The sequence below is a fragment of the Podarcis melisellensis genome, assembly GCF_964234715.1.
Source record: "Podarcis melisellensis genome assembly, chromosome: 2".
NCBI classification, from domain to species: Eukaryota; Metazoa; Chordata; class Lepidosauria; order Squamata; family Lacertidae; genus Podarcis; species Podarcis melisellensis.
The window spans coordinates 73681196-73742143 of NC_138529.1; the positions used below are offsets into that span (position 1 = coordinate 73681196).

At 41.2% G+C, this 60948-nt stretch overlaps 3 protein-coding genes across 3 annotated transcripts; 1 reads left to right on the forward strand and 2 right to left on the reverse strand.

Annotated features, from left to right (window-relative positions):
* Positions 1-1659: 1659 nt before the first annotated feature.
* LOC309363879 (parapinopsin-like) lies at positions 1660-6933 on the reverse strand. The gene is made up of 3 exons (XM_081900402.1): positions 6728-6933; positions 3986-4228; positions 1660-2382 (listed from the first exon to the last, which is right to left on the reverse strand). The coding sequence occupies exons 1-3, from the start codon at positions 6920-6922 to the stop codon at positions 2164-2166; spliced, it is 657 nt and encodes a 218-aa protein (XP_081756528.1). The 5' UTR covers positions 6923-6933; the 3' UTR covers positions 1660-2163.
* Positions 6934-12385: 5452 nt separating this feature from the next.
* TNNC1 (troponin C1, slow skeletal and cardiac type) lies at positions 12386-21611 on the reverse strand. The gene is made up of 6 exons (XM_081900413.1): positions 21474-21611; positions 17917-17947; positions 16962-17108; positions 16326-16440; positions 15095-15231; positions 12386-12829 (listed from the first exon to the last, which is right to left on the reverse strand). Exons 1-6 carry the CDS (start codon positions 21495-21497, stop codon positions 12798-12800), a joined length of 486 nt encoding a protein of 161 aa, XP_081756539.1. The 5' UTR covers positions 21498-21611; the 3' UTR covers positions 12386-12797.
* A 3401-nt stretch (positions 21612-25012) lies between these two features.
* On the forward strand, positions 25013-59710 carry NISCH (nischarin). The gene is made up of 21 exons (XM_081900234.1): positions 25013-25382; positions 33081-33164; positions 35793-35975; positions 37118-37166; positions 38117-38280; positions 39686-39781; positions 40653-40748; positions 41138-41290; positions 41689-41757; positions 42067-42252; positions 43068-43196; positions 43709-43822; positions 45547-45655; positions 48190-48308; positions 49707-49762; positions 50250-51563; positions 52574-52748; positions 53579-53732; positions 54547-54675; positions 55184-55345; positions 58069-59710. Exons 1-21 carry the CDS (start codon positions 25296-25298, stop codon positions 58695-58697), a joined length of 4257 nt encoding a protein of 1418 aa, XP_081756360.1. The 5' UTR covers positions 25013-25295; the 3' UTR covers positions 58698-59710.
* Positions 59711-60948: the final 1238 nt, after the last annotated feature.

Sequence of the window (60948 nt, forward strand, 5' to 3'; positions counted from 1 at the left end):
GAGGCAGGACCACTGTCCCTCAGACCTTGTGCAGGGCCAGACTATATTTTGGAAAGAAAAAAAATGAACAAATTCCTATGCCCCACAAATAACCCAGAGATGCATTTTAAATAAAAGCACACATTCTACTCATGTAAAAACACGTTGATTCCCGGACTGTCCACAGGCTGGATTTAGAAGGCAATTGGGCCAGATCTGGCCCCCGGCCTTAGGTTGCCTACCCATGCTTTAGCTGAATGACACTAAGTAGGGTTCTAGAATTCTATGCTTTTAAGGGATGTCCCACTCCTGTGACAAAAATAAACTTACGTACATGTGACTACTTCATTGTTCTCAACTGAGCTTTGAGATAGCTGGCTTAATTCAGATGTAATGCTGTGATCTGGAATTACCGTATATTGAAGATTGTTAACTTACGGCCCTCCAGATGAAGGCGAGTTGCAACACCATCATCTGTGATTATTGGCCTGCATTACAAGAATGTGCCTCAAGCTTACGAACTTTCTCCTTCCCTTGTGTCACAAAAGGACCAGAGACTGTGGAACCTACAGCCCTCCAGATGTTAGTGGGTCAGCTCCTTTTGGTGCCAGCCAGCATGGCCAATGGTTAGGGATGATGGGAGTTGAAGTAACAGCATCTGGAGGGGCAGTTTCCCCATCCATAACATAACCCCTAATCATGATGAATAGCACCTAGGCTGATATTTTTCTATCATTTAATTACTAATTATTTTTTACTATTTGCAAACTATATGCATTATGTGGTAGCTGTCTTTGTGCCATAAATTGCTCAGCTAATACTCTCTTATTACACTAACTAGTAACATATTAAGCTGTACATTTCAAATCCTGTGTTTTCTGCTCTCCTTTCTCTTACTGTATGTTCTTCATTTGTACATGTGCTGGGCCATTTTTAAATTCTGTGATTTAAAAAATAGGTGGCATGGGTAATAAAATGGTGATGGAGTTTGCTAGAATTCCATTCAAGCTGGAGACGGAGAACCCAGCTGTTAACAAGCTAACTACACATAAAGGCTTAATCCTCCTTTCCCCCTCCAATCAGTTGAATATTTTCTAAGTTCTTGAAAATTAAACAGTGACACTGAATAGCATTTTTTGAAGTGAGTGCCAGTAGAGGACTCAAGTGGGCTTGTGTCCCTGCTTCCATTTGCAATTGGGAAACTGCCTTTATTGGAAGGCTTTTGTCATCACTGACCTTCAGCTCTGTCCTGCCGTGCAAGACTTTCCCAAATATGGTCTCAACAGCTTCCAGCTCAAAATAGCCTCGTGTGACACAATGCAAGATGGAATAATGCACTCTAAAGCCAGAGCTTCATTGTGTGAAAAGAGGAGGCAGTTTGCTAGCTTTGGCAATCCAAAGGGATCAGGTTGCCCTCTGCCCACTTGTCATTCTGGACACTTCTGACTCATAGAATAACCTTGGCATGAGAACATCATCTAAATCCCTTTGAGCTAAAAGATGTCATGCTGCGGTTTGTTTGTTTTTTTAATATTTTATTGGTTTTAACAGAAACAATAAAACAGGTAACGCAGGATCAGTGATTGAAGATGCAACATTGACAGCAAAAACATGACCTGCAGTCACAATGCAGCAAGATATCAGTCATTTTTACAGAGAAACACTGAAAGGTTTGAGTTGCACTTGACCTATGAATAAAACTTACAAAGGAAAGCCGAATGTTATCAAATTCGTTGTGCTTTGCCATGCCTTCTATTATTCTGGGGTGATAAGTTAGATGTTCTGAAAGAGCAATATTCCATACTCTTCGCTACCAGCTTTCAGCGACTTCCAGATATGTGGCGGCCAGGAGTAGGGAAACTACACCTTGCTACTCTGGTGTACAATTCAACTGCAGCAATACTGAATGGAAACGTATACATGCTTCTCCACTATTACACTGCAGACAGTGCATCCAGTCAATCAACAGAAAAACCTGGTGCGATCAAGCTTTCAATTGCAGCAGTGTCCTGTAGAATGATCTGTCTTGGTAGTGACTTCCATTTTTGCTATAGCCCAACTCCACCTTCCACCAAGTGTTAACTGTTATCCACATGCGGTACCCATCCTAGTGTGGGTCAGTGAAGATAGAGAGCCACTTCTTGTGCCAGATGCTAGCAGCAGAACAAACACTGGCATATGAGGCTATTCAGAGAAGGATTCGTCACTACAGTAGTTTATGTTTGGCAAGAGGAGGTTCTTGCTGATGTTCAGTCCACCCTCAGGGGCTACCCTGTTCGTGTTGCAGCTGACCTGGTTCCCTTGCAGTCTCTTCAGAGCTGTAGCCAGAGATCTTGACCTACTGTTCTTACTGATCGAACACTTCTGTAGGCATGCTAAGGAGGTCACAACTTTCTCTCGATACTGAAAGGAAGGGAGGGAGAAGACACAAGCAGAGCCTTAGATACTTCCACTGCAGCAGTTTTAAAACACAGTCTTGATTCAGAGACATAAAGCTACTATATCAGTTCACCCAACCTAGATACTAATGTGATCATGAAGAGTTCTCCAGGACTGCCCCCTCTCATAGAAGTAGAGAAGAAATACCAGCATTGTTATTATTTTTATATCCTCTAAATTGTATTTTATAGCATGTGACTGTATGCAGCTGAACAACTGGCTACAACTGAGGCTACTTTAATAAAAGAAAAGCAGGCTTTTGACAGATATTATCAGTGGGGCAGCTTTAAATCTGGTTCAATGGCAATCTTATACCTTCTCTACTCTTTCTTAATGTTCTCACAAGCACATCTTTTAAACTGAATGCTTCATTTTGGCATCGGTCCACTTTGCTAAGGAAAGAAATACAATAAACTTCCTTGAAGTTATCCTGCTTCTCGATGGCAATTTGGCTAGAATGCTACTAATCCAGCCAGGAGGTCAGATAAGCAGCGTTAAAGCAATCTCAATTAGTTTAGTGTTCTTGTGAGCCATTTTTAGCATTATTCATAAAAGGGGCATGTAAATAAACTTGATTATGATTCTGTTTTAACAGGCTGGACCATCTGGGGCCTACTAGAAATGTATTCACATTTCAAATTTGCAAGTCATGCCGTCAGATATTATCTCTGTTCTACAGCTTGGAAGGGGTGGTACCTCTGGCGGGGGACATATTGTGCTCCTTCTGGGGTAGTTTGCACTCCAGGGAGGTCACTTCGGTGCTGCTATCCCTTTCGGGATATCTTCGGGAGAAGAAAAGGTTAAGAAGTACACCCCACACAAATCCAGAGTGGAGTCCCTAAGATGGTTGGATGGGGCCTTGTATGCCCTCCTTCCAGCAACTCCTGCGGTCCAGCTGGTGCCAAACGTATTGCTCTGTTTTTCTTTGGACCATGTCAGCAGTGGCGTAGCGTGGGTTGTCAGCACCTGGGGCAAGGCAAGTAATTTGCGCCCCCTAACCCGTGGATTTGCGCCCCCTAACCCGTGGATTTTAGCACTCGAGTCTCTTCCACTAGATTAGTTAAAGAAACCCTTACCCCTAAGCACATGTATTGTTTGCAGTGAGAGAGAGTGAGTGAGCCAGGTAGGGGCAGAGAGCTGCGAGTGCAAGCGCGCCCCCCCCCAGATGTTGCGCCCGGTGCAGGCAGCCCCCCCCTGCACCCCCCACGCTACGCCACTGCATGTCAGTGAGGCCCGGAGGGAGTTCTTGTCATCTGGGCAGCCCAGGACCTCCATACACACTGCTCAGACTTGCACCCTGGGGAGGTCACCGGTGTTGCTAGCGCAACAGTTTGACTTCATCCCTGGAGGCACACTCCAATGTCTCTTGAGACAGACAGATACCAGCAGCAACAACTAGGAAAAGCAGGGCGTGAGCTATTAACTGACTTGGTGAATATAATCAGTGCCATAATCCAGAACATTTTGCCTTTAAGCCAATCACAATGAGGTCATATTATTCTTCCTACATAAACGACAAAGCACCCATGCTTAATTTGCAGCACTGCAAGGTAGACTAGAGATTTACCTGCTTATTCAGACATATGTAAATGACTGGATTGTATACGGTGCCTGTTTTAGCCATATACATAGGGATGCTCTGGATTTGGGGACCCATGATCACATCTGGATTCACCACTCTGGTCAGGGCAAAGGCAGCATAAGGCACCCAGCTGAGAAGAAAGGCCAGGATCATAATGACAACCGTCTTGGTCACCTGAGTCTCAGCCCGCTGAGTCGAATTGCTCTGGGCTATGCCACTTTTTGCCACCTAAGAAGAGAGAGAATGAAATGCAATGTATTGTTATAAGATTGGGGGCTACCAGAAGGAACTGCTGAAATGGTCAGATAAAGATTTAGGGCTACAGTTTAGGCTACAGGGCGATTTCTTCTTTTCATCTTCTGCGTCTTAAGACTTTGTGGACTCTCCCAGTGGCTCACAGAAATGAATACACTGCTTTCTCTGCTTTTTGCAGCAGTTTAAATGCTTCAACTAAAACAACGGCAGCCATCCATGGATGCAAACGAGTCAAAGAGGAGGGACTCCAGAGACAACAATAAAGGATGGAAAGCGGTGGCAGCTGCTAAACAATGCCTGTGCTAAGTATTCCCAGCATGCCCTGAAATAATGTGCCTATAAATAGCTGCAAGTCATATTAGTGCAAAGGACATGCCTCCTTCAAATGCCTTAAGGTCAGACAGTTGTTACTGGAGCCTAAGTATGTATTGTCTCCCCAAGACTGCACGATCGGTTGTTGCTCTTTCTTTCTTTTTCTTTTGCCATTTCACACCCACCCACACGCACCTTTTCAAGTTAAACATAAGTTGAAACATCATGGAATTTTGCCTAGATTTCTTCAGTGTTGGCCCGACCCTAAAATCTGTGGCTCAGTGACAGAGCTCCTGCCTTGCATAGAGAAGGCCCCTGATTCAATCCCCAGCAGCTCCAGGTAGGGCTAAGAAAGACCCCACTTGAAATCAATGTAGACAATACTGAGCTAGATGATACCAATGACCTGACTCAGAGTAAAGCAGCTTCCTCTGTTCCTAATCTGATCCAGAGCTCAGATACATGAAGGGATGCTGTGCAAGGAGGTTCTGTTTCCATTCATATCGGTGGAAGACTCAGCTCCAGGCTTGCAATTTGTGCCAGATTTATGTATAAGCTAAACAAGCTATAGCTTAGGGCTCCACTTTCTTGGGGGCCCCAAAAAAAATTAAAGGAAAAAATGTTTTTGCATTATTAAGTTTGTTATGAATAAAAATCATTTTAAGTTAGAGCTTAATAATTATTTCACTATTGATATGGGTTAGGGTACAGGGACCTCTGACCATTAGGTCCAGTCGTGACCGACTCTGGGGTTGCGGCGCTCATCTCACTTTACTGGCTGAGGGAGCCGGTGTACAGCTTCTGGGTCATGTAGCCAGCATGACTAAGCCGCTTCTGGTGAACCAGAGCAGCGCATGGAAACACCGTTTACCTTCCCGCCAGAGCAGTACCTATTTATCTACTTGCACTTTGACGTGCTTTCGAACCTCTAATTTGGCAGGAGCAGGGACCGAGAAACGGGAGCTCAGCTCATCATGGGGATTTGAACCGCTGACCTTCTGATCAGCAAGCCCTAGGCTTTGTGGTTTAGACCACAGCGCCACCCGCGTTCCTATTAATATACTATATAATATACTATTCATATACTTCTTCTTAATTGTATTTCACTATTAATACTGTATACTTCTTCTTTGTTGTATTTCAATTCAACAATTACTTTGATAAAATACATATTTTGTTATGTGCAAATGGCTTTAGATACCTATTAGGTCCATAAATTACCATATAGCATATATTCAACACAAAGAACAGTAACAATTTGTTGTTGGCAAAGGACAGCCAGATAAGGGCCCCATTACCTTCAGTAGCTTAGGGCCTCATCAAACCTACGGTAAATCCGGCCCTGCACACAAACCTTTTGCACTCATTGAAATATCTCTCCATTTAAATGCATGGAAAGGCTTTGCAAGGTTTTCTCTCTCTGTGTGTACTTTGAAAGGAAGAAGGTTGCCTGGGAAGGAACGCAGCCCTCAGATTGAAAAAATGTTCCTCACCCTCCATTTAAAAACTCAGGGCTGGATTAAACTGAGCTGTCCTGTAACTGGAAGCCAGAGCAAGGTCTCCCAATACCATAATGGGACTTCCCCCACCTCCTCCCTCAAATCCACTCTGGACAGGGAGAACAAGCGTAAAGGAAGGGAAGGCTAGATTGTTCCATCTGGGAAGCGGAAATGCTTATACTAATGGACCAATCAGAAGACAACCTGTCTATGGAGCCTTCATCCCGATTTGTTAGCACAAAGTGTGTGGGGTGTTAAACAGCACCAGCTACTTACTGAGCCTTCATCCCCATTTACTTGCAGGTTAGATGGTATTACGTCAAACAAAAGTTATCCCACTCTTTGCAGTGCATTTTCCCATTGCTTGCCTTATTGCAACCAGTTTTGGGAGGGGGTGGGTTTGTTGGGCCAGAGCTCCAAATCAACTTTATTTGCACAACTTGAATTTGCCAGTATGTGACCAAACCTCACCTGAAAGTAGCAAGGGCCTGCAAGCGTCCTGAGTATGGTACAAAGCAGACATTTTCATTTTCTTCTAGGCCTCAGACAACCCAATTGTGGAAATCAGTTGCAAAAACCCTTTCGGAACATGCATTCCAGACTCTTAGCAGAACTAGTGAATGATTTCCTCTGCTATGTGGAAGCAGGGTGGGTGACTCACCTGTCTGAGGACGTAAATGAGCTTGCCGTAGGACCAGAGGATAAGGGCCAAAGGAAGCAGGAAGCAGCACACAAAGAGAGACAAGTGGTAACTGCGGCTGTTCCAGTCTTCTCTGTGCCAGGCCAGAGCGCAGTTTGAGGCAATGCCTTCCACATCGTAGCTACTCCAACCAAAAAGCGGTGGCAGAGTCCACATGATACACCAGAGCCAGGTAAACAGGAGCGCCAGGAGGGCATGCTTCTTCCCAAACTGGATGCCTTTGAATGGCCTGCAAACCACCAGGTACCTCTCCACAGCACACACCACAACAGACCAAAGGGCCACCAACCCTACAGCAGGAAGAGGAAGGATTAATGCATGCTGTTCTCAGAGGGGAAAGCTTCTCCAGAAACCTGGCTAGGATGCTGCCATAATGGTGGCAAAAGATGAAAGTGGCTGCAGGATGCCTTGACAACCCTTTTCCCAGCACGTTCCCTTGCTGGCCGTGTAAGCATCCACATAGGCTGCTGCAGAGGGAGGGGGGCAGCCAGGTACACTTGCCCCCAGTCTCAGAGAGCTAAGCAGGCTAGGGGGACCTTGCCAGGGGCCTTCCAGACTCTCAGCCCACGTCTCAGACAAGCTCTTCACGGGCCTGCATCCACACCATACATTTAAAGCACAGGATTCCCCAAAGAATCCTGGGAACAGTAGTCTACCCCTCAGAGAGCTACAGTTTCCAGCACCCTTGACAAACTACAGTTCTCAGGTTTCTTTGGGGGAAGCCACATGCTTTCAATGGACTTTGTGTGTATGGTTTGGGTGTGAACCCGGTATAGGAAATTAATGTTTATTTAGGTCAGGTTCTTGCCTCACTGGACTCAGGAAAATTAAGTGTAAGAGGTAATGACTTTTTCCAAGGCCCTCCTGACTGGTCCACAGGGACCCTTTACTATTATTCTTGTTGTCATTTGTATAGAGCTTTCAGGGTTCAAATCACTTCACAAATACTATTTCACTAATATTTCACTTCCTTATAAGGCAGGCTGAGGGGGAAATACCAAGAAAGGGCCTTCCACCACCCTCAGAAGTTGGGAGGGGTGTCCTGGGGGAGGGCATTCTCTGTGGCAGCCCCTAAATTGTGGGATTCGCTTCCCACAGAGGTACATCTGGCACCTATACAATACAGCTTTCAGCAAATGCTGAAGATGCATTTCTTTACTCCGGCCTTTCTTTACTCTGGCCTTTACTCCTTCTTTACTCCGGCCTGAAATACATGTTTTCAGGATCCATCCTGTTCCTGCGACTGCAATTTGCTTTAATTGTTTTTAATACTGAATTTTAAATTGTTGCAACCCATCCTCTGCTGGTTAACGGCAGGTAATAAAAAACAGTAATAGAACTACTACTGGTCGTGGTGATGATGCAGATAAAGGGCCCAGACTGAGGCCGAGAAACAAGTTGCTTGCTCAAAACCACCTAATAAGCTCACCATGGAGATGAAATGTGGACCCAGCAGTCCGCATGTACCCTATTTTACAGTGGACAGGCCTTTATGCAAAGGCATCCTCTGTTCAAAGGGCTGTCCAGGACAAATCCAGTTTAAAGAGACCTTGAAGTTGACCATCAACAGTTAGTCCCCAGACAGTCAAATGAGCAATCACACAGGTCACCTGATCAAAGTCGACCCCAATACAGTAAGATGTAATTCTATAAAGTATTGTAATTATTTCTAAATTAGTATATATGCAACTTTTATGCAAATATGTGCTCTGTGTTGGTCCCTTTTTTTGTTGAAACATTTGCTGTTTCTTGGTGATGCATAAGAAGCAACCCTAACCATACTAAGTACAGTGGTACCTTGGGTTACTTACGCTTCAGGTTACATGCTCTTCAGATTACAGACTCCGCTAACCCAGAAATAGTACCTCAGGTTAAGAACTTTGCTTCAGGATGAGAACAGAAATCGTGCTCTGGCAGCGTGGCGGCAGTGGGAGGCCCCATTAGCTAAAGTGGTGCTTCAGGTTAAGAACAGTTTCAGGTTAAGAACAGACCTCCGGAACGAATTAAGTACTTACCTGAGGTACCACTGTATCATGCTTCATAAACCTGAATGAGAAAACCACATTAGGTGGTCTTTTCTGGAGTGTCTGTAATGGTTGTAAAGCTAGCAACAGGGAGGTCCCTTGGTCTTTCAAATTTCAGCAGTGCCCTGTACAAGGCCAAAATTCACCCCTCTCACCCCTCTCGCCTTCTATTCTGCATGTGCACTACGTCATAGCTGTGACACCCTGCGGCGCACACACACACACACACACACACACACAGCTCAGCATCCAGTGCAGGGAAACCTGTCATGCTGCCCTAAATCTGCCTCTGCTAGCAGCTTGTCCAGAATGAGAAGAAGGTGTAAAATTCTAGGCCTCCCCACAAGAGAAACCACAGGAATTTGAAGAATATGTGGGTGGGTGGTTTGCTTGCTTGGTTGCTGTGGAATGATCACTGGGCCTGGGGTTTCCCACCCAGTTGGTGGGACTCCCTCCTGTTTTCCATCTCACACCACAGCAAGAGGACATTTTACTTCTGAGCTCGCATTCATCCACATACTAGCAGGCATGTCCAGGAGGTGGCTGCAGAAAGGAAGGAGATGGGTGCTGTGAGCTTCCCACCTTTCCATCTATGTGATAACTAACTTAAAACTCTCCAGGCAACTGTCCAAATTTTCACTCCAGTGGTAGATGAAGCTTATATATTGAATTCCCTGAAGATTCACAAATATGGTTCAGATGTGGGTTTCCAGTTCAGATGCCTTCCCTTAATATATGATATGCAGTTCAGCTCCTGAGTTACATTTTCACTAGACTGTAGTGACTAGAGCTTAACAAAATGTTTACTTACATACTGAGAATTCCTCAAATTCCACTTACATACTGAGGATTCCTCTAATTGGAAATTGGAAAGGTCAACATTAATTTTTTTAAAAACCATCTGAAATGTCAAATTGGAACAAGTCCCAAACTGATTGTCACCATCAATTTATTCATGGAAAAAACCCCAAGCAATTATTATCTCCATTCTGACTTAATATTTGTTTCTTCACTATAGTTGTGCTCACATTATCCTATGTCTGACAGTGATTCCCCACAGATTTCTATCTGCGCATGCAACATGGGTTGTATAAATGCATGTATAGACTACTATGTATGCAGCAGAACTTCCATTAGCAATGACACACATAAATCTAGATAGGTGGGTAGGTGGGAATCACTTACCAAACAGAGCAACGGAGAAGCCCTGGAAGATGCAGAAAGACTTGTTTTCAAAGTAATACCCATGCAGATTAGCATCCGTCGTGGGGCAGAGTCCAATGACTATACTGCCCATGTCTGCAACCGACAAGTTCACCACAGCGTAATTAATAGGAACCCTGAGGAATTTGTGCTTGATGGTTAGTAGTATGATGGTTCCGTTGAACCAAATACCCAGAAGCGTGCCAAAGATCATAAGCACCCCAAGACCAAACTTGTATTTCCTTTCCCTGACCTGATCCAAGCAGGTGATGGCGTTACACGTCACATTGGGTCCAAGGGATGTTAAAGCATTGGAGGAAAACAGAGAATGATTCATCTTTCCATTTTGTTTGCAAGAAGTGATCCCTGTGCAAAGGATAATGAGCTCTCGTAATTCTCCTATTATGTCTCTCACAAAAAACACTCTCTGAAAGATGCAATCATACATTATCCCTTTTGGGTTTGAATCCATTCTTGTTTTTACGCCTGGGGAATGGATATATAGCATGTTTGAAGGCCCTGGGCCCAAACTATTAGAAAAACACACCACTTAATTGTGTATCTGTTGTGCCTCTCTGCAGTGTAGCACTCATCTTTAGTGCTTGTTGTCATTTCAGATCTAGAGAAATGATAAATAATTGTGAGTTTCTTTGAAGCCCATGAGAATGGTAGTTATGCAGGCTGCTCTAGGTCTGGGAAATGGGTAGGAGAACCTATCAGTCTTTTATGTCTGTCATCTTTTTCTCCAGAATACCAGCTCTTGCTCTTGTTAATATGCTATGCTTTGGAAGTGATAGTGACAGACAAACAACCCTGAAATATAGATGTTAAGATCATATGTAACTAAACACAAATATATGACACTCTGGAGAGTAGCAGTGCTGGGAAGTCTGAACTGAGTCTTTCATCTCCACTCTGCCACCAGAGTCCCATTCACAGGAATGGCACTGGGGGGGTGTCATTGGGCACTTGCCCCTGAAGCGGGCCCATTGCCATTCTCTGCATCCCCCTGCTGCTCCAACCCCTTGCAATTGCTGCCTGCTCACCTGCCCTCTGAGCATGCAATAAATGCCAAGGGCGAGGCGATCGAGCAGCAACTCCCTCTTGGCAATTTTGCAGATTGTAGCCGGAAAAAGAGTGCAAGCAAGTGGGCAGGAGGAGCACGTGGCAGAGGAGGACAAGCCCACCAAGGACCCCTTGGCTCAGGGGCTCCTCAAAACCTAAGAGTCGAAACAATCCACAGATCAGTATCTTTTAAGCATCTGAAGAAATACTCTCTGCTCTAATAAATAAAGGTCTTCCGGTGTTACATTTCTGAAAGTGTGTTAATAGCCAGCTTGGGTGCAGAAGCTAAGAGCAGGTGAAAAATTGGGCATCCCAAGTATCTCAGATCATGCAGTCCATTTCACCAGGCTGCAGAACAGAAGGCACAGCAGGGAAGGTGGCCTATCCAGCCAGTTCCGCTGAGAAACCAGCTGCCTTTGACGGATAGTCAGTCACTCTGACTGAACACTTCCATCCCAGCTGCTCTTTTTAGAGCTATAACTTTGGTGCTTGAGATTGCTTCCCCCCGCCCCCCATCTTCCTTCCTCATCCCTTATTCCTGTTGTTACATGCCTTTTAGATTGTACTCTTGAGAGCAGGAATTGTTTGGTGTGTGTGTTTTTTAATTGATCAGTAAGCTGCATTGGGGGGACGCGGATGGCATTGTGGGTTAAACCACAGAGCCTAGGACTTGCTGCTCAGAAGGTCGGCAGTTCGAATCCCTGTGACGGGGTGAGCTCCCGTTGCTCGGTCCCTGCTGCTGCCCACCTAGCAGTTTGAAAGCACGTCAAAATGCAAGTAGATAAATAGGTATCGCTCCGGCAGGAAGGTAAACGGCGTTTCCATGTAGCTGTACACCGGCTCCCTCAGCCAATAAAGTGAGATGAGCACCACAACCCCAGAGTTGGCCACGACTGGACCTAATTGTCAGGGGTCCTTTTACCTTTTTTAGCTGCATTGGGAGCTTTTTTTTTTTTACAGGGTGATAGTGGTGATGATGATGATACACCTTTAAGCAGTGTACATACATCAATTATCAATAGATAAAATTAGCAAATATTAAAAACAAATACTGTATGCATATGACTAAATCTTGTGCTTGCTGAAATCAAAGTTTTTCGCAAGCATTTAAAGGAGTATATTGAGGATGGCTACCTAATGTTTTTGGCTGAAGAGCTGGGTAAAAATTCTTGAAATAAAGAAACAGACCTTGACGAAAATATGTTCAGAGAATACAGCACATGACATGTTTGATGAGGACACTCCAGTATAAACCCAAACCTGAAATGTTGATAAGCATCCCTAGCACCTTTTGGCAGTGAAAGTCTTCTGCAAAACCACCAACAACTTTAGTTTTAAAATAATTTTATTAGCATTTCAAAAAGATTTTTTTATTTCTGTACACACTGTACTTTTACATTCCACTTGACACTGGTGGAGGATGAGCTGTAGCTCCACTGTTAAATCAGAGTTTGTAGTGAATTACTAAATGTCTCAAGAGTCATTTAAGCCTCATTTTTCATTGTCACCTGCACAACCCATTCATACATTAAAGGGCACATTATAATCATGGAAAGCAATAACAAGTCAACAGGACCACAACCTGACTCAATAAATATTCCATAGGATGACTATCTGAGGCACTTAAGATACGAGTCAGACTTTCCTGATGTTCACCATCTTCAGTACATGACATCATGCAAGTAGTAAGGAAAAGAGAACTGGAGGTGTCCGAGGCTGCTTTTCCAGAGATCTCATGCTTATTCAACGCCTTTCATAAACTCCAGAAATTCTGCCAAAGAAAGGAAATCCAAGATGTTTGTTTAATAAGATGATGGTTGGAGAAGCAGGGGATGTTTCTTGAAACTTCTTCCCCCCTCCCCAGCTCCACAAGTGTGATTCTCCTTTCACATAGACCTCCTGTCCCACATGATGAGCTGTACTCAAAACCCCTAAAAGTTTTGTGAGTCTAAGTTTGGCCTCGCTGAGGGGCAGTATTTAAATATGAGTAGGAAAATGAGAGTACCCCTAAACACTTTTTTTGGGGGGGAGCACTGACTGTATGTATCAATTGTTGCACATAAGGCATGCATTTTGCCATTTGAGTTTGTCGTACCCATTACTTTCCCCGAGGCAAAACCACCCTATTATCATTCCTCAAACATTTTTCAAGCAAACAGTGGCTATAGTCCAAGACAGTTAAGCACACTATTTATTTATTTCAATGGCCCAAAGCAAGCTTAACTCTTCATTAGACTGTGACCATGGCAATTTGTCTTGTCCTTTTTTTTAAAGGATAATCAAAAAATGATTTTGTGTACGGAAAATGATACCAACAGCTTAAATATGAGCTATTAAGAATTGACAATGCAGTGGTGGGGCCGTGAATGCAAGTTAATGCATTCTGACCCAGAGACTATTGCATACTGCAATACAGCCAAGGCTTTTCCTCCTTTATTTAGGTAACAGGATTTATATACCACTTAACCATCAAAACCTCTAAGCAGTTTACATAAAATGTACATTAAAATTTCTGTTCACATCAAAATTTAAAAACAAGTTAGGGTAATTTTTGTTCAAAATAAAATCAGCTATTTTAAAAATCCATTATAAAACACATGTCAAATTTATATGTTTGGGCACGCTTGCTTATAAAAAAGTTTTTAGCAGGTCTGAAAACATTACAGTGAAAGTGCTTGCCTACAGTGCCAAAACTAAGGGCTTTTAGCCAGGAATTCTGCCCAAGGTGAAGCCTCCAGAGGGCGCCATTGATGCTCTCAGCCTGTTAGCCAATCTACGATGAGCTGGGGCTGCCTGACCACCACCCACTCCACCCCATAGGTCCAAAGTGGTTTTGCTATTGCCTTTGTTGCCTCATCCCATCCTACCCTCTGAGTCAGAAGCCCCTTCCTTCTCTCCCCACTCACTTTGCCTGTTCCAGAGGGAAGAGCCCCCTCCGCGCGTGTGGGGTGCCCAGGACAGCTGCATTGGGCTGCAGTACCAGCCCCTCTCCCCCTCGTGTGTCTCTACACTCCTTGGTGCCAGGTGGCCCCCTTGTCCCACCAAGGCTCTCCAGCTTGGACAGCTGTTTTTCTCCCCCCCCCCACACACCCCAAATGTAACTGCTCTGATCTGTAAGTCTTTAAAGAGACACGAGAACCTTCTTTCCCACAATCGTGTGATAAGGTTGTAAATATGGGGGTTTGCTTTTTCACAAGTCAGATCTCGGTCCCCTTGCTGTTTTTCGTGGGGTGGGGTTGGGGGAGAAGAGGGAAATTAAGACACAAAGAACTAAAGCCAGACAGAGAACTAAACGACCCTGTGCTTTGGGAAATGAAGTGAGATAATTCTTTATATTACTGGGAAATGACTTGCAGTGTTTATGCATATTTACTCATAAGTAAGGACCACTGAGTTCAGAAGTAAGCCCTGGTGACTAGTGCAATGTCTAAGCATGCTCTACTCAGAAGTAAGAATCACTGAGTTCAAGAGGAAGCTGTAGTCCGTTCAAGTGAAGCCTCTGGAAGCTGTCCCTGCTATAATGGGCACAATGTCAAAGAAACCCTCAGGAGCTAGATATCAGAAAAGAGCAGAGGAGAGTGTGTGTGTGTGTGTGTGTGTGTGTGTGTGTGTGTGTGTGTGCATGTGTATGGAAATGTGCATAGGGCTGGTCGATGTGAGTCTGCTACCCAGGTGAAAGAAAGCCTAGTTTTGCCGTGCTGCAGGGAATCGGCAGGGAATTCAAAAGTGCAGGTGTGGCTATACTGAAGGATTCCTTGCAAGTGTGGAATGAACACTATGTGGCACTTCCAGATCCACAGATCAAAGCAGTCAAGTGGGCATTTATGGTGTAAGGTGATGCTTCAAGTCAGCTGGTCCCAAGCTGGAAGGATTTAACTGAAAGGAGTACCTTTGGTCTTTAAGTAATGATGACTCTGAGTTTTTAAGATTAGGTCGTGTGTGTGTGCCCACCCTCTTTTTCTTTATAGTGGTTACCATCTAAGAGCACTGCAATTCTTGCTGTGATTTATATGCAAAGTTACACACAGTCATTTACCATCATAGTCAATCTTGCCATCGTTATTTTTGTCTCCGTCTTTCATAAGTTCCTCAATGTCATCTTCAGTGATCGTTTCTCCTGTAGCTTGCAACATGAGTTTTAGTTCGTCTAGGTCTATGTATCCATCTGTATTTCTGTGAAGAGATGGGAGAGCTCAAAAAAGGAAGAATTCCATTCCTGTATATTTCTTCATTCTCACCAAGCATTGCATTGCATCCGAGCGTTTATTTGAACACTGTATTCTATGTGATACACCACAAGATCAACCAAACAACCCAAAAGGCATTGTTTGGCATTGATATTTGTATTTCAATATGATCATGTGCAGTTTCTCAGAGATCTGAATTTTACAAAGAAAGGACTTGCAAACAGCGGAGTGATAATCTAGTGGAGCTGCTAAATGCATATGTGCAAATGCAACATTCGTACCCATCTAAATATTGGCCCTGAAGTTTTGGGTCTTTCTTAATGGTTGGCCAATGTGAAAGAAGGGAAAAATCCAAACGTGTTGAATCATAGAATTGTAGAGTTGGAAGGGAACCAAGGGTCATCTAGTCCAACCCCCTGCAATGCAGGGAACTCCACTAAAGCATCCATGACAGATGGCCATCCAACCTGTCAAGATAATGATGATGAACAGAAAGTACTGGAACCTTCTTGCCCCTGGGGGTCAGATTTTTATCTAGCCTTCCCCCTGCAGGCGAGCTTTGTCAGGTGGGTAGGACAATAATCACATGGTATCATTATGTCGTGACATTCTTCTAATGTTTCTACGCCTAATTTTGCCTAATATATCCACCTTTGCAATGCACTTTCCCCTAATACAATACATTTTTGTATGGTGGTTTTTTTTATACTAAATTATGCATTTTATAAACACTCCACCCTAGTATATGCATTTTTCTCTGCATTACTTGGCTGGAGGCCTACAATGAATCCCAACCTGGGAGAATGGCAGGATGTCAATATATTAAGTAATAAAAAGAATTGCAATATTCAGAGAAATGTGAATTTTGCAGGCTGGTTGTGTCTCGGTTTGCATATTGCCTTGAAATGTGAGCTGAAATGATTTCTCCCCCATCCTTGTAGTGGCAGCTATCACAGTGAAGGAAGTCTATGAAAACTAGTTATCCTCTTCTTGCATATTACTAGTCACCCGGGACTAGGTATGAGTGTTAGAAACGTTCTGTCTCCACTTGATCACTGTCTAGGTCCACAAGGTACTTACTTGTCAAACATTCTGAAGAGATCGGAAAGTTCTTCTTCTGATTTTCCTTTGCTGTCATCTTTCATACACCTGACCATCATAACTAAGAACTCATCAAAATCTACAGTGCCACTGCCTGTCAATGAAAAAGAAAACAACAAAGGTAACTTATCTTTCACCTTGAGCATTTCCACTTAAATATTCCAAACATGGTAATAAAAAAAGCCAGTTAATATTGTAAATGCTGTAGCAGTTGACAGAAGTTTGTTTTTCCTTCAAATTTAAATGGTGGTTATTGTTTTTTCCAAATTGTTGTTGCTCGTGTTGTCGTCTTGTTTCATCCATTCTTTGAATCCATAAACATTCAAGGAGGTGTGATTAATTATTTCAATATAATGATTTCCATCTAGAAACCCAGCCAGATGGATGGGCTATAAATAAAAATAATGTTGCTGTTAATTCATTAAATTTATATACGACCCTTCATCCGAAGATCTCCGGACAGTTCACAAGATGAAAATGCAGAATATGCCAAAGGACATCTGGTTCAACTCCTCTTCATTCCTCCTCCACACAGCTCTCAAGAAAAAAAATGTTTTACTATTTTTAAACTTTCCTTCACAGATCCTTATAACCACCCAGAAAAAAATAGCTCACCATCTTCGTCTACTTCATCAATCATCTCCTGCAGCTCCTCGGGGGTAGGATTCTGCCCCAGCATTCTCATCACCTTCCCCAGCTCCTTTGTGCTGATACACCCATCCTCTGCACCCAGGACAAATATATCAAAAGCAGCCTTGAATTCTGGAGGAAGAAATGAAGTCAGGGTTTGCCACATTGAATTCAACAAGGAGGCTTCAAAGCCTACAGCACTTTCCAGCTGTGACTGACAGAAAATAGCTGGCAGCTTTCTACTCCTGCCTTCAAAATTATGGCAGATTGATTGTCTCTCATCCCTTCCCTTTCATGAATGGGACCAGCTAAGCTCAAAACGTTAAAAGGCTTAAAAGAGTTTCAAGGACATTCAGCCTCCCAGCATTTCACAGATGTACTCTGTTAGTTTATATTTTAATTCAAAAATATGCCAAATGCAATCTGTGGAGGGCCCATAGCTCAGTAATAGACCACATGGTCCATGCACATACAGACCGGGGTCAATCTCTTGGGTAGCAAGAAGTCCTTACTGTGGGAAGCCCCTGATAGACAGAGTCAACAGTACTGGAATATTTGGAACCAGTACCTTGTCTTGGTCCCAGGCAACTTCATGTCATATCATGGCCCAGTTGATCTAACATCATCAGGCAGCTTCATAGGTCTATATGACCCCTTTTAAAAACATCTCTGGAATTTCTTTATATCCTGCATCTGCCAATAAAGGGTTGGGAAGCATAAGCAGGAACTCGCCTCTTAAGATTAGAGTGAAGTGGTAGCAGGCTGAACTTCACAAATGGTCATCTTCCACCAGCTCTGGATCCAAGCTCTTTATTTTACATATTGATTACTTGTCAGCGCTGGTGGCTAATTGGTTAGTCAACCACCCCAATTACAAGTTGACAATGCGGCAAACAGCCTTCTTGTGAAATAAATGGGAAGATAAATGGCACAAGCTTACCATTTTTCTGTTCTTCTGTCAACTGCTCAACCTGTTATTAAAATAAAGACTCAGTTCAATCATATAGTATAACTATTTGTATATATATCATCCTTGTACTTCAGTCAAATATAGTCTTCCAGTAGCAAGACTTTACAGGCTAACAAAACAGATATATTAATTTCTTAAAGTAAAATGTTTCAGTATCCTCCACCTTCACCTGCTCTGACATGAATTAAAGTCTCTCTCTCTCTCTCTCTCTCTCTCTCTCTCTCTCTCTCTCTCTCTCCCTCCCCCCAAAATTAGTGTTGACTTGATTGTGAATTCTCCTCCTGATGCATCCCTTCTCATTAACATTGTATTTAATAGGCATCATAACATCTTCACCTATCTCAAATATGCACATCTAATTTGCCTGGTTGTTTCCTCGTGGGATTTAGCCAGCATCTCCTTTAATGATACTAAATGCTAATTTGTACCATTTAGTTGCCATGTGCTCAAGTTAATACATAATACAGTGGTACCTCGGGTTAAGTACTTAATTCGTTCCGGAGGTCCGTACTTAACCTGAAACTGTTCTTAACCTGAGGTACCACTTTAGCTAATGGGGCCTCCTGCTGCCGCCACGCCGCCGGAGCACAATTTCTGTTCTCATCCTGAAGTTCTTACCCTGAGGTACTATTTCTGGGTTAGCGGAGTCTGTAACCTGAAGCGTATGTAACCTGAGATACCACTGTAGAAGCGTCCCCTCAAAATATCCATGCTTATGATCTGGGCCTTGTACTTCTGATTTATCCTCTCTGTTACCTTTGGTGAGCAGGCCTAAGTGCTTATGGTTTGCAGAATAGACTTCCAGGTTCTTCTGAAAGCTGGTGGTGGGGTGACAGAGTGTTGGCTCTAAATTCAGATTCAGACCCAGGGGCACGCCCCCCCCAGCTCATTATTCTTCCAACTGGGCCATTGGACTCCAGTCTTGGACTCCAACTCTGCTGTACTCCTCCTACATACAAACAGATACCACCTCCTTCATGTCAGCATCTCCAAGATACACATACACCTTCTGCCCTGTCCCCCTTACACACCTTTGTGTAAAGATGGCTGTTGAGAAATAATCCCTTATTCCTGACCAGTCCTGTTTGCGTCTGGAGAATCTTTTCAGAGTAAACTGACACACATGGATCAACCTGTAAAATCTTTTCCAATTACCTATGAGGTCAGAACCACCCCATAGAAATACTGGTCTCCCATCCATCAGCCTTGCTTGTACTGGGTTGGAAGGCTGCAGAAAACGAATGACAAGATGGGGGAGGGGGATAATCTATGGAAACAGATAACAATAGCAGCAAGATGCCAGTTCAAAATTTCATAGTGAAACCTGAACCTGCTTATATAAGCCTCTGTGATGGAAGTAGAGCAGCTGTGAGATGCTCTTTCATTGTGATGACCAAAAAGAAAGAAAAAAAACCCCGACAACCCAAGATAGTTGGAGACAGCAAACAAACGCCTCCTGTCACTTTTGTGTGCTCCACATAACTTGACTATTTTGGCACGCTGGCTATTTTTATGCCCTAGTGACTGAGATGCTGTTAAGAAAGATAACCCTTCTGATTGTTCACAGAAGCTGACTGACATTGGTATTTATCACTGGAGGCTTTTATCTCAACCCATGGCCCTGAAAATGTTCTTTGTATACACTGGCATCTGGAAAGCATTCCAAACTTAGCTCTGCAGAAGAGATGTGAGCAGGCAACATGATAAATCCGCTGGATTCCTTTGAACAAGTGGTTGCAAAATTACATGTGTCACAGGAGCAGTTGCATGCATGTAAAGATGATTGTACTTTGCAGTAAATGACGGACTAATGTAACATTCTTTCGTTTCCAGCTCAGCACCCTAGTTGCTGCCTTTTTATGTTGATGTTAGAGGATTGGACGAGAGAGAGACCTGGGGTAAAATACAGTCTCAGCCATTCGGCCTCTGGCAAGTCACATCTCTCAACCAAACCTCCCTTATAGGTTTGTTGTGAGCATAAAATGGGGAAAGAAACCTGCATTGAGCTCATTGGGCAAAGAGTAGGATACAAATGTCGTAAGATAAACATGTACAAGGCTTAAGCTAAGGCAACACATAAAGGATCATCTTGTTGACCAGGAGCCCCAAATGGACAAGGATGAAGAACTCTCTTAAGTGGCTGTAATTCTATTCCTACAACATGGGAAAACCAGTGACTTCCTCTATAATTGTTGTAAAGGCAAATAAGTTAAAGGCTATGACAAGGGGTGTAGAACCACTGTACTAAATGTAAAGTAAAATTTGATATAAATAAATTTCTCTTAATGCTTTTATGAGCCTAGTCTCAACAGTGTTGCTCAGAAAGCAGACAGTGCTGTCTGGGGTTGACTACCAACTTGCAGACTGCAGACCCTTTTATTAGTAAGAAAATGCAAAACATGCAGAACCCAGATAGCCCAGTGTTGTCCCATATTGGAAAAAGAATCTTCTGTATTTTAAACAGAAATGTGTCCACAGCCCAGATACATTCTTTTGCCTCAGTGGATTATTTATTTACAGCACATAGCAGCTGTTTAAACCTACTTGTAGGAGCTTAGCCATCACCAGGATATGCTCAGGCAGGAATCATCCCTTCTTCCATCTGTCTTATTAGGGTTTCTTATTAACAATCTTAACCACAGCAGAACATAAGCCCCGTTAGACTACAGATATAGCCAGAACTGTTCTTCCCCCGATTAAAATGGAATTAGTGAGAGTATTTCTGTTATTGCCATTAGTTTCTCTCCTTACCCCTTTGACTTACTTTCCAAGCTAAAAATAATAACTAATCCAACTCTCCTGAAATTTAGGAAATCGTGATCTGGTGTCCTCTTCTTCATTGAACAGAGTGAGCATTTTCCTTCAAAATTCGTCTTGCAGAGCAAAACCATAGGCGCAAAAAATTACAACCACATTGCTTCTCAGGCCCCCTTGTAGTTCACAATTACGAGCAGAAGGGGAAATTGTAGATGAATTCCGAATTAAACAAACCAACAAAAACCCTTCAGCTTGTGAACTTCTGGGAAAAAAACTATATTTGCATATATAAATAATAAATTGTTTCACTGCTATCTGCATTTTCTGTAAAACATATTGGCTATAATAGTACAAAGATAAAGTAGTTTTGAAATTATGCTCAACAACAGGCTTATGCAGTTAGGCATCCCTAATCCATTAAACAAAAACCTAAAATATATACTCTATTTAGAGCTGGGCTACAATGAAAACAGACTTTCACATAAAACACAGTAAGTTTCATTAAAGTAAGTACCAATGCATTTGTACAAGGTTTTTTTAAGGAACTTAAGCTGTATGGCAAATCTCTTTATCATATCAACAAGTTGAAGGATCTCCATTATTACATTTAACATTAATGATAAAAATGAATCTAACATCATCACTAGCATTAACCAGAACATTAATATTTGCACCTTGTTAAGACATGTGGAGCATAATCCTGTGCTTGCTTACGCAGAAGCAAGTCCCAGCCTCAGCTTTATATCATCATGTATGAAAATATTACTTACTGCTGCCTTGTAAATATCATCCATGGTTTGTTACTGTTGGCCCGGTGCTGGATGGAGATGACAAACTGTACAGAGACAAAATTAAGGTCTCTGCCAGCTCTCTGTCCCTTGAAGCTCTGCTTATATAGTAGGCTGTCAGCCCTAAATGTGTCAGCCAGGGACTGCTGATCGCTACACAGCCCGGCATATAAAGCCATCCTATCCATTCTAAGCAAGACTCTTCACCTTGTCTCAATGGGAAGCATGCAAAGTTTGTTACAGCTGACATTTCTAAAACATGATCCTAATTCCACTGATGCTTACTTTGTTTGTTTTATACTTCAGAACTAAAGTGCAACCTGATCTTTGCTACACTTATGCTTCTTTCAGGGATCAGATGGCACACGTACGGAATGATGGTTCCACATTTTGGGGGTGCTTTAGTTTTCTGCGCTCAAATTCATCCATATGACTTACTGACAGCAAAACCAGTGCTTTGTATACTATGCACAGCTGATTTTCTACCAACAGAACATGAGTATCCTATTGGAAGACCTGTCCTTTCCAAAGGAAGCCTTTTCCAGATTCCACACGTGTATCACAATGTCAGCGGCAAGAACATGAGCCTATGGTGGTCTAGCTGTACACTCTGTGACAATTGAGAAACAATTCAAATATAAACCTTTCACATGCAGGTTTATGGCACAGTCCTTCACTCCACCCAATGGAACCAGTTCTGTTTCCTTTTTAAGTAGTGAAGGAGAGTCTTCCATCTGAATAACTGTACCACACAATAGCCCAAATGTTTGAACTGACTCTTACCAAATTCTCTGCAAGCATCTGTGGGGTAAGCTGGTTAAATTCTTAACTCATGTTGACCCTTGGCAAAACAATTTGTTCCATCATTCACTTAGCTTGTTCAGGGACATGCATTGGTATTGAAGTTATACATAAGCTAGAGTGAACAATCTCTCTCTCCACTGATTCAGAGCTCCCCCCTCTGTCCAACTGTGTTTGCACACAGGTAGGTAGAGCTGGCAAGAAACTAATTCATCTGTAAACGGAAACTTATGTGAAGAATTTGCAGGTGGGCTTTACTTTGAATGAGTAGAGGTACGTAAGAATGGCACTACAATAGTCAGGATCACTTAACCAGTGTGGTGTAGTGGTTAAGAGCGGTAGTCTCGTAATCTGGGGAACCAGGTTCGCGTCTCCGCTCCTCCACATGCAGCTGCTGGGTTACCTTGGGCCAGTCACACTTCTCTGAAGTCTCTCAGCCCCACTCACCTCACAGAGTGTTTGTTGTGGGGGAGGAAGGGAAAGGAGATTGTTAGCCGCTTTGAGACTCCTTAAAAGGAGTGAAAGGCGGGATATCAAATCCAAACTCTTCTTCTTCTTCTTAACATGGATTTATTTCCTATATTTATTTATTCAGTCATATTGTGTTTTACCCCCACATCAGCCAACAATGCTCATGAAGCAGCTAACATAAGATCAATAAGACTAATACAGTGGTACCTTGGGTTACAAACACTTTGGGTTACAGACTCCGCTAACCCAGAAGTAGTACCTCGGGTTAAGAACTTTGCCCCAGGATGAGAACAGAAATCATGCGGCGGCAGCAGGAGGCCCCATTAGCTAAAGTGGTACCTCAGGTTAAGAACAGTTTCAGGTTAAGAACGGACTTCCAGAACAAATTAAGTTCATAACCAGAGGTACCACTGTATATACAGTAATTATAACAAATGTTAAATATCCTCCTGGTCAAAGGGAGAGGTTTTTCTCCATTCTTCCAATGCTAAGAGTTGGCATTCTAAATTCTTCATCCTCTGCACTTGTATTCTCAGGTAATGGATGGCTCTGGGGCACCCTATCATTAAGCAGTGTGATGTGGCCAGGAGGTGGCCAGGAAAATAGCTGTGAGGTGGTGGAGAACTGAGCTGCCCTGTGCCCTCTAAACTAGCTTGCTGCCTTCAGGCACAGTGGAGAATGCTGCTCCAGCCCTGGTGTTTGCTTGCCAGTCTGGTGGGTTTCCGAACATGGAATGTGGGTAGGGAAGGGACCATTTTGTCCTTCACCACTTATAGCAAACTGTCTTAGGCTGGTACTGGCTGGCTCTACTTGATGAATGAGCCCAAAAGGTGAACAGGCTCTGGTTCACACTGCTGCAAAGCTTGTTCTTGTAGCTCAGTGCATTCAGAAGTAAAATAATAAAGCATTTTTCAGGAGCTATAAGCAAAACAACAGACACTATTAATACAGTAATTCTTAAAGAGGTTACATAAATTATTAGAGATCTAAATCCTACCATAAAGGTTAATGTAGACAAGTCCAAAAATAATCCTTAAAATGCATGCCCCAGACAGTTGTCATAAATTACATTTAAAAAAATTTAAAGTCATGTTCAGAAAAGAAAGACAAAACTTGCTTGGGACTCATACAGTAGCTAGGAAAGAAAAAATTGAGTGCAGAACTTAAAAGCTCTTTTTCTGTTTTTGGTAATATCTCCCTGGAGCCACAGGAGTTTTAAAAAAATAGGCATTTTGAAGAGCAAGACAGACTGTGGTTAAGAAGCAGAGAAAAATAGTTGGTTAATGAGCCAGCTGAGAGCTAGCAAGGACAGAAAGATTGCCACATCCTTTGGGCCTTGCTGGATAGTTGCTCCGGTGAGGGAGAAGGAAGGGCAAGTTTTCTATTAGCGTTTCAGCTGATTATTTATTAGCTTAACATCCCATGAGGATTCTTCCATCTAAATCTCTTTTGTTTACCTTTGAATTTTGTAAGTGACAGCAAAGGATAACAGGGTGACAAAGATTTACGTCCATGGGTGTACTCATGAGGTGAAGCAATTTGTTGCATAAACAGTATTTGCATGGACATATCTACGTTGCATAATGGAGGTTCTTTCCGTGCCTCTCCAGGCAAAAATGGAGCCTCCTTCACAGGTGCAGACTACCATTATAACAGCAAAAGCAAGATTGTAGGGGTGATTTGCAATATAACGAAACAGTGGTGTTGTCTGGGATAACTTGTACAGTAGTAATAGATGCTGGTGGCTCAGCAGCAGAGGCCAAGGACTCACTAGTCAAGAGTGGCGGATTCTGTGGCTGGCGGAGCAACCGGCTTGAGATCTGGCATTTTATGTCAGCACCGTATCCGAACTGCAACACCTTCTTTCCAAAAGAAACTCAGGGGTGAAGCTGCAAGTCAACAGACTGGTTCCAAGCAGATGGGAACAAGCAACAGATGGGGCGCCGTTGCTAGAAAAATGCAGTGAACACTCTGGCCACATTGCACTCCATTACCTCTCCTCTGAGGAGCTGCCTTTTTTTTTTAGGAGGAAAACGGGGTCGAAAGTAACCCGGAAGCTCCGTCCTCCGGCTGAAGGAACTGCGACTCTACATCTTTCGAAAGTCCATGTTTCTTCCTACCCCCCCTCTTGCTTTCCCGCGCTTTAGCCCCGCCCCCTACGCCCGGGGCTTCCTCGGCCCTTCCGCAGGCTACGAATGACAGTTGTCGCGCGGCGGCGTCTCTCGAGGCCTCCTCCTCCTCGCCCCGCCCCCGCCGAAGCCAGCCGAGTTAGGGAGGCGGGCAGGCGGGCGGAGTGAAGCCGAACATGGCGGCTGTGACGGCGGCGGGTGCTGCGCTGGCAGCGGCCCGTGGGGAGGGGGCAGCGCAGCAGCAGCAGCAGCGGCCGCCACACCAACAGCAGCAGCAGCGGCCGGCGGAGCTAGCCTGAGGAGAGCGGCCGCGTGAGCGCAGCTCCTCCGCCCCAGCGACGCCTTCCCCTCCCGCGTCCCTCGCGCCCTGCCCTGCCCTCTTCTTGCCTGAGGAGCGGCCGAGATGGAGGTGGTCGGGGCCGGGGAGGAGGGCGAGGAGCCCCCGAAAGGGGTCCGGATCCTTGGCTCGGAGCTGGTGGAGACCTACACGGTGAGGCGGCGGCGGCAGGAGGGGCGAGGAAGGGGAGGCGAGGTCAGGGCGGTGGTGGGTTTCTTTTTCTCAAAGGGAAGGGTTCAAGTCTTTCCCCTGGGTCCCTCATCCCTGTCTCGGGGAAAGGACGGGAATCTCCTGATCATGGTACACGTACACACGCACTGTGTATCTATATCGTGGGAAGGGGGGATGACGATGCGGGGATAAATGGGGAGCGGGTCGGAGAAAACCTGCTAAAGAGACGTCTTCCTGATGCATCCAGATCCGATATTGCCCTGTTGGGAAACGATTGCAGGCTTCACCGGGTCCGTGTTATGCTTGTGCTCTTCCGAGTTACACAGAACTATTCCTCGGGCTGGATATTCCTTGGGCGGGAACACAAACTCCGAAAGCAAAGAAATAAGATGCAAATGAGAGAGCAAAGGTGGTGTTGGGGCAGGGGAGGACACTCCAGCCACGAACCATCTTCCCCAGAGTCTTATCTTTCTAGCATTTGTAGAACCAGAGAAAGGAGACAAAATATGCTTATAGTTTTTTGAGAGAAATGAGCCCTCTCTTCTGTTTTTTAGTGTTTTACATCCCCCGCCCCCCCCCGCCCCAAAATCCTTCGACACCCATGTGAGGAAGGCCATAGATGTTGTTGTCTTAAAGTTTAAAATATTTGCCTTTGAAATGGGCATGCCAAATCAAAAGACCAAGCTCTGGTATGAGCTTCATTTTATTCTGCCCTCTCACTTCATGGTAAACAGATACAAAGCATCCTTTAGAAACTGGCCCAAACACATGACTTAACATATAATACATTTGGTATGTTGTTTTTTAAAGTAATATGCAGAAGTGATGTGGCAATGGGCAATGGACATTTTTCCAGTCTGGATCAAATTCAGTGTATGATAATCTTACACAACTGTTAAAACTATGAAATGCTTCTCTTTTTGAATGTTGGGGTTACAGGAAAAGAAGATGCTTTGATTTGTATTACAGTAGTTGTAGCAATGCATTTATCAGTACCAATAAACTTTTTATACAGATTTGTCTGTGTGGACAAGTACATTACAGTTACCTAGCAGCTTTAGAAGCCAGCCCAGAATCTTACCATTGAAACATCTCAAACTACTTGGTTACATAAATGAAAATGGGTGTGCCTCCTAGTTTTGTTTTAGCTAAACCATTCTCTTAGATGAACTCTGAGCCATTCTCATCAATGAATTTTGTAGTGTGAAAACACATTTCTAAACCTGTTTATGCCTATTTTAATAGTATGAAGGGGTGAGAATACTTGGCACTACATTGGTTTAAAAGTGATATATATGTTCCATTTCTAAAGCTGCATAGATGCATGCCTTGTTGATTGCATTTTTAATACGTAAAGTGTAAAAATCAGGGTATAATGGAAATGATTTGCATAATGTGAGATACTTGATAGAGATAGAACTGCAGTGTGAGTTTTGAAAATATTTTCCCCCTTGAGTACACGGGCTAGCTAAAATAAGAGAGAAGGGGGAGAAAGCAGTCTAGATAAAGCACTTTCAAAATGTACAGTAATTCTTTTGATCTGTGTGCAGAGCAGATAATGATATTATAGTGACTAATCCAGCCAAAATTAGGCAAACAGTCCCCCTCACAGTGCTAATTTTGGCTTGCGCCTTGTTTTGTTAGTGAATACTTTTATTTGCTGGTTCTACCCAATGTAAAACGAAGAGAGACTGGTAGGTTGCCTACCACAGCAACCTCATGATAATAATAAGGAAACCATAGACAAGAAATATATTTACTGATGAAGTAGACTGTAGTCCAAAAGAGCATATGCCATAATAAATTGGTTAGCCTTTCAGGTGCTACAAGATTCCTTTTGGGTTTTGTTGTTGCTGCTATAGACTTAACGCCTACCTCTCTAAAAATTTCACTCATAATAAGATCTCCCTAGCTGTGTGGCAGCTCTCCACTTTTGTAAGATACAGTGGTACCTCTGGTTGCGGACGGCATCCATTCCGGAGCCCCGTTCACAACTTGAGCAGAATGCAACCTGTGTGTGCACAGGTCGCGATTTGCCGCTTCTGCGCATGCGCGTGATGTCATTTTGAGCGTGTGCGCATGCGCGAGCGGCAAAACCCGGAAGTAACCCCCTCTGGTACTTCCGTGTCGCCGCGGGACACAACCTAAAAAAGCTCAACCTGAAGCAAACGCAACACGAGGTATGACTGTAATGGACTTGCAGTGTCCCAGGTAACTTATGATGGGAAAGGTACTAGACTTGGCTTGGGGAAACTTGCAGCGTTTTTATTTGTGAGAGCCACCAATGAATATCCTTACACAACTATATACGTAAGCAAAGTAAGCGATACTTTTCCCTGCTTAAGAGTCAGCAGTGTCTGGCAGCCATTACATCAATCCCTACCTTCTCTCAGATCTACTTTCATGCCTAGCAACACAGTTCGCTAAGGGTGCAGCCCTATGGCCCCTTGTCAGATCTACTTCTTTGATATCCAAGAGGTCAGCTCCTCCAGCTGCAGTCACTTAGCGTGGTTTGCCAGTGCCCAGGGCAAGGCAAGTATTGAGCCCCCTAACCTGTAGGAAGAAGCAATCATATATCACAGTCAAGAAAAAGCTTGAGGAGCCCACCATGCGAGAGTCTGCTCTTCAGGGACTGGGACCATCTGGAACCACCCGCTGACATCTCAGTTTATGGTGAGCACAGAGTAACCCTTCTGATGGGATGGGAGCACTCCGATGGTGCAAACCTTTGCCATCATTGGCAAGCACTCAGCTATCCTAATTCCTGTTTGGTGTCCTGCTCAGGTGAAGCGGGCAGGTGGGACAGGGAGTCCTTTCATCAGGGCAGGAGCTGCAGCCTCACAGGGAAGGAGTATTTTGCATGTGCTCAGAAGCACATCCCTATAAATTTTTGAACCCAGGGCAATCGCCCTGGTGCTCCTCCCTCCTGCTACACCACTGTCCAATATCGTGGGCCAAAAAAAGGGCAGTTCCAAAAGTCCTCCTGGTCCCCTGACATTCCTACCTATGGGAAGTCAGGGACACATTCTCCATGTTTGGTGCAATTGGGGATAGCCAAAACCCCATTTATATTACACAGATATATGTTCCCATCAGCCTACTTGGCAATACACATTCTCACCATTTATTAAACAACTCACTAGTATCTCTTCATAGGAATTAGGTTGCACTCATTAAAAATGTATTTTAAGTTATGTTATATGGGGGGGCGGACTTAATAAAATTAAGAATTCTTAAACAGCTGAAGGTAAACACATTTGAGTTGCACTTATTTCAGATGAAGTGATTCCCCCTTCCCCTCCCCCTCCCCAACTTTGACTGGATTGTGCCCACGGTTCTGCCTGTATTTTTTCTTTGTTTCTCAGAATTATGAACAGCAAGAAGCCCTTAGAAGACTTTCCCACCCTTATCTCCCCATGACAGCTTCCTGCACCCCTTGAAAAGCTGCTCCTGAAGGTGTGGGAGGCTGCCTGAAATCAAAGGGAGATACAATGCCTTAGTAAGGGGACAAAGTAATTCCCCCTTCAGCCCCTGTGTCTGCCCCATCCCATTCTGGAGATTCCTTCATCCTCAGGAGTGGCTTTTGATGGGCTGCAGACGAGACAGTGCAAAGATTCCCTTTTCCAAGCTTCCTTTTTAAGAGCCAATCTGAAATGAAATTGTGCAAATGTGCAAAATGGTTTTTTATGAGAGATTTTGTATATACTCTACTTTGTATTTAGTGCCCCTAATGAAATCTGCAAGCTCAAAACACATAGCTTACCTATCAACTTGGGTAATAACATTGCCCTTTGTAACTGCAGATCTTTCGATTACTACTAGATAATACAAAGCAATAGCAAGATAAGTGACATTGATGATGAAGTGTACAGGCTTTGAAGCTTCATTTACAAAAGGATTGTGCTGTGAGAAATGTAAAAACAACCCTGTCTTCTCTTGTGTGTAAATACATGCTGATTATTGTGATTCTGGAGACACAATCCAGAAAAGTGTGTGCACAGAGAAGAACTGAGTGCACAGCCTGAGCTTCCTTTGAAGTATTTGCTGCAGCAGCTCCTACTGCCATGGTTCAATTTGCAAAACAGCTTGCTGCCTCAACAGCCAGAGCTGCTGCAGTGAGAACTTCAAAGAAACCTCCTGCTGTGTGCATGGTTCCCCCTCCTCCAAATGCACATGGAGCCTCTGTAGATTGCAGCCACTATCGCAGCTAGGTTGCTCCATATTATTTCATTTGTATTGTTCCATAGAAATAAGCAGTGAAAATAATTGATTTCAGGTAGTGGAGTCTCATTCTAGAAATAGGCATGTATTCATCAACCTTCAGAATACAAGAGTACACACTCTTTTCTATTCTCTATATCAGTGAAGTATTTTAAACAGTATTTATTAATCTAATCTAATTTAATGTTAAGTCCCCTACATGTTTCCTTAGACATAAGTCTGTGTTGAGTGAGGCATGCTTCTAGATAAAGATGTATTGGATTCCAGCCTAAGAGTATAAAGGTAGCCATCTAACTAATGCCAAGACCAACAGATTTCTGACAGTGATGTGGTTAAAATGCCATTAATTATGTCTCATGCCAGTTAAATTATTTGCATGCGTTGGCAGCAAAAAAAAAATTGTACTTTGGACTGAGTTTTTTAACTGTAGATATATCAAACAGTATCCTGTTACTTTTCTAAACGTTGCTTTTAAAACTCCCTTCTTTATGATAAAATGTCCTGAGCATTATTATTATTATTATTATTATTATTATTATTATTATTTTCTGATATACATCTTAATGACTTTTACTAAGCATTTTAGTTAGTGTTATCAGAGGGAGATAATTTGAATTACAGACTTTGCACGAGTGGACGTCTACTCATGCAACAGGGTTTTACGCTGCAGCCTTGTGTGCCTGTGAGAGCTGAAAATTGCTGAAAATTAGGTAGCCTCTTTTAGTAATAGAATTATGTTATCAACATAAAAAAAAAATTCCTTCCAGTAGCACCTTAAAGACCAACTAAGTTAGTTCTTGGTATGAGCTTTCGTGTGCATGCACACGAAAGCTCATACCAAGAACTAACTTAGTTGGTCTTTAAGGTGCTACTGGAAGGAATTTTTTTTTTTGTTTTGACTATGGCAGACCAACACGGCTACCTATCTGTAACTGTTATCAACATAGTACAACATAATGGTATGTTAATCTGCCCCCCAATCAATTTCCTATATTAAAATAGGACAAGCTGTGAATGAGATAGAGACAACCCTGAATATATGCTTAGTTCTGCATGGGATTTGAAAATGAAGCAATTTTAAAGCACTCTTGTAGTGCCTTGTTTGTAACATGCAGTATTAAAAATACTAATGTAGAGGAAATGCTAATCATAGATCTGGTTATCATTTCAGAATTAGTGATTCACAACCTTCTTCCTTACTTGCTAATGCAGGGACTAATGCATGATTATATGATTACCGGTATGCTATAATTGAAATGAAGCATACAGGCTGCATTCAAACAATCGTATCTTGACTGCTTAAGCCATACTATGACCAAACCTGATGAACTTAAATGCAGCTCCTTTGCCTTGCCTTCCTGTGAACAAAGCAGGAAGTGTCCACTTAACTATACCTTCCCATAACATACAACTTGAGAAATGATAATTAATGACTTCCCAACAAGCCAGAATGTTAAGCTATGACCAAAATGGGTGCTTTAAATATCATGCTCCTAGAAAAACACCCGGTATTCTAATAGAGTAGCATCCATATAAATTTTGGGAAAGAGAGATGTGATGAGAGAGAAAGTATTGCTCAAAAACTCTGTATGTTAGGTCACAGAATACAAAGCCTAAAATCCTATTTCATTAAAATACTGAATAAGTAATTATCAGTAACCTCTGTTATCAATACAGTACTTAGTAGTAGAACAACCCTCCAAATTTTGTATCCTAGAGACAAAAGAGGATTGGGAGTGCCTTATCTTAAATTATATTATGATGACTTTCAACTTGCACAAATAATGCATATTATTACTGATTTGCTGGAGATCTTGTGGGTTCAAATGGAATTACTCTGCACCACCCCTTCAGTTAATGCTCTGCCTTTTAATAATCCTTATTGTGTATTGGGAAAATACACAATCCCTTTTTCAATTGACTTTTAGGCTATGGAAGAGATGGTCTCACACTTAGCTCCATCTGCATCCCCTTTAATTCCTATATTGGACCACCCAGCTGTCTTCCTTACAGACAAACATGTACAATATATCTGAATTCTAAAGGTATCCAATATTTACAGTTATTAATAAGGCCGGCTATGGGCTCCTCCCTAGGATCTTAGCATATCTTGGGAGGATGACCTTAAATGTCAGATTCATGAACATGTTGTTGTTTAGTTGTGTCCGACTCTTCGTGACCCCATGGACCAGAGCACGCCAGGCACTCCTGTCTTCCACTGCCTCCCGCAGTTTGGTCAGACTCATGTTCGTAGCTTCGAGAACACTGTCCAACCATCTCGTCCTCTGTCGTCCCCTTCTCCTTGTGCCCTCCATCTTTCCCAACATCAGGGTCTTTTCTAGGGAGTCTTCTCTTCTCATGAGGTGGCCAAAGTATTGGAGCCTCAGCTTCACGGTCTGTCTTCCAGTGAGCATTCAGGCCTGATTTCCTTAAGAATGGATACGTTTGATCTTCTTGCAGTCCATGGGACTCTCAAGAGTCTCCTCCAGCACCATAATTCAAAAGCATAAATTCTTTGGCGATCAGCCTTCTTTATGGTCCAGCTCTCATTTCCATACATCACTACTGGGAAAACTATGGTTTTAACTATACGGACCTTTGTTGGCAAAGTGATGTCTCTGCTTTTTAAGATGCTATTCATGAACATAAATGGGATCAAATATGGGTAAATGCTCCATTAACAACTATAACTTCTAGGATTCAAGAATCCACTCTAAAAACAATACTTAGATGGTATTGGATTCTAGTGTGCCTTTCCAAAATCAATGCAAATATCTCTCCACTATGCTGGCAATGCTGTAATACTATGTGAAGTTTTATATGTTTTTTGGATAAATGTTTTTATCATTATCTCTCAAATCTAAGCTCAGTCACTAACACCAGATACAGTCTTGGCCTTGTTTTCGATAGAAAGCAATACAGATCCCAGAGTATCTCATGACACTTCCTAGTGGCTGAAGAATGTCAATAGGCTGTCACTGGGCAAATGCTTTTGGTGCAAGAAGGGCTTTGAGGAGAGGGAGGTCTGCTTGTTGCTGTTACCTCTGTTCAGTTATTTCTGTCTGCTCCTCTTGCCTTACTTGTCCTTTCAGTATTATGCCCAGCTTATCAGGGAGCACAGCATAAATGTGATGGAAGCATTGTGATTCATAACTCTGCTGGTTTCTTGTTGGCAAATCACAATGGCTTGCTTGATATAGGATATCATTTTTGCTGAAGGAAGATGTGTGTGTGTTCTTCAAATTAAACCAGTAACTGGTACCTGAATATTGCTGGTAACGGGCCTCTGCTTTGTGTGTCAGTATGCTGTACTTGCACGGGTTTAGGTATTCTTGGGATGTGCAGAAGCTCAGAACCTAACTGGCAGCCTTTATTTAATGTTACACAAACACTGGAGGGAATGTGTAAACATTGGCCATCTTAGGTTCCTTTATCAGCTAAGAGTTGTATTTTATTTAGGTGTACATCATTCAAGTGAGCATTGGCAACCATCAGTGGGTGGTCAAACATCGATACAGTGACTTCCATGAACTTCATGAAAAGGTAAATATCCTCATATTTAAAATGTTTGTTGTAATGACTCTGTTACTGTTTTATTAACATTGATTTATTACTCTTCTTCGAACCCGGTGTCTCAATACATTCTATATATAAAATAATTAAAAGCGGTGAAAACACAGAAACAAAAGATACCCCACATTGAGATTCTTTTTAAAAAGAAAGGAAAGCCATATGGGAGACCGCACCATGAGAGGCAGGGAGTTCCCCTCTCCCCCAGCATATGGCTTTGTAACAGAATGCTAGAGTTGGAAGGGACCATGAAGGCCATCTACTTGAACTCCCAGCAATGCAAGAATCTTACACCCGATTTTCGTTGATGAAAATTTCGCACAGAAAGAGCTATAACCTCCCTCCTTGCTATGTGGCAGTCAGAATCCAGACACACACACAATTGAGTGACAGCTGTTGCTGAAAAGAGAAGAGAAGAGAGAGTACCCATCATAGGATTCAAGGCATTGTTAACATTTAATGGGCCAGTAAGCTGTTATCTACACCAGTGTTTCCCAACCTTTTTTGGGCAAAGGCACACTTGTTTCATGAAAAAAAATCTCGAGGCACACCACCATTAGAAAATGTTTAAAAAATTAACTCTGTGCCTATATTGACTATATATAAAGTAACTCTCTTTAATAGGAATCAAATAAACACAAAGAAAGTATTTTATAATTACTTTATTATGAAATAGTAAGTAAACAGAAATATGAAAAATTATAAAATACTTTATTCAGTGCGCCTTTTGTCCCTCTCCTCGAAATGCTCCAACTCAATGTTCCTCCGCGGGCTGGCCATTGGAGAGCCGTGTCGCCCACACCGCAGCCCAATACAATATGAACCCTCCCCTCGCAAGCGGCAACCCCTCCACACTCCCCACCTTAAGCCTCCACACGCGCCCTGCCCAAAGAGATGCCCGCCCGTGCGCGAGGGGATCCTTTACCTCAGCATCCCGCCAAAAAAAAAAAAAGGGCGGGAGACTGCGCTCCCTCAGAGGCTGGGCGTTAGGAAGAAGCAGCCGCCTTCATCCAAGCAGGAGCAGCAGCAGCTGTAGCTGTAGTAGCGCCAAGCTGTGCCGGGGACTCCGTGCCCATGAGGGGAGGGAGGGGAGAGAGAGGAGAGGCAGCAGGTCGCCCTCTTAAGTCACGCGCGCGCAGGCACCACCACGCATCCCTCGCGCCCTCTCGCAGAGCCCCTGCTCAGCACCTCCTGCCTCGGGGACGCCCGTCATGAGCCGCTGAGAGGCCGCCAAGCCTCCAGGCTGCTCCCATTCAGCCTTAGGTGCGCGCGCGCCTCGGGAAAAGCAGTGCTGGGAGGCGGAGAGAGAGAGAGAGAGAGAGGACGCCGCTGGCCGCGTCCCACCCTCAGTCAGTCGGCTCGGAGCTACTGAGGAGAGGGAGGTGGGGACGACGGCGCGTCTGTTCCGCTCGGGGCCAGCGCGCCCCCGCCCCCCTCTCCAGAATCCCCAACTAAATACGATGCGCTAAAGGAGGGGGGAGAACCCACCCACAAAGAGGACGCCTTTCTGCAGGGCGCCTAAGGCCTCTCGCCGCCCGACTCCCTCCCACGGCACACCAGGCAACGTCTCGCGGCACACTAGTGTGCCGCGGAACACCGGTTGGGAAACACTGATCTACACACACATGAACAAATTCTATCGAACACAGTAAGGCTTACTTATGAGTAGAAATGTATGGGATTGCACTGAGAGCAAATTATATTAGGTAAAATCTGCTTGGTTTTTTTTAACCATTGCCTATGGAAAATAACTGATCTGTTTATGAAAATCCAAGTTCATTTATTTACATGGTCATAGTATGAACCTGGTCGTTACTTAATTTCTGGTACCTGCTAGTTTCCTATCCTTAGTGGTGTTCGAGCCTTGTGAGTGGTAATATGTCATCATTTGGTTCCTGAGCTCATTAATGAAGAACATTTGCTGACTTTAAAGTTCAGAATTGTTGAACCATAATGTAGACTATAACCTCTCCCCCACCCCCCAAAGAGAAAGGCATTCACTTCATTATGTTAAAAATTAGGTTGGAGTGGAACTCTGCTCATGCAGTGAAGCTTTTCTGACTTGCCCTCCTCTCCCCAAAGACCATTCCTGAAGATCAGCAGATCTTCTGGTATAGCATAGGATCGGATGCAGCAGGACAGGAAGTTGGGTGAATTCAGCAAAGCAGTCTTACCCAAATGAAGTGCTATTTCACAACTGCATGGTATCTCTGGATCCAAGCCAATGTTATTCATTTCATCCATATTAAGAACCTGCTCTCCTGGCACTATCTCGGTTATTCTGCAAGACCTTTAAGGAAGTTTGTCTGTTTGATTTGTGTTGTTGCTGTTTGTATTGTACAAATCTTTTTTGAGACCTTAGTCCCGTCCCTGTCCCCCCATTTTTAAAAACTGGTTTGGAAGGCATGCAAAGTAGTATGTAAAAGCTTTTAAAAAAGATCTCACTTTATATTACCCTGAGTTTTCAAAAACTATATTGGTAATTACTGACAAAATAAATATTTTATTTCAGTTTGGCCCTAATTTTTAGTGTAAGCAGTAAATGCTAATTTCTGAAAACTTTGATTCATTTAGGAACAATTTTAACTCTTTGTCTTACAGCTTGTTTCAGAAAAGAGAATAGATAAGAATCTGTTACCTCCTAAGAAGATTATTGGCAAGAATTCCAAAAGTTTGGTAGAAAAAAGACAAAAAGAATTGGAAGTCTATCTACAAACTCTCCTTCTTACATTTCCCTTGGCTGCACCCAAAGTATTGTCCCAGTTCTTACATTTTCACTTATACGTAAGTTGCATTCTGCCATTCTTCACTATGGTTTATTGTCAAATATTCTGAGTTCAGTTCTTATTTTAAATTTCTTATCTTAAATGGCATGGGGCTGATGAGAATTGTAGTCCACTATGTTGACAACTTGTCTTCTCAGAAACATGCCTTGAAATGACCGGTGTGAATTTAGGGTGTTTGTGCCTTTCATCTATTGCTTTTCATAGCTTGAGTTTCAGAAAACCTTTCAGCACACTTTCTCTTCTGTATTTGTAGTCACCCTTTTTAAAAAATCTTGCAGCACAAGAATTTGTAGGTCTTTTTTCAAACCCTTTTACATATTATTTGAGTATGTCCCATCGAAGACTAAGGCACAGGTGCTAAATGATTACGTTTCATTGCCATTTATATATTAGATGCATATTTTGATGTTTAATGATTTCATACAGCATTTTCTGATTATGCATTTATAGTTCATTCTTGCTGAATTTTCTTAATTGCATTTAGCTCCAAATATTGACTGATTATCAGGATAATGTCACAGGGAAACAAATGTCATTCCTTACATATTTCCCTTTCTTTTCTTCTTCACGGATTTCTTCTTTAATAGGAAGATTACCAAAAGCAATCTTCCTATTTTGAAATAGCTTCCTCTCTCAAGTTGTTCATTGATACACCCCATCTGCATCTGATACAGCAGTTTTAATTATTGTACCATTGAGGAAATGAAGTGGTTGTAACTTGTGCAATTAGAACTGCAGTAAAAGGAAATAGATTCTTCCCTGTCTTGTGGATCTTTTTCCCAGCAGTAGCTTAGTTCATTAAAAAGAATTTTAAAAAAATATAAAATGAACACACAGCCTTCATCTCCACTGGGGAATAATTTCAGACACTTTTCCTCCCTTATTGGCCGAGCAGCTAATGAGTTGAACTAATGTCTTCTGCAGAGTGCTGTGATCTACTGGGTATATAAGGGATAAGATAGCCTCTCAGTTAATTGACTTAATTTCCTGAGTATAGCCAGCACTGAACATCACTCAATGTTTGGATTATTTTAATTCTGTATTATTTTTTAAGATATATTGAATTTTGTTTTATGTTTTTTTAAAAAAAAATAAGCAGAAAAGTTTGTGATTTTTCTTCCATTTGCTTGTTCTTTATAGGAAATCATTGGGATCACAGCTGCATTGGCTGAAGAACTCTTTCACAAAGGTATTATTTATTTATTGTGTATTTTGTATGACCACCCAGTAACATATATTCACTGGATCACTCACAAAATAGAATATGGTATTAAAAATACAAAGCAGCAAGAGCAGCATAAATAAATGTTCATTTTTGGCATGCATACAATAAAAAACTAATCATAAAATTGAAAAGCCTAGGTTATAAAAACACAAGTTATTTAAAAGGCTTGAGTGAATAAGTAATCTTTCACTGGTGCTGAAAAGACTGTAATTCCTCTAAACACGACATCATTCTTGGCATGTGTGCTGTTTCTCTACAGCTAATTTAGGGACATACCTGGGAGTGAATCTATTCAAATCATTGTGGGTGTCATTGGAACTGACACATAGAGAACTGTGCTTTTAAGATTTGAAGCTAGCAAAAGCAGATGTGCATGTTTGTATGTAACATGTCATCAAGCACATATAATAACTGTCTTCCTCAGTAACTTTATGTGTGTTAGGTGATACTTTTTCTACAGTGGTCTGTCACATCACATCTTATATTGGTTGGCGGAGGTGAGGCTCTTGCCAAAAGTAAGGGATGTACAGCAAAATTCAGTGTTGCTTCAGCAGACTTGCACTTGCTCAATGAGACTTCACCTTCCTCTTCTCTTCCCTGCAGCCCCATGATTACCCTCAGAATCTGCTCCTGGGAGACCCTGGACAGCTTTAAACACAGCTAAAATAAAATAAATTAGATTTTTTAAAAAGCTTTTTCAACTTTGTCTAAGTGCTTACATATGCAGTGGGTGCTCAGCTTGGTACTATTATGACATATAGAAATCCCAGTTAAACTTGGCAAATTCTGGTCAGAAATGGAAAAAGACTTAGAAGATTGCAATCATCTATAAGGCAAATTGTACCATTTCTGTTTTATTGTTCTCCCAGTAATATTGGTGAATGCTTGCCAAATCTCTTATTTTTGTTTCTCAGGAGAGCAGTTACTTATGGCTGGTGAGGTCTTTAATATCAGACCCTTGCAGTTATATGCTATCACTCAACAACTTCGTCGGGGAAAGCCAACATGCGCAAATGGAGATGCCAAAACTGATCTTGGTCACATTCTGGATTTCACGTGTAGACTCAAATATTTAAAGGTAAATGTGTTCTTTTCCATTTTTTTATTTTGAAATAAATTCTACATGTTGATGATTGCAATAAGCAAATATTGAATAATGTCCTGAAGATTGTTCCAAAACATCACAAATCATCTTTCTACTCATTCTTCTGTAATACAGTATTTTAATTTGGATAGTATTGCCATGTTCCATATTATGTTAAGCCATTCTGAAAATGGTGGAGTGATATTTTCCCCTTCGTTTGCTTCTTTACAAGTATTGTTAGTTGTAAGGAGAAGAATTGCCATTTCCAAGTCAACATCAATAATGGATTCCTTTAAATAACCCAGCAGTAACAGCTTTGGTTCTAATGGTAATATATATCATTTCCCTGTCTAGGCTCCAGATTGTAATCCAAACAATCTGGATTATATAGGACAGTCCCAAAATATATTTAGAAAGTCTGCCCATGCTGCTTTATACATCCCAACAATTTATTCCTGCTGACAGACAAATCTGGCTCAATCTATATGGTGTCAAATTCCATTGGTTCTGAGTTTTAAAATATTTTTCTTTTAAGTGTGTTGATAGTACATTTATTATTTCTTTCATAAAATTTATATACTCCTTGATTGTAAAAACTAACCTCAAAGTAGTTTACAAAAAAGTATATTAAAAAAAATCAAACTTGATAGTTCCTTAATACAAATCCATTGCCATTTCTTAATGTCCAATTCTTGCCCTGCATATCTTGCCCATTATTTCCTTGTAAAAGTACATGATAGATCTCTTAAACTCTGGTATCAAAATGCATAGTATTCCTGTCTGGCCGTTGATCAGTGCCTCACTGCAGTTACCTTCCCTTGATTCACTATATTTCCTATGCAGGAACAGGAGCACCTGGGGATATTGAAATATTGGTGGTCTTACCATGACTTCTGCAACTACTTCAGATGATATTATATTTTGCCCATTCATTAAATGATTAATTGTGTGCAAACCAAATAACTGTCACTTTGATATGTTTGCCCAGTTTTTCTCTTGCTATCTGCAGGTAAATATGTTCTAATATAAACATTTTAACACCAGGAATGGAGAAGAGTCCTCAAAGAAAAATATATGAAGATCCAATATATTTTGAGTGATTGTATTGGCCAGCACAGGATATTGTTTTATCTACTCCTTAAAAATACTGAGTCTCTTTGCCCATGAAGAAGAGTCTTTTAACTCAAACACCATATGGTACAAAATATAAGCACAAGGTGGCAGTGTTGTTTTAGCTGCATATGTGTGCTGCATCTTTAGATGGTTGTCACATGATATTACATTGAATATAGGTCCTGGAAGCAGTAAAATTCGCCTTTGTATTTTTGCCAGTAAACACTTGTGGATTATTCATCATAATTTGTACTTAATTTAGCAATATCTTAATTTTTGTCTTCAGATAACAGGCACAAGTGGACCTTTGGGAACCAGTAACATTCAGGAACATCTTTTGCCTTTTGACCTATCAATATTTAAATCTCTTCATCAGATACAGGTATAGTTGAAAAAGAGTTTGGTGAAGCCAAGGACCAAAACTGGGCCTTTGTGCATGCAATATATGTCTGAGTTTTTTGGTCCCAGCTTTGAAATATTGCAAAACCTTCATTAATTGTCCTGAACACTGATAGAGGTGCTTAATTGAATATTAACCTGGAGATGGAGGGGTTTATTGGCCTACTCACTCTCATTGCTATGGAGCCCATAAGCCTCTTTAATTTTCAGAAGGCCAGACAGCAGCTGGAGTGCAGGGAGCACAAGTCACATAGTGAATATCCAACCAAACATGTTGTTGAGAGGCAAATAAAATCTTATTTTGCTTTCTCCATTGCAGCATTTGAGATGTCATCTAGCAAAGTTGTTCCAAGTGATAAAGAGCTTATTGAGATCAGGCTTAGAAGTGAAGTGGAACTTTTGACCACCTGCACTTAGAGAAAAAAGTTGCCTATATCTGCTTGGACTATGATGCTGCATTTGAAGCAGTGTGTGGCACGGTGTCCAGTGTCTGTTTAGGTTAATTGGGATCAGTTTCAGTCCTTGTTGGCTGAGATGTTTTCATCACAGACCCAGCTATTTACACAAACACCTGGACTATATTAACTTCATTTCAGTGCTTTATCTGCCTAGGTTGATGTTTGCTGTTGAATATTGGATTTTGTAGTATTGGGTTATAATTTTTATGGAGTAATGCGATTTTTATTGTTTATATGTTGTGGTGCTGATTTTACTCCAACATGATATATTGATACTGGGTGTGCTAGAACTAAAGGAGTAGTTGTAGTAGTACAGTAATAAAAAATGGAATTTTTCTTTTCTCTGATGATCTTCATTTTGCTTTATATTCCCTTTTTGGTAAAAAAAACAAACAGATAAATCACTGTGGCGCAAAGGTTATTAAAGGGCTGACCTCCTCAAAGCACACTTTGGCTACACTGAGTGTTCAATTCTCAGCAACATCCATGATGGTAAGACAGAAACACAAACCATTTGCAATTATATTGTGGCGATTGTTTACAGCTTTTGACTGTTCACAAAGTAACAAAGTTATATTCAGAATTTGAATGTATGAATGTAAACATGTTTTTGTGAGATACCTTATTGAGATGGTTTTACAGCTCAGCCCTAAGTATTTATACTTGTAACCCCACCAAAAGTGTGAATGCATACATTTACACTCATTTTCTCTGGGTGAAATATCTCACAACTCAGGCTTTTAAAATGTAGGCTTAATTTATCTCTGGACATAATAATTCTTGAGGGGAAATGGTTTACAATGCTAAAACTTCTTTGGGGGAGGAAAAATAGTAGAAATAAAAAGAATTTCATTCAGCGTTCTTCTCTGTGTTTTGAACAGGAGGTCCTAGTTCCTGAGGCCTATGAATTTGACCAGTGGGAGCCAGAGGGTGCACCTTCCAGTTGCCCCGTGACCGCAGTTATTCCAACATGGAGAACTTTAACAACCTTAGATATGAGTCACAACAGCATAGCTCGAATTGATGAATCTGTGGTAAGACCATATTTTAAAAAATGTATTCAGACAAATTTTAAAAGGAAGTGAGTGATATATGTGTTTTACTGATGCTAGCATATTGTGAAATGATCAAGGCTTTTGAACATTGTCAGGGATGCCCAAAAGCCTTGGTCATTTCATAGTATGCTATAAAATGATCAAGGCTTCTGAACACCTTTGGCAAAGATCATGCCTAATTGTATTTTCCCCGTTGAACTGCAGAGAGCTATGCTATGTTGCAAACTGCTTTTGAAATTTCCCTTGTGGCCTTCGAGCTCTGCTTGAGAAATTGAACTCCTAAATTCCTTTGGGAACATAGCACTAATCATGTTGTTGTTCTGATTCCAAACAGTGTTCAGTATTCACACTGAAAGGTTACTCTTCCTTTGTTTTAGAAACTTATGCCGAAGATAGAATTTCTTGATTTAAGCCACAACGATGTACTACTAGTGGAAAACTTGCAGGTTAGCTTTGACATCTTTGGTAATATTATAGTGTGTATTTTTGTTTAGTTCCTTAAATGTTTGCTTAAGATTTGATATTGAACCTGCTTGATTACCTTTCTCTTGGTAAGTCTGTCTTCAGTGCAATTTTGGAAGTGAGCATTGCAATTGTATGGATGTCTGCTCAGAAATAAGGCCCATTAAGTTAATTGTATAGAATTACCGCTTTAATTGCTGTGTATAAATAGCAACTTTATAAAGCCTTGGGGTGTCAATTTATGGCACAAATGCTATTAAATTAACATGTAATCTGCTTGTTTTCTGTTGTAGCATCTGTACAACCTCGTTCATCTGGATCTATCCTACAATAAACTTGCAACATTAGAAGGTATTCATACCAAAATTGGGAATATCAAAACACTGAATTTAGCAGGGAATCATCTGGAAAGACTTAATGGCCTCAACAAACTCTATTCTTTAGTCAACCTGGATCTTAGCAACAACAAAGTGGACCAGGTATTATGCTACACAATCATATACATGTTTACTCAGAAGTCTTACTGTGTGAAAAAAGTAGTGTTAAACAATATGTGTAACTATTTTGGGGGTCTAGAAATCAGCATGGTCTCATACTGCAAATCATGCAATCTGATTCCTGTCCATCTCCATGGAATCCTGAGCATCTTCCCCCCCCCCTTTTTAAATAAGAGAGCAAATTTATAACCTTATTGTGTAGCTTCCGTCTACTAAACAGCTCAGCTTATATCTCTCTGCAATGGCAATTTCTCCACTCATTTGTGGACCACATGATGTCAAACAGACAAGCCATTGTTTGTTTTCTGTATCTTTCAAACATTTGTATTATGTAATAAAATAAAATAAGGAAAATTTATGGGAGGGATGTTACTATCCCCAATAAGCAACTATTTTCTGGGATTTTGAATGAAACTACCCAAATTAGCTTTTGTGTGCACAGTATGTTTAATTTTAATTTTACTTCAGTTGTATTGTCTCACTTTATTAATTTCTTTATTATTGTATATTATTGAAATGTATGCCCTTCCTTCCTTCCTTTTGTAAAAAGCTCATTTTGTTTGAATGGAATCTTCAGTCCTGTTTCCATCCATTCCTCCAGTCTCCCTAGCCCCTCATAGTCATAAATCTGCACTCTTTTGGTGCAGAACCAGCAAATATCTTCTAATTTATTATTGTCACAGAATAGGATTTTTAATAAACTGTTTTAGAGTTACAATCTGCAGCATATCACTATAAAGAGAGCAATCAGAAAATAATATATGGAAGAATTTATTTTATATTCCTGTTCTTTTCAGATTGATGAAATAAAGAATATAGGTGGTCTTCCATGCTTGGAAAAAGTTGTCTTATCCAACAATCCTTTGAGTATTATTCCCGATTACAGGACCAAAGTGCTAGCTCAGTTTGGGGACAGAGCCTCAGAGGTAAATGTTCTCATACTTAACATTTGATGGCATTTTGCTTTTGTATAATATACAGTGTGAAAGCAGCATGTTTTTTTGAGAAGCAGTGTGACATATGATAAAACTTCTTGATAAAACGAGTAGGAACCACAACATATGAAAATTTAGTGATAGAGCCCAAGCTTTTCATGAAAAAGGTCCTAAATTCAATCCCCAGTATCTCCAGTTAACTATACTATCAAGTAGCAGTTGTAGGAGAGACCTGTGTGAGAGACTTTAAAAAGGTGCTACCACTCAGGATTGACAGTACTGGGCTAACTATACTGGGCTAGTGTTTAAAATCTGCTTTGCCAATTTTAACAAGTTCATATGATAAGCAGCAATCTTAAGTTGAGATATCTGTCTATATGTACCTGAGTTCTAAAGGCTTTGTTTTAACTTTTACATTGATTTAATATTGTCTGGGTAAGCTAATGGGATTCAAATTGCTTTATTGTAGAAGATTTATTATGGTTGGTCCCTTGGTTTTTCAGGTCTGTTTGGATTATACTGTGACCACTGAGAAAGAACTTGACACTGTGGAAGTGTTGAAGGCTATTCAAAAAGCAAAAGATGCAAAATGCAGAATGAACAACTCTGATAAAAAGGTGAGAGATGGATGGATAATGAAACCTGTTCAATAGGATGCTTTTAAACTTTTTTTAGGAAGGAGGCAAGATGATGTATCAAATTATGTGGAAGTGAAGACATTTCTTTGCGCACTATACTGAAATTTCCATTTAGACAATATCTTCTCCCTCACTTCGCTGACATTCCTTGATAGTGTTTGGACATAATGCAAAATCATGGTTTAGAGTTATGAGAATGACTCCCTGAGGGGTTGCATGTTTCCTGCCCCACTGGCACAGCTATGAGGAGATGGGAAACTTTCGTAGAATGTGATCAGCATGCAATATTGCAACTTCTAGCACAACTAGATTATAGTGGGGCTGCCCAGAATCTGACCCAGAATATGCCACAGGTGCAGAATGCCATAGCAGGTTTGCTGCATGCTATTCCTAGAAGGATGAATCATAGAACACCAGTTCTCTGGGAGCTTCACTTGCGCCTATTAGCTACCATGTTGCTTACCTTGGTGTATAAAGCTTTGACTGGCTTGGGAGCGACACACATGAAGGAGTGCCCCTGTGATCTACACAGATGAAGGTGGTTAGGAAATGAAATACAAATAAAGAATAATAAAAATATTGAACAATGGGTATTAAACATATTTCAATGGGACGTAAATCTCTAGGGGTCTACATGTAAAGTACACAGGTTTTTTTAATTATCTGCTTAGTGGTAAATATTATTTTAAACCCTAAGTATTGATCCTCCATGTGCAGCAGGCTGTGGTCTTGGTTATATTATAAAACCCACATCAAACTACTCTCTACTGGGAAAAAATTGTGATATTGCAAGGTCGTCATTGTCACTCTCTTCCCCCCTGCCTCCTGATTTTCCATGTCCCTCCCCGCAGCCACAACTGGTCTGCTTATTATGGCTGGGCTGTTGCTTATTACGATAATATACAGTAACCATAAAACAACAATATAGAATATACAAAATGAATCTGCAGATACAACTATAAAATCATCCAGAACTTCACAGCTTCAGCAAGTTAGAATTCCTATGGATTGTACTGATAGCACACATGGATACGTTTTTTTGTTCCTCAAGGTTGTCAAAATGTTTTGTGTTTTTTGAGAGTTGTGAAACTGCACATGCTTAGAGTATTGGTTGCTTATTTTTTGCATATTTGTATCTTGCTTTTCCTCCTGGGAACTCATGGTTGTGTACATTCCCCTTCCAACCCTTTCTATCTTTGCAATAGTCCTATGAGGTATATATGTACACAAATAAGCAGCAGTTATTTTCAGTAGGTTGCATTCATGTTGTGTGTATGCAGGGGGCCCAATCCACGTCCAGTCTTCCATACACAGGGAATCTTGTTGGCATCCCTGAATTTCCCTAGGTCTGCTTTGAGTATGAGTAACATTGAATATTGCCCATAGGAAGAAACAGCTACTGATGGGTTTCTTCTCACTCTTGGGTTTTACTTTTGAGTTTCTTGGGAAAACATTCCTCACATTTTCTTTCTGGTACTAAAGTTAATTAGTCCATTGAAAGGTGGATAATTTGCTTGTGTCCAGACACTTGACTTTTAAAATTTATCTTAAGTGCTGTTAATGCAGTATTGCCAACATCCAGTATTATGGCGAAGAAGCTGTGTTTTAAAATTACTGCTTGCTAACAAATCTGTCTTTGTTGTCATTCAAGATAGGGATGCTTTGTAGCCTTTGTTCCCAGCCCTTCATTTTTTCTTTCTCAGATCCCTGAAGATCCCAAGCTTTCTGCTGCCAGTTCAAAATCAAACTGTTCTTCTCTTTCTGTACATCCTCCCTCTCCTTCTCTGCCTCGTCCTGTCAGCTCCAGTCAAGGTAATCATGTATGTATCATGCTGCATGGCCAGGCCTTTTGGTTCTGCCTTTCTAGGCTGCATTGATATACATGAATTTCTTTACAGGGAAATGGGGTTTGGCAACATCAGTTGGAGGCAGTATTGCTTCTGAATACCAGTCACTGGAAGCCACAGGGAGAAGAGTGTTCTTGTGCTCAGGTCATGCTTGCTGATTTCTCACAGACATCTGGGTGCTCACTGTGAGAACAGAATGCTGGACTAGATAGGCCATTGGCCTGATCCACCAGGCTCTTTTGTGTGTTCTCATCAGCCCATAACTCTACTGGTGGTGAAAGGGAAGCAGGTGCCGCTGTGATCTAAACCACTGAGCCTCTTGGGCTTGCTGATGAGAAGGTCGGCAGTTCAAATCCCTGTGATGGGCTGAGCTCCCGTTGCTCTGTCCCAGCTCCTGCCAACCTAGAAGTTCGAAAGCATGCCGGTGCAAGTAAATAAATAGGTACCACTGCAGCAGGAAGGTAAACAGTGTTTCCATGCACTCTTGTTTTCGTCACAGTGTCCCATTGTGCCAGAAGTGGTTTAGTCATGCTGGCCACATGACCCGGAAAGCTGTTTGCGGACAAACGCTGGCTCCCTCGGCCTGAAAGCGAGATGAGCACCACAACCCCATAGTCGCCTTTGACTGGACTTAAATGTCCAGGCATCCTTTACATTTACCTTACCTTTACCTTACTTGTGCTGAGAGTACTACATAAGCAGTAAATAAGCAGTAAATATACTTCAATTTATTTATATAGGTTATTGCAAGCAAATAAAATATAAAGTAGAAAAGATTTTACCACATTTCTTCAAACACTAAGAAGATTGCGGTAGGAATTTGGAAATATCCAAATGTTGTATGTGCAAGTCGTTGCAATATCTTTCCTTGTTTTCCATCCTCTATCAGTACAAGGTATTTCCTCCAAAATTATGTGCTTTTGTGTTTTTTTTAATGTTGCTAGTTTTCACAGGTTCTTTTTCAAATACCAGTGTAGCCAAAATTCAAAGTCATGGACATATATATATGGAATAGGTCATATTTCAGTGACCTGCCTCCGCTCTGCATCCAGGAGGTCCCTGGCATCTCTAGGTGGAGCTGGGAGAGATCTCTTTGTGAAAACCGGAGGCCCTGTTTGTAACAGTCTTTCGGGTTGAAACTTCCGAGGATGGACATGTGTTCTGCCATTTTATTTTCTGAAACAACTGCTGATGTTTTTGTGACACCATCTGTTTCCATAAAGTATTAATCATATCAAGTGTTACAGGAAAACAGCCTTTTTGCAGGAAATCCAAGATTTAAATATTTTTTACAGGAAACAGAAAAGCACAAATATTTCTTCAGCTTCCTTAACTACTATCAGAATTCAGTAGATTGTGTTTTTTTTTTCATAATGAACAGGTAGACTGTAGGGGTTTTCTTTTGAAGAAATTATCAATGTTTGATGTTACACATTCAAATTTTTAAGGGCTTTGAAAACCAAATTTTTGGTTGCAAATTAATAGGAAATACAAAAGAAATTCTGAAACTAAATTACATGACACTTCTAGACTGCCATCCTAAGCACATTTACTAGAGAAGCAGTCTTCAGCGGGACTTGCTTCTGAGTAAACATGCTTAGGATTATTCTGCTACCACATCCCACTGTAATAATTTGTTCTCACTTCTGAGCAAACACAGTTAGATCGGGCTGTTAGCCTTACTTCATACCATAACCAAGGATCATTTCACATGAATGTATGGCTACGATTACTATAAAAACATTGACAGCTAAAAATATTTCCAATTGTCTTCTGATTTTAACAATTATTGTTATCTTGAGTGCTTGAGGTTATATATAGAAGAGAGCTGCAAAGAAATATATATAATACCCAGTCCAGTTAGCCTTGTTCAGTACATGAATTCCTTCCCTGAGCGCACTCTCCACTCACAGCCCTCCTGGGAGTCCAGCTGGCCAGTCATGGGACAGTTGGGGGGGCAGTGATGGAAAACGCCAAACATGGGCTCACATATGCAATAGGGAAAAGGATGGATGCAGTGGACAAATGGATGCCTCCCTAATTTTGATCTGAATGACATAAAATTATTTAAATGACTTCAAATCTGACACAATCTGAACTGCAGTCCAAGCCTTTTGCACATTTCAGCAGCCCAGTTATTTCAGTGGAAGACTGCAGCTCCATTGAGATCATTTGCTTCCGTCAAGCATGAATGCAGCAGCCTGGGTCAGAAGTAATAAGATTCCAAGCTTCTGATGAACCTGCATATTCAGTAATTATTGTTAAATTATAATTTAATTATAATTATCAGTATGTCAGATAGGCCTGTTAGTTGATGGATGTGCATTTCTCTAAGTAATCTCAAGCACAGGATGACATTGTATAAATGTATGCTTGAAATACAATGCATTTTCTTTCTAAAGCATGTGAAAGTTAATACTATTTAGTATATTTCAAATCACATTTGCTTGTTTTTACATCAGTGGTGTTCAAGAACTGTTTTTTTTTAATCTGTTCTAGAAATAACTTTTAGAAAAACAGTCCTAGCCAGCAGTTTCTCATCAAGTAGTTCGACTCCTACAAGCCATACAGTTACTCAAAGATGCTCTGAAACACCCGGCCTGGGAAGCAGAAATCAGGTAATGGCTCATTTTCTGAGATCGTTTTTGTCATAAACCAGCTAAGTCTGTAGCCCACTCAAACCTGAATGCCATGTCTGAGAAAACGGGAATAGGATTTCAGCAAGATGGCTGACTGGAAACGTATTTCAAATAGCTGTCCATATGTTAGATAATCTTTCTGCTTTAGTGAATTTGTAATTTTGTGTGTGTGTGTGTGTGTGAGAGAGAGAGAGAGACAGACAGACAGACAGACAGACAGACAGATGCAAAAAATGACATGAGGAAACAATACCATGGCTATTTTAAAAAAGCAAACAATTTTTCTTTTCCTGAGGTTTGCTTGTAAACTCCTGATACAAGGAAATCGGCTGTATTCACTGAATGATAAGCAATTCAGCAGGCATGTCTTCTACCTATAGCAAGGGTGGGGAACTATATCTGCTTGGTGGGCCAGAACCTATCTTCTCTCAACTTCCCTCATAGGCAAAGTTAAGTAGGTAGCCGATGCAGCCAGTTGTCAGTATCCTGGCATCACAATGACTGCAGGTTCCTATGTGGATGATCAGCTAATTATCAGGACTTGCAAAGAGCTACCTGTTGACTTGCCATGTTGCACTGAAGAACAACAAAGCCTATACATGCCATTCTGCTTTAAAGGGGGAAAGCACAATTCAGAGCTATCACTAGCTACTCCAGATGCTTCAAGTGATGCTTATTAAAGTCATTTTAAAGTTAAACAGGTTATCTAGGATTGCCATATTTCAAGAAGTGAAAATCCGGACACAAATTAACTTTTTTTTTAAATGCCAAAGAACTTGACACATTCCCTTTTCGGGGGGCGGGGACGACGACACAAAAAACCATTGAAATCCCAGTAGTGTCTGGGATAATCAGAATGTATGGCAACCATATTATAGCCCACAGTTCAGCTAGTTATTGAGCCATTTTAACCTTTTGAACTATGTTAAGGTTGTTAAGTGACTAGGCCCACATTTTACTAGATTATCGTGTCTCCTTTTGTGTGTTTGTTTCTTCACTTTAATACTTTTTCCTGCTCTTAAAGCAATCAATGATTCAGGCTTACAATCTTGAAAACAAAAAAAGGAAAGTGATTGGAAGGGAGGAGCAAAGAGACCTCACTTCTTAGTTAAATAGTTCTTGTAAGTGTTCTTTCCAGCAAGCACTGGCAAAGCAAGCTCCCTGCAGTTGCATGCAATGCATGGGGACTGTCTGATCTCCCTCTTGTCCATTACTCTCTACTTGGGAGTCAGTAGGAGCAGCCTCCCAGTGGCCCTTAGTCCCCTGGCCGATGGCAAACGCAAGAATGTACTGCCCTTCAGTTGTGCAGTACCAGGGGCAAATTTTACAGATGCATCAGAGTGTGACTTATTTATTCTGATTCCCTTCTCTCTCAAGGTACCTGCTTCTCAGTTGGACTCTTCCAACAAATATGAAAATGCCCATCACATGTGGTGAGAGTGATGTTTCATTTTGATTTCCACTTCTACCTGTTGAACATTTGCATGCATTCAAAACTTGTAGCTGCTAGAGATCACTGTAAAGAGAGGAGAAATAAAGTTGTGAAGACTTAAGGGGGTTCATCTGCCTGGGAGCTCCCTGTACTTCCTGTTTAAAGCAGAAGTGTGAAACAGGAAGAACAGGAAGCAGCTCCAAAAAATGCAGATGGGGCAAGTTGAGGTCAGGATGAACTCTGTACACACTTGAAATGGTTTGTAAGGACCAGCTGAATCAATGCATACCTGTGCTTATGTTCAGCAACCGTCTACTTTTATCTCAAATGCCATTGCCTCATTACATATAATAATAATAATTATCAATAATAATACATATACTTGTATTTTAAATATTTTAGTAATGAAGAGACACCAGAGTGAGACTTGGAAATAGGATGATTATTTTTGAACTTGAATTAATATAGTTTTCTACTTTTTAATAAAGCTTGGGCCATTCAAAAGAAGAACCTGATGCCTTGCCCGACTCTCTTAATACTGTCATCCTGCCTTTCACCTGTATGTCGTACACTGCCACAAATCAGGATTTTGTGCAACATCTCTCTGCTTTGATAGCAGATGCTGTGGAAAGTGCACCCTCTTTCTCAGTGGACACTCAAAATGCAGGGAACCTTTTGAGTGATTCCAGAGTTGCAGATACTGAAGATGGCTATTTTGAAATGGGGCTTCATGAAGGGGACAATGTATTTGAGTTCGTCCCTACATCAGATATTGTGCAAATGGCTTCTGACAGCACAAAAACAAAGCCAGATGACATAGTCAGAGTTCTCTGGAGCTTTTGTATTCAGGTTCATAAAGGACTCAAGCAGTTTGCTTCCTGTTTGGTTTTGACCAATAGTGTGGTAGCTGTATTTGAAATCCCTCAAGATCCCAAAGGAAACTGCCAGAATATTCGTTCTGCCTTGAAATTAGCACTGTGCTTTCCATATTCTGACCTTACAGAATTTGGCTTTTTAATACCAGAAATATGTTTGACACTCAAGGTAAATAATGGTGATACCTGCTTGTTTGTTGTTTCGGACTCTCAGAATCTGCAAGATTTCTATTCCTGTTTACATATGTCTCGCTCTCAGAGCTGTATGCCTGCTTTAACAAGTTCTGTACTGTACTGTGGCAAAGCAAGTTTGCAAGAATTTGTCTACCAACTTATGGGATTTTATCACATTTCATCTGAAAACACAGAGATAAAGGGTTGTTTCCCTGCCTACCTTTTCTGCCGTAATAAAGCTGATGCTCAGAAAGTCTTGTGTCAGCTAGAATCTGCCAGTGATGGCAAAACTTCCTCTAAACAAGTCGGTTGTTCTGCACTTTATTCAACATTTCATAAATCTGCCGAAGAGGGCCACTGCATGTTCCATCCCTGTTGGATATTTCTAACACCTCAACACCTACACATTGTTCAAGTTGACTTTAATGTACTGCCAGGTAAATACATAGACTCTGAGAACGCAAGGAGCATATTCAAGCTGAGCAGGATTCCACTAGCTTCTGTTCTCTTGCACCCTGTCAGCCATTCTATTCAGCAAGAAGGTTCGTTTTCAGATGGCCATGTGCTTGAATTGCTCGTTGGCTACAGATTTGTCACAGCTGTATTTGTCCTACCTCATGAAAAATTCCGTTTTCTAAGAATCTATGGTCTTCTGAGGACACTTTTACAAGACATCAAAACTATAATTATTTTCAAAGCAGAATCTGTAAGAAACCCTCTCTGGGACTCCAAGAGACATGGCCAAACTGCAAGGTAAGGATAACTGTTTTGAATGTTACTCATCGCAGCGTGGCTATAATACTAGCCATCTCCAAAAATTTAGCCATATATGTGTGTTTAAAATTGCAGTATGGGAGGATGGGAATAAACCTGTAGGCCCCAGCTTTCTGGCATATTTTTGTTTTTCAGCTGCATCCCCTTCTGCATGCCAGGGTCTGGACTTCTGCTGCTCTTCTACTCGTGCAGGTTCTCTGTATGATTTAGACTCCTGGAAGATGAAGCTTCTAAATCACACAGGGAGCCTACTCTGGTGTGGCAGGCTCCCCAGTTCAGAACTTAGCCCTCAAATGCATAGCAGGCTGCAGAGCTAATTGACAGAAATGTGATGGAGAGGACTGGGCCAACAAGTTGGTCACCTTCCTCTCTGTTGTATCATTGTAATCACGTGCTGAAAAAGAGCTAGTGAGAACTTCTTGTCCGTGAAGAAGGCTTGCAGTGAAGTGAGCAACGAGTATTCTATAAATTGCCAGTTTGATGACTTCTGTCTCTTGCGGTTTACAAAATGCTGCACAATATTACAGAGGAGGTGTACATCTTGGGAAGAGTTCCAGTAAGTAAAACAGTTAAGATGTGTAAGGGTGTTAAAACTGCACAATTAATGTATGGTCATTCGTATAAAAGTGCAGGAGGCAAAGGGATGGGTTTAAGGGTAAGCTTGTGATTTGTTTAGTCTTTAAGCAACTGCATCACACTGTTGGCTCCTGTTCAGCTATGCTCAGCTAAGACACCTAGGATGCTTTAACATAAACTTTTCAGCTTGGATTAAGGGTCATGATCCTGAGATCTCAATAAGAAGCATTTTAAGCAGAGGCGGGACAATCATCTTTCAGTGAGTCTGTAGTTGCATCCTGCACTAAGCAGGAAATTGGACTAGTTGACCACCAAGTTCCTTTCAAATCTGAGTCTGTAAGTTTGAATGAAATTGTGTTTCATTCATTTGAGTTTGCCTCTGACAGTGTATATTCATCTCTCTTTGTTCCCAGCTTATGCAAGCCACATTTGCCATTCTCATCTCTGTATCCATCTGAATTTCTGGTGCAGAAAATTACTGAAGAGAACCAAATACCTGTGCACCTTCCAGTCTCTTCATCTCTTCAGTATGTGGCTGGGCTAAAGGGAAAATCCATTATGGAATTTTTCCACAGCAGCATTGCTGAGGTATTGTACAATACACAGGGAAGGGACATTCCTGATGGTAGAGGTTCCAGAAGTCTAGCCATGTTATTCTGCTGCAAAAAAGCTAAATTGTCCTCTAGCACCTTGAAAACTAACTGGTTTATGGTGGCATGAATTTTCATACGCAATATATGTTCAGGATACATTTTGTCTTACATAATAGTTTTTTCTGTGGAGGGAGAAAATGATAATAGAAATAGTGCTGATGACTTCTGATTTTACTATCATTAATATTATAAGGTCATATGGCAATAGATTGGATTTTTTATTGCTCTAAAATCAAATAGACCAGGCAACAGCAAGGACAATAAATTTATCATATTTACAAGTTGCATTTTAAAGAACTAACTCCCACAACTCTCAACGGTTGTGAATATTCTGTTGTTGTTGTTGATGATGATGATTTGACCATTTGGGTTCACTCATCACAGCAGCATCAAAATTGTTATTCCGCTTCCACCAATAGTGAGAGCTAAACTTTGGTACAGTATATGTATTAACTAATGGGCACCTCAGTTACTTTAAAAGTCTGAAAATGGGAAAACTCTTGGGTCCAGTGGTAAAAGCTCTGGATGTTAAAGAGTATTTCATAATACTGATGGATGCAAACCAAAGCAACAAACAATAGGAAAATGTGGATCCACAGGAATTCTTGCTCCACATGTTTAATAATTTCTTCCCGAACTGAAGCTATACTCTCCAGCAATTGAATATGAAGTGGGTTAGAAAGGACTCGCATTTTATAACTATTGACGAAGAAACTGCATTCAGACACTTAAAATAGTTGATTAATTGCGTTGTCAATATTTTAGGTGGAAAACGAAGAGCTGAGGCATCTCATGTGGTCATCTGTTCTGTTTTATAAAGCTCCTGATACGGAAGCGACAGCTTGTGTTCTGCTCTCAACTAAAGCTATTTACTTCTTGTTAGACGATTCTGTGAGTCATTCTAACGAACGCCACTTCGGTAAGGCAGAATATATAATCCCTGGCTTCTAATAATGTTTTCAAGGAGAAGTGATTTTAGATTGGAGCAACTTCTGTATTCTTGACATTCATTGTATGATGAACCATTATGACTAATGAGTTAGAATGGGTGGTATCCTTTGGAAGGATCCCCGCTCCCCCAGAATAGCCTCTGTGTGTGCCATGATTTTCCACATGTGCAAAAAAAATGGCATTGGGGTTATAAGATACGAAAAGGAATTCATTACCTTTTTTTCAATGTTAAATAATTATTTAAGGCCACTCTTGGAACAGAACTGCATGCCATGAGGCAAGGAGGTTTGGGAACACTGTGTTTTTCTTGTAATGCTAATGCAGGGGGGATAAAGAGGCATTTGCAAAAGAGAACTGGCAGGTGGAAATACATTTCTTAAGTTTGCCGAGCTGTGAATTCTCCCCATAACCCTTCCCACAGGACTGTATTCAACTATCTCACCACCACCAGCAGCAGCAGCAGCAGCAGCTAGCTGCAAGGGCAAAATATAATTGGGGAGTGGTCTGCAGAGGAGAGCATCAATGGTTGCTGCTTGTTTATTTTCTTTTACAAATGCTATGTACTCCTATTACCTCAGCAAACATGGGTAGGGAGCCCATTTTTGCTAGGGCAATACAAAGTTCCACCTTTAGTAGAGGGTTATTTCTATTTTTTGTAAAAAAAAAAAAAAAAGTTGCACTCACTAGTGAACCTTCTCTTCTGAGATCTTAAAATGACCTTCAGATTTCTTCGCATAAAATTACCAAATTTCTTAAATACTATCCAATACTCAATTTAACAGATTTTTGGAGCAGTGGACAATTGGACTATGAATTCAGTTCTTTCCATCTCTCTTACTGCTTGGTCCTGAAATTAAATGATCTCCACTCAGTAAACATTGGACTTTTTGATCAGTATTTTCGACTCGCTGGTAAGTAAATTTATTTTCTGTTTCCTTTTCTCTTTCCTCCTTCTGTTCCTCTCCCACCATCAAACTTAGCTCATAAGTTCCTGAAAAGTACCAGTGCTCTGATAGTGCCTGTAAGTCCAGTTTATCATAGCCATTTGGTCTTATATACTCAGTTAATGATATTTATCTATAGCATGTCTGGGATTAGTTTAGCCTTGGCCCAGCTAAAGTTCTGCACATTTTCAAACACTGGTGCATTTTACTGAAAATGTCTAGTTTTAGTAGAGACATCTTGCTGGTAAAAGTGTGATTTTCAAATAATTGTTGCCGTCTTGCCTGTACAGTGGGGCAGTGCTTATCAGAAGTTTGGTATTGAGTGTTTAGGAAGGAAACAGACAAACCCTGCTAATAAAAACCTAAGATCTGGCCCAGTGGACATAGAGCCTCTGTTAAACAGAAAGAAACCTACACAAAATGTTGCAAAATTGTAATAGGACTTGAAGCACATTTGATTCTGTCTTGTTTTCAGGGCGTTCAGCTGAACATATATTAACTTGTCTAACCAGAGACAGTTACAGCACTCATGCTTTTATTCAACACCTTATGGCAGTGCTCTCACTACTGGCAAGGACGCCATCCCCAGAGCCAGTGGACAAAGACTTCTACTCTGAATTTGGAAAGAAAAATACAGGTAAATTTTTTTTTTTGAAACGTTTTACTTAATAGGACCTATAAATATATTTCGCCACACTGTTCTAGAGTATGCAATATACATTAGATGTGTTAAGATCCTTCCTTTTAAGGAAAATGCAGTGTGTTTAGCACATTATTTGGCCAATAATGGAACTTGTAATTTGAGACCAAGGAGGAAACAACTCTTTATCAGTAAATTCCATAGATCTTTATTAAAAATATATGTAAATTGAGGCAAACACCTGCAGCTTTTGTTAGATTTGTAGGCTCAGGCTTCAATCCATTCACAGTTACTGGGGAGTAAGTCCCTTTGAACTCTGTGGTGCTGGTTTCCAAGTATACACATATAGGCTGTAGACCTGAATATGAAGTGTGGCAAATGTGAAACAATTCCCACAGACAGACCCATTCTAAGCTTTCAGTCTTCTGTGAAGCCATTACATTTGGTAGCTAGTGTATTCTGACATGTCTAGGCAGGTTCACTTCAGGCCCGCTTTTCCTTACCTAGGGAGATCTGGCATCTTGTACTTTCCCAAGTTCTTGCATGCAGTTGTACCCTTCCTTTTCCTGAGAGTAGCCTGAGTGCAGAGGACTTGGAGAAGAAAGAGCTGCTGGATGCTCCTCAGTAAGTCTAGGGTGACTTCAGATGGACACAAATTGTTTAGCCAGGGGATTGAACTCTTGGCATGCCTACATAGCAGTAGCTTTGTGACAAACTATCCTTCTTTTTGCAATACAGTTTTAATTGGTCCCTAATTTGACTTGGGAATCCAGACAATTGCAGCATGAAAATCTGAATTTTGAAAATCCAGTGTGAATAGTATTCAATCTATTTAGCTCTTCACTGTAAAATCTGGTTCAGAACTCAACCTCCTGCCACATCTTAAGCCATTTTCCTGTTGGTGACATCATCCCTGTCTTATAGTAAATCAGAATTCACCTGGGAATCCTTTGGGCAATGCAGTCAGTGACCCTGAAATCAGTATGGAAGTTCAGCCTAAACAGGTGTATTCATTAAGCACTGATTGTTGATCTTTTCCTTTACCTGAATGAAAATAGAGTTAAAAATAACAGATACAGGTGTATTATGTTAAACTACAAAAGGGTATTCCACCCATCAGTATATCATGTACATAAAATTACCTCTAATGTGAGTCACTGAGAGAATGGGGGGGGTAGCAAAATTTAAGCTCATGGTGAAGAACATTTCTAACAATCCTGTTCTAAGGATTTAGGGAAATTGTGATTGGGTAGAGTCTGGAGGGTTAGAAAAGGGAAGATGCAAAAGCAGATGGAAATGAATAGCCTTAATTGTCTTTAGTTTTCTTTTTCTTTTTGCTGATCTAAACACTGTACCCATTTAGATTTTCCTCTTTCTCCGTCCCTGCCATGCAAAAAGCCCAACTTATTACATATACAAAATTAACAGGATGGATAGATTCCAGCCTTCTGACGCAGTACTTTTCTATGTGCAAGAAGCTTTCCCCCACCTGCTGGCTGAAGTAGTACAATCCTGTGACTCCTGCACCATGTGATTTCTTTGCATGTGTAGAGAGGGTATGAATAGTGTTTCTGGCAATGCTAAACAAGTATAGAACTTAACTGAAAAGCACAAAAAATACTGGGGTAGAGGGGAGCATATGGGATTATGCTGACAACTGCATTTTTAGCACTCTCCCCCACCCCCTCCTGAGTAAATTCCAAGAATGAAAGAGGAAGTTGAAAAGTTAGGCCAACAAAAATGTTTACCATCAGCAGTTAACTTCTTTCAGAAAGTGTTATATACAATTTATTGATACTTAGCATGAGCCAGTGTGGTGCTTAGTTTGTCTGACTAGGCCTGGGAAAATTGTAATTCAGATCCCCACTCAGCCATGAAGCTCACACTGGGTGGCCTTGAACCAGTTGCTACCTTTCAGTCTGACCTCACATGTATACTACCCTAAGCATCTTTGAGAAAGCGGCAGGGACTAAACTGCAATCTTAAAAGTGATGTAATTTAGTATGTTCAAAGTGCTTCCGATACATTATTTCAATGATCTTTAAAATAGTACTGGTCTGCTTGATGTGATTACCATCATATTACATGTGGGGGACTGAGGGTGAGACGGAATGACTTGCCTAAGACATCTAATGAGTGCATGGCAGAGGTGAGATTTGAATCAGTGACTTCTGGTTCACTGCTGCCTATTTTAATATTTGCCAGAGTATCCACTTATCACTCCAAGTTTCAGTTTGAAAACCTGTTGTTAATATTACAGTGGTGCCTCGCAAGACGAAATTAATCCGTTCCGTGAGGCTCTTCGTATAGCGGTTTTTTCGTCTTGCGAAGCAAGCCCATTGACAGCTTAGCGGATTAGCGCTACAGCTGTCAAGCGGCTTCCAGCGATCAGCTGTTAAGCGGCTTATCAGCGGAACAGCTGATAAGCGGCTTAGCGGCTTAGGAAAAGGGCAAAAAAAGCGAAAGAAACCCGCGGGGGGACGCAAGATTTTTTTCGTCTTGCGAAGCAACCCCATAGGGGAATTCGTTTTACGAAGCGCCTCCAAAACGGAAAACCCTTTCGTCTAGCGGGTTTTTCGTCTTGCGAGGCGTTCGTCTTGCGGGGCACCACTGTACAGATAAAAACATTCTGTGTGAATTTTAGCCCAACTTTTTAGTTGCTTCTTTGGTAGAATTATTTTAATAAGTGCAGAATATAAATTGTGTGTTTCTTCTTACAGGGAAAATGGAGAATTATGAACTGATTCATTCTAGTAGAGTGAAATTCATATATCCCAATGAAGAAGAAATTGGGGACCTTGCCTTTCTAGTAGCAGAGAAGATGAACTGTGTGATTAACTTCCAGTCTCTGAATATACTTCTCTATGTGCTAGTATTTCAAGTGAATGCTACAGAAGGGACTGCTCAATCCAACAGCTCACTTCAACCTAAAACGCTGATCTTAACCAGCTCGGATATGTTTCTTTTCAATGAGGATTACATCAGTTATCCACTTCCTGAATTTGCTAAAGAACCACCAAAGAAGGACAAGTATCAACTTGCAGATGGAAGAAGGATCCGTGATTTAGACAGAGTGCTCATGGGATATCAGACCTATCCGCAGGCGCTCACGTTTGTTTTTGATGACATTCAGAATCAAGATCTCATGCAGAACCTGACCCTTGATCACTTTGACAATGTTCTCAGTTTTCCTAAAGGGCAGGTCACCCAGGAAGGCAGCAGCAGTCGAGAGGTCCTGTGGTGTGTCTTCATCCCAAGTCCAGAAAGCCGCGAGAAACTAATATCTCTCCTTGCTAGGCAGTGGGAGATCTTATGTGGTCGAGAGCTACCTTTGGAGCTCACTGGGTAGTTTTATTTTCCCCAAATATTTTAGTTACTGCAGAGCTGATAGAGATCAGGCCGAAGACTATGACTTAAAGCACAGCATTGATTGAATTAAGCAGGGATTGGTACTCTCTTCACAGCAACATATTACATTGAAGCTTCCTGTGTGTTGCTGTTATAGTTCCTTGTGCAGTGAAATGGTTTTAATAGTACAACCAATCTGCTAAAACATTAAAACTGGAATTTTCTAAACTATATTTTTATGTAACAGTACACATTCAGATTCCTTATTAAGCATCCCAGGCAACTGTATGGAACAAAAGGAGTCAATACTTGGCATACTTTCATTAGGACTGTTATCTTTCCACTGTGGTTTTTGTACATATATATCAGTCTTGCTATTCTATACAAGATATGTAAATAATGGTAACTAAAAATGCTTGAGCTATGTCAAAGTGCAATGTTCTTTGTTCAAGATGTATTTTATTGCCTATGCTGCTAACAATTATTTAATAATCCTTATAATTTTTACATTTCATTCTTTTATGATGTGTCAAATTTAATTTTGTTTGCTAATCATGAACATGATGGAAGAATTCACCTATAACTGAAAGTTACTGTTACATCCGATGGACACTTTTGAACAGTTGAGAAAAGTTATCAATTTCAGTTCACTAATGCAGACAAAGGTTGGCCAGGATTGACAATAATTGCCCTGTTGCCAACAAATCAAAGGATACTTGTCATTCAGAGCACTGTGTTTTTCTGTTGCCAAGTTTCTCAATACAAATAAACCAAAATTTGTGTTTCTGACTTTCCCTGATTTTGCTCACAGTGCAGGTCAGTTGTGCATTTATCTTTCTAATAAGCCTTTAGCCCTGTGTATGAAGCCTCAAAGGAAAATTTCTGAAGAGACCATCATAGCAAATAATCCAAGTCATGGGCAGTTCCTTCCAGGGGAAGCTTTCATAAAAGGGACTGAGCCTATATGATTATTTTGTCTATCTGGCATACACAATAAAAACCCATTGCAAGATGCTTGGACTTCGCCAATTTGCATTCTTTCAAGATCAGAATGATTCCTTTGGTATCCACTTTTCTCTTGCATAATCTGGCAGATATACTAATAATGCCAAACATTAATAGGAGCATATTTCTTAATGGGAAATAAAAGAAGGGAAATGTTTCCTCAAGTGAAATGATAGTTCTGTATAGTTGAAATGGGCAACATTAGGGACAACTACCTGCTTAAGTGTTCATTAAACTCTCGTTTATTTTGTGTGGAGAGGAATGTAGAACTTTTCCAAAAGTAAATCTTGAAGTAATGCTTACAAAAAGAATAGTTGATACCCAGTTGTAGCGACCTTGCACAACGGCCATTCCACTGCCATCATTCTTAGGATAGTGCAACAGCTAAATACAAGTGTCTTGCAATTCTGAAAGGTTGTGCAACACATGGCACAACTGCTGTTATGATTGTACTCTGATAATTAAGCTTGCACACTACCACTTGTGCAATGACAGTTCTCTAAAAGTTCTTGTGCTAACATTATTTTGGATCTCCCATGATATAATTAAATAGAATTTGGGAGTGGGGGGAACTCTTCCACTCTAGATAGCAGGAAACTGGCCAATTGTTTCTAGCACACTTGGATTCTAGGGGATGAAGTATTTCTAGCTCAGATGCAAGTTATCATAGAATTCCTTCTTTTATATACCGTAATCACAAATCTCCAGATGAGGTTAGCAGCTGTTCCACCCCCAGAGAATAGAATGATATCCACGACAAAATTCAACATCTTTAGTTCCACAAGTGCAGTCTTTGGGTGGCCCTGAATGAGTTTACTGGAACTCGGGAACAATGGAGTACAGGGTATCAGTGAATACTGTCCATGTTATGCCAAGCCACTTGCCAGTACTATATAGTGTTAGTACTTTCAGTGCTTTTCAACTACTTGAAAGGATCACTTCTCCCTACAACACTTGGTAATAGGTTAAAAGAATAGAGAGCTGGACTTCTCTCTCAAGCACAAATCATACCCTTTTAGAGGTTTGCTGTCCTAGATGAGTTCTGACTCTACTGGCTCAAGAGCTCAAAGTCACATGCAGTCGTTCACACAATAACCTTCCTCACAAGGTTCTCTTTTTCGCTAATGAAGCTGAGCTATAATTTAGTTGGTTTATTCTTAATTATATCCTTTTTTCTCTCCCTGCCTCAGATAACTTATGCAATCAGACTATTATGAACTGAATAGAAATGTTTCCTCAAATACGAG

Bases quoted from the DNA above. Each gene is read 5' to 3' on its own strand.
- NISCH (XM_081900234.1), top strand. From the start codon at position 25,296: ATGGAGGTGGTCGGGGCCGGGGAGGAGGGCGAGGAGCCCCCGAAAGGG. The intron at 41,291-41,688 runs GTAAGACCATAT...CCTTTGTTTTAG, and splicing joins CTCGAATTGATGAATCTGTG to AAACTTATGCCGAAGATAGA. The intron at 43,197-43,708 runs GTAAATGTTCTC...TTGGTTTTTCAG, and splicing joins TTGGGGACAGAGCCTCAGAG to GTCTGTTTGGATTATACTGT.
- TNNC1 (XM_081900413.1), bottom strand. From the start codon at position 21,497: ATGGATGATATTTACAAGGCAGCA. The intron at 17,948-21,473 runs GTAAGTAATATT...TTTTAATAACAG, and splicing joins ATGATATTTACAAGGCAGCA to GTTGAGCAGTTGACAGAAGA. The intron at 15,232-16,325 runs GTAAGTACCTTG...ATCTCTTCACAG, and splicing joins CTCTTCAGAATGTTTGACAA to AAATACAGATGGATACATAG.
- LOC309363879 (XM_081900402.1), bottom strand. From the start codon at position 6,922: ATGTGGACTCTGCCACCGCTTTTTGGTTGGAGTAGCTACGATGTGGAA. The intron at 4,229-6,727 runs GTGAGTCACCCA...CTCTCTTCTTAG, and splicing joins TCATTTACGTCCTCAGACAG to GTGGCAAAAAGTGGCATAGC. The intron at 2,383-3,985 runs GTAAATCTCTAG...CCTTCCTTTCAG, and splicing joins ACATATGTCTGAATAAGCAG to TATCGAGAGAAAGTTGTGAC.